Source organism: Oncorhynchus nerka, unplaced genomic scaffold (assembly GCF_034236695.1).
Source record: "Oncorhynchus nerka isolate Pitt River unplaced genomic scaffold, Oner_Uvic_2.0 unplaced_scaffold_1837, whole genome shotgun sequence".
Taxonomy (NCBI): domain Eukaryota; kingdom Metazoa; phylum Chordata; class Actinopteri; order Salmoniformes; family Salmonidae; genus Oncorhynchus; species Oncorhynchus nerka.
The window spans coordinates 3,992-68,817 of NW_027039486.1; the positions used below are offsets into that span (position 1 = coordinate 3,992).

A 64,826-nucleotide genomic window follows, 5' to 3' on the forward strand; every position below is an offset into this window, starting at 1 on the left:
GTGGAGATATGCTTCCCCAACCTCCCACTCTCGATGGGTTAGTATTTCTCATCTCTCCTTTAAATTGATCAAATGAGGTTCACTACCCATGGTGCTACTGACAAATCTACAAAGGTATGGCAGCTTTTCATTTAATTTGTAATCAGATCCACATCTCTGGCTTTTGAGTGACTAGAGATTATTCTTCCCGAGAACTTCATGACTCAAGCATTGCATTTGTTAATAAATGTTGAAGTGGCAAATGCATAGTGTTCCATTTACTACAGTTTAAAAAATTAATGTTCGTTGACAGAAGAGACCTCTGACACATTGTATCCACAAAACATAACTTGTGTTCTTTAACCTCAAAAGTAAACTGACTTCAAGTTGTCTTTATCAATATCTATAGAACGTGTCAAGTAGTTTCTGTGGACCCCCCCTCAAGGCCTGAATACCCATACTTGCATCCTAAATACACTGAACAAAAATATAAACATGTAAAGTGTTGGTCCCATGTTTCATGAGTTGGAATAAAAGATGCTGGAAATGTTCCATATGCAGAAAAAGCTTATTTTTCGCAAAATCTGAGCACAAATGTGTTTACATACCTGTTGGTGAGCACCACAAATACCTGAAGCTTCCGCGGTTGTGTTCAAATGTAGGCCTTAGCATTCATTCTGATCTCATTCCTGATGATCAGTGATTTCGTTTATTATCTTGCTGTCCAATGGTACTGAATTTGAGATGCACCCGACTGTCCACATTGTTCTGTGCAGTAGCCTTTTGATTTGAAAAGTTTTAGTGTTTGTACTAGGCTATTTGATTTAATGTATACACACTATATATACTAAAATATGTGGACACGCCTTCAAATTTGTGGATTTGGCTATTTCAGCCACACCCGTTGCTTACAGGGAAATACAATCGAGAACACAGCCATGCAATCTCCATAAACAAACATTGACAGTAGAATGGTTCTTACTGAAGAGCTCAGTGACCGTAAACGTGGCATCGTCATAGGATGCCACCTTTCCAACAAGTCAGTTTGTGAAATGTATGCCCTGCCAGAGCTGCCCCAGTCAACTGTAAGTGCTGTTATTGTGAAGTGGAAAGGCGTAGGAGCAACAACGTCTCAGCTGCGAAGTGGTAGGCCACACAAGCTCACAAAGCGGGACCGCTGAGTGCTGAAGCGCATAGCGTGTAAAATCCGCTGTCCTCGGTTGCAACTACCAAGTTCCACACTGCCTCTCGAAGCAACGTCAGCACAATAACTGTCCATCAGGGGCTTCATGAAATGGGTTTCCATGGCCGAGTATCCGCACACAAGCCTAAGATCACCATGCGCAATGCCAAGGCTAGAGTGGTGTACCAAACCCAATAATGCTCTATTCAATGTAATAGAGGAGTATTTCTTTAGTAATCTATATCAGACAAGAGGTGCTCTTTGAAATGGTAATGAACTAACCATTGTGTAGTCTTAACATTCGGTATATTCCCCTTGTCCTAAGGGTAAAAATGACCCACCTTCAATAAACCCCTAAAATAAAGCAGCTTAATTTCATTTTAAACCCCTAATCTATTTTGCATGAGGAAACAACCTGTCATTCATCACAAACTTTGTGAATATCTGTGTTTTCCTCTTCACAATGCAGACAGACTGCATTTAATCAGTGGACACTCCTTTTTATTACAACACACCTGGCATAATTGTTTTCTTTACTAAAGAATAGGTTTATTATTATTGTTATTATTGCTAAAGGTACTGCATAGGTGTAAACAAATTCTTTAGCAAGAGATAGTGTCACGCCCTGACCTTAGTTCCTTTTATGTCTCTATTTTGGTTTGGTCAGGGCGTGAGTTGGGGTGGGCATTTTATGATGTTTTTCTATGTTTTCTATGTGTGTGGCCTGGTATGGTTCCCAATCAAAGGCAGCTGTCTATTGTTGTCTCTGATTGAGAACCATACTTAGATAGCCTGTTCCCACCTGGTGTTTGTGGGTAGTTGTTTTGTGTTGTGTCACCTTTCAGGACTGTTTCGATTTTCGTTGTTTCACTTTGTATTTCGTGTTCAGTGATATTCAATTAACATGGACACTTACCACACTGCGTTTTGGGCCGATCTTTCCTGTTCCTCAGATGAAGAAGATCGTTACAGAACTACCCACCACCAACGGACCAAGCAGCGTGGTAAGGAGGAGCAGAGGGTTCGGGACTCCTGAATTTGGGAGGAGATATTGGACGGTAAGGGACCCTGGAGTCAGGCTGGGGAATATCGCCGCCCGAAAGCTGAAATGGAGGCTGTGAATGCAGAGAGGCGGCGATATGAGGTAAGGCAGCGCAGCAGGCACGAGAGGCAGCTCCGGGGGGGGAACACGGGGAGTTTGGCGGAGTCAGGCGGTAGACCTGAGCCAACTCCCCGTGCTTACCGGAAACAGCGTAGTACTGGTCAGGCACCATGTTATGTGGTGAAGCGCACGGTGTCGCCAGTGCGCGCTCTTAGCCCGGAGCTCTATAGGCCAGCCCCCCGCAAGTGCCATGCGAGAGTAGGCATCCTGCCAGGGCGGGTTGTGCCAGCCCAGCGTGTTTGGTCTCCGGTGCGCCGTTTCGGCCCAGGGTATCCTGTGCCGGCTCTGCGTACCGTGTCTCCGGGGCGCTGAGAGGGTGCTGTTCGTCCTATGCCTGCGCTCCGCCTATGCCGGGCGAAAGTGGGCATTGAGCCTAATGGAGAGGTGCGAGTGGTAAGCACCAGATCTCCAGTGCTCCCCCACAGCCCGGTTCGACCTGTGCCTGCATTCTGGAGGGGACGGGCTAAAGTGGGCATTCAGCCTGGAGGAGTGGTGACAAGGCTGCGCACCAGGGCTCCAGTGCTCCCCCACAGCCCGGTTTATCCGGTGCCTTCTCTACAAACCAGGCCTGCTGTAGGTCTCCCCAGCCTGGTGGGCCCTGTGGCAGCCCCACGCACCAGGCTGTCTCTGCATCTTCTCCTTCCAAAGTCTTCCTCCTGTCCAGACCCTCCAGAGTCTTCCTCCTGTCCGGAGCCACCAGAGCCTCCCGTCAGTCCGGAGCCGCCAGAGCCACCCGTCAGTCCGGAGTCGCCTGTCAGTCCGGAGCCGCCCGTCAATCCAGAGCCGCCCATCAGTCCGGAGCCGCCCGTTCTCCTTCCAGAGCCTCCCTCCTGTCCGGCGCCGCCAGAGCCTCCCTCCTGTACCCCGCCGTCCGGCGCCGCCAGAGCTCCCGCCTGTCCGGCGCCGCCAGAGCCGCCCGTCAGTCCAGAGCCGCCCGTCAATCCGGAGCCGCCCATTCTCCTTCCAGAGCCTCCCTCCTGTCCGGCGCCGCCAGAGTCTCCCGCCTGTCCGGCGCCGCCAGAGCGCCCGTCAGTCCGGAGCCGTCCGTCCAGTCCAGAGCCGCCCGTCAGTCCGGAGCCGTCCGTCAGTCCAGAGCCGCCCCGTCAGTCCGGAGCCGCCCGTCAGTCCGGAGCCGCCCGTTCTCCTTCCAGAGCCTCCCTCCTGTCAAGTGCCGCTCCAGAGGCTCCAGAGGCCAAGACTAAGGTGGTGTGGGGTCCACATCCCGGGCCAGAGCCGCCACCGCGGATAGATGCCCACCCAGACCCTCCCCTATGGGTTTAGGTTTTGATGCCGGGGGGATACTGTCACGCCCTGACCTTAGTTCCTTTTTATGTCTCTATTTTGGTTTGGTCAGGGCGTGAGTTGGGGTGGGCATTCTATGTTGTTTTTCTATGTGTGTGGCCTGGTATGGCTCCCAATCAGAGGCAGCTGTCTATCGTTGTCTCTGATTGAGAACCATACTTACATAGCCTGTTCTCACCTGGTGTTTGAGGGTAGTTGTTTCCTGTTTTTGTGTTGTGTCACCTTTGAGGACTGTTTCGATTTTCGTTGTTTCACTTTGTTATTTTGTATTTCGTGTTCAGTGATATTAAATTAACGTTGACACTTACCACACTGCGTTTTGGTCCGATCTTTCCTGTTCCTCAGATGAAGAAGATCGTTATACAGATACGCTATAGAACTGCTAAGAATGTAGCAAAAATGTGCAGAAAGTAGTTTTGAAATCATTTTATTGAAGGGAAACAATAACAGTATTTTTTTGGCAACATAGTAATATATACTTATATACTGTACAATGAAAAATACAAAATACTAGTCTTCTCCCATTTTTTTAAACCATTACCCCCACCCACAAGGTGTATAAACAACAACAATAAATATGAATGAAATAAGATAATAGATACAAAAACGTAAAGAACGTTAATAAATCAACTCTAATTAGTACATGTAGGACAGTATGCACGTGTGTTTGCACAGACTTTCTAGATGTATTTCTCACGTGCAGCGCATAGTATTGGTTTATAAAGTCCTTCTTTGAGGGGCAGAATTGGCATCTCCTCCTCTTGTCTGCTGCAGCCTCAGGTGGATATTATAATATTCAGCCCCTGAACAGCTAATCAAGCATCCAGGTAGGGTTGATCTTGTTCCATATCACGAAGGCATTGTATGACACATCAATGATGTTATGGAAGATGACCAGGGGCCAGTGGGCAGTCATCCTCCTGCAGCTGTAAGTTCCAATCCACTCACCAATTATTTAAAATGTTACTGGAAATAATTGCATCTGCTATTTAGATGAAAGAATAGTACATTCTCAGCAACTTCTCAGTCATGCAAACACTTTTGATGGCATCCAGCACTTCAGATTTGGAAGGGATGTTATATACCAAACTTTCATAGCACCTTGGCACAAACCAAAACGATCATCAAAATCCAGTCTAAAATCGCAAATTAATGGTGGAGATCTTATAACTCTATGCCTTCTCTTATCTGTTGATATCCATCAATGCCCTGGACCTTACTTTATCACGAACCCCATCAAACGGACTTTGCAACCATGCAGTGGATAAAGAGTAACAGCAAAGCTTTGGTATGTTTGGAATGCGCGCAGTGGACTCATTTAAAATGCAGCGATTCTAGCTTTGGGCAAGGGGCCAATGAAGCCTATCGTTGCTGTCGGTGTGCTGTACCCGCGGGGTGTGTAAGCATTGAAGGTGGAGTGGGACCAGAGGACTTACCGAGGGTGGAGAGTGCACCGGAGGAGGAGGGGGTCCACAGCAGAGTGGAAGCAACCAGAGGCGAGTGACGGGGGACATGGTGGTGAGGACGATGGAGTGGCACCTGGGGAGGGGAGCTCCATAGGGACAGAGAGGCCACCGGAGGCAGGGCAGTGGGAAGATGGCAGGGCAGTGGGAGGCGAATTACAAGTGGATTGGGAATTCAATGAGGAAGAAGGGCTTACATTTTGTGTACTTAAACATCCGAAGTCTACTACCGAAGATTGATGAGATACGCCTGTTGGTTTGCAAATCAGAGGTGGGTGTCTTATGTTTTATTGAGACATGGTTGGATTCATCTGTTTGTGAATCAGAAATTGAGATAGGTAATTACTCTGTTGTCAGGAACAATCAGAATTGGAATGGTGGGGGAATATGTGCGTTTGTAAGATCAGACATTGCTTTTAACGTCAGATCGGATTTAACCAGATTCCATTACTCTACTCGGCAAACTGGATGTAGTCTATCACAGTGCCATCCGTTTTGTTACCAAATCACCTTATACCGCCCACCACTGCGACCTGTATGCTCTAGTCTGCTGGCCCTCGCTACATATTCGTGGCCAGACCCACTGTCTCCAGGTCATCAAAAAGTCTATACTAGGTAAAGCTCTGCCTTATCTCAGTTCACTGGTCACGATAACAACACCCACCCGTAGCACACGTTCCAGCAGGTATATCTCACTGATCATCCCCAAAGCCAACACCTCATTTGGCCGCCTTTCCTTACAGTTCTCTGCTGCCAGTGACTGGAACAATTGCAAAAATTGCTGAAGTTGGAGACTTTATTTCCCTCACCAACTTGAAACATCAACTATCTGAGCAGCAAACCGATCGCTGCAGCTGTACATAGTCCATCTGTAAATAGCCCACCCAATCTACCTACCTCATCCCCATACTGTTTTTATTTTATTTACTTTTCTGCTCTTTTGCACACCAGTATCTCTCCTTGCACATCATCATCTGCTCATTTATCACTCCAGTGTTAATCTGCTATATTGTAATTATTCGCTCCTATGGCCTATTTATTGCCTACCTCCTCATGCCTTTTGCACACACTGTATGTCACGCTCTGGCCTTAGTATTCTGGGTTTTCTTTATTATGTTGGTTAGGCCAGGGTGTGACATGGGTGATTTATGTGTCTTGTTTTGTCTAGGGGTTTTGTAGTCTATGGGGTTGTGTTCAGTTGAGTGTTCTAGGTAAGTCTATGGTTGCCTGGAGTGGTTCTCAATCAGAGGCAGGTGTTTATCGTTGTCTCTGATTGGGAACCATATTTAGGCAGCTATATTCTTTAGGTATCTTGTGGGTGATTATTCCTGTCTCTGTGTTTTGCACCAGTTAGGACTGTTTCGATTTTCCCACGTTTTCTGATTTTGTATAGTGTTCACGTTTTCATCTTTCATTAAAGATGTTTATAAATAACCACGCTGCATTTTGGTCCTCCTCTCCTTCCCAGGAAGAAAACCGTTACACTGTTTATAGACCTTCTTTTTTTCTACTGTGTCATTGACTTGTTTATTGTGCTATTGGCTTGTTTATTGTTTACTCCATGTGTAACTCTGTGTTGTCTGTGTCACACTGCTTTTTTATCTTGGCCAGGTCGCAGTTGTAAATGAGAACTTGTTCTCAACTAGCCTTCCTGGTTAAATAATGGTGAAAGAAAAATTTAAAAAACGCTGATCTGGAGATTGTCTGGCTGGATATCTGCCTTCCCAAACCAAGCCAATTTTGTTGGGGTGTTATAGGCCGCCCAAGCAGAATGCATTCTATGAAGGTCTTGAAATTGTGTTGTCAAACTAATGATTCCCTGTTGAAGGAAATCATTTTGTTGGGGGATTTCAATACTGATGTCTGCAAAAATAATAGCCCAACCCACAATGTATTTATGCACTTCTGTAGATTAAACCCCTACAACTCATCCAGAACGCCGCAGCCCGTCTGGTGTTCAACCTTCCCAAGTTCTCTCACGTCACCCCGCTCCTCCGCTCTCTCCACTGGCTTCCAGTTGAAGCTCGCATCCGCTACAAGACCATGGTGCTTGCCTACGGAGCTGTGAGGGGAACGGCACCTCAGTACCTCCAGGCTCTGATCAGGCCCTACACCCAAACAAGGGCACTGCGTTCATCCACCTCTGGCCTGCTCGCCTCCCTACCACTGAGGAAGTACAGTTCCCGCTCAGCCCAGTCAAAACTGTTCGCTGCTCTGGCCCCCCAATGGTGGAACAAACTCCCTCACGACGCCAGGACAGCGGAGTCAATCACCACCTTCCGGAGACACCTGAAACCCCACCTCTTTAAGGAATACCTAGGATAGGATAAAGTAATCCCTCTCACCCCCTTAAAAGATTTAGATGCACTACTGTTCCACTGGATGTCATAAGGTGAATGCACCAATTTGTAAGTCGCTCTGGATAAGAGCGTCTGCTAAATGACTTAAATGTAATGTAAATGTAGATCACTTGCTCTGACCCAAATGATAAAAGATCCCACCAGGATATGTGAAACAGTGCAAAGTACAATTGACTTAATATTAGTGTTTGATAAATCTAAAGTATCGCAGAGTGGAGTAACAGTCTATAGAATCAGTGATCATTTGAATAAAAATAAATAAAAAAATGTTTAATTATATATTTAAGTGTCACAAAACTGTTATAATCAGAGGACTCAAAGAATAATGTGTAGAAAAGTTTAGTGAGCTAGTGGGTAAAATTGACTGGTCACCTGTGCTAGATAGTGTAGGGAAAGACAGTGCCTGGGAAGCCTTTAAATTTAGATTCCTTGATGTGGTGAATGTGATGGCTCCCATTAGATGGGTCAGGGTAAAGCAGAGATCTAGCCCTTGGGTTAATCATGAGATTCTAGAATCTATCCAAGCAAGGAATAAGGACTTTCAAAAATGTACAAGAGTAGCCTGATTTTGTCCTATATAAATGTCACAGAAATTAAGCACAGAGCAGGATGGATGAAGGTAAGAGGGGTTACTTTGCTGAGAAAATCATTGAAAACAAAAACGGCCCTAAAAAGCTTTGTAAATCATTTAAGGAACTAGGCTGTAGTAGTACTACCAAAAACAATTAAACAGTTTTGGACTGAACATCAAAGGGGAGATGGTATATGAAAAAGCAGAGGTTTCCAATGAATTCAACTCTTCTTTTTTTAAACTTATTTTGTCAGCGAGCTGGTTAGCAAGCTGCCCACCAGTTTGTATGGAGGCAACCAAGTCAAGAAGTATTATGTAGAGTTAGGGGTTCAGCCAAACTCTTTTGCTTTTGCAAAGGTAGCAACAGCCAAAATAGTCAGTATGCTGGCAGAGTTTAAATGCTCCAAAGTCACAGTCCTGGATAATATACCTGCAAGGGTTCTAATAGATTCTGCTGAGCAAATTGGCCCTTGTATTACACACATCATTAATCTCACTCTTGAACAAGGTACCTTTCCCAGGGACATGAAACAAGCTAAAGTTATACCTCTATATAAGAAGGGGATAAAGTCTGACCCTGGGAATTATAGGCCTGTATCTATCCTCTGTGTAACATCAAAGATCCTGGAGAGAATTGTACATGAGCAAATGTATGAATATGATAACAAACAGGGTCTAATGTATGATTTTCATTCGGGTTTTAGAAAAACATACTCCACTGATTCATGTCTACTTTACTTGACTGACTTCATCAGGAAAGAGATTGATGAGGGAAATCTGTGTGAAATGGTACTGCTTGACCTACAGAAGGCCTTTGATACAGTTAACCACTGTCTCCTAATCTCCAAACTGGAGGCAGTATCCCTCTAGGCTGGGAGAAGTCCTATTTATCAGTAGAGGTTAATGGTTCACCGTCTCAGGCAAAACCAATGAGTTGTGGCGTTCTGCAGGGGAGCGTGCTTGGGCCTCTGCTGTGTTTATTGTATATTAACCATATGAAAGATGCTTGTTCTTACCGTCTTTTTCTTTATGCGGATGACTGTACACTTCTGGTGTCTCACAAAAGTAAAACTATGTTGGAGAGCATACTTAGCACAGAGCTTACTAACATTAGCAAATGGCTTGAAGATAATAAGCTATCTCTGCACTTAGGGAAAACTGAACCAATTATTTTTGGATCCAGACCTAAAGTGTGTAGGTCGTCTGAAATCAGAGTTGAGTTGGGGGGTGAGGTGCTGACTACTAAAACCTCTGTTAGCTACCTGGGATGTATCCTTGGTGGAAGTTTGGAAGGTATGAGCATGGCCAATAAGGTGCTAGGGAAGGTTAAAGCCAGGACTAAGTTTTTGGCTAGAAAGTCCAAGCTGCTTGATAAGGACTCCATGAAAAGTGCTAACTACTACCCTCATTCAATGCCATTTTGATTATGCTAGTACTTCCTGGTTTGGGGCTTATCTAAATTTATGAAGGGGAAGCTCCAGATTACCCAGAATAAGCTGATCAGGGTAGTATTGAAGGTGAGTCCACGTACTCACATAGGCTGGAGCTGCTTTCAGAAACTAAACTGGCTGCCTGTTGAGGCTAGGGTGTCCCAGATTAGACTAGGTTTGGTTTACATGAGTATTTATGGTCCTGCGCCCAGATATCTAAGTGATTACTTTACTCATGTTAGGGATGCACACAATCCCAGCACCAGATCAGGTGTTGCTGATGTGTGCTTATACAGGTAGTAATAATACAGGTAGTAGTAATGCTTGGGAAGGTACTTTCTTGTATACTGGAGCCTCAGAATGGAATGAGTTGCCTCTGTCTATAAAAACAACGTCCTCTCTGGACAGCTTTAACAATAAATGTCCTCTGTGCCCATATGAATAACCCCTATGATGTAACTGGAATGATGAGATAATGTTCTTCTTCTATGTTTTTGTTTTATTATTTCACTGACATACTGTGTTTGATCTTGTCTAGCCGTCTTGTCTCAAGAGGACCAATGGAAACAAGTCCCAGACTTCATTGTGTGTTATCCTCAAGTATGGCTTTTAAGTTTTATGTGTGCTTGTTTTTTAATTAATAAACTAAACTTAACTAAACACCTTGCCCAGGTTGTCCATGCCTCCTTTGTTGTGGTTGTAGTCCAGGATGATGGCTGTGCTCCGGAGGACCACAATCTTGTTCCTCTTTGGGAGGTGAGAAACTAGAGTGGTGGTGGGGTTGGACGCAAACTTTGATGAGAAGGCCTCTCTTCCCCTTGTTGTGAGAAGTGTAGAGGGAGCTCAGGCTTGTTCTTTCTAACTGTGCCAACCATGGTGATCTTCCTCTTCAAGAGCTGCTGGCTGAGTTCATAAAATGTGAAGAAATTGTCACACGTGACATTGTGCCCCCTCAGTCCATCTGTCACATCAAGCACAACCAGGATCCCCTGGTTCTTCTCCTGGCCTCCACTGGTCGGCTTCCTTATGTACTGTAGACTTGCATCTTCCAAGGGTAGCTGGATTGTGCGTCACAGGCCACCCATTTCTTGATGCCATACTTTGCCGGAAAGGACAGTGACCTTTTGACAAAAGAGATTGCTGTCAGTAATTAGTATCAGACTCACAGAAAACAGTCTGTGCATATTTATAAACAACAGCTGGTGCACGAAATCTAAGGAAGTCTCTAGATTTTGCTAGAGTATATTGTGATAAATTGCAGGCCACACTACTTGCCTAGAGAGTTTTCAGCTATATTTTTCGTGGCTGTTTATTTACCACCACAGACAGATGCTGGCACTAACACTGCACTCAGTCAGCTGTATAAGGAAATAAGCAAACAAGAAATCACTCACCCAGAGGCGACGCTCCTAGTGGCTGGAGACTTTAATGCAGGGAAACTAAAATCAGTTCTATCAAATTTCTATCAACATGTTAAATGTGCAACCAGAGGGAAACACATTTTAGATCACCTGTAGTCCACACACAGACGTGCGTACAAAGCTCTCCCTCGCCCTCCATCTGGTAAATCCCACCAAAACTCTATCCTCCTGATTCCTGCTTACAAGCTAAAATTAAAGCAGGAAGCACCAGCGACTTGGTCTATAAAATAAGTGGTCAGATGAAGCAGATGCTAAACTACAGGACTGTTTTGCTAGAACAGTTCCGGGATTCCTCCGATGGCATTGAGGAGTACACCACATCAGTCACTGGCTTTATCAATAAGTGCATTGAGGACGTCGTCCCCACAGTGACTGTACGTACATACCCCAACCAGAAGCCATGGATTACAGGCAACATTCGCACTGAGCTAAAGGGTAGAGATGCCTCTTTCAAGGTGCGGGACTCTAAACCCGGAATCTTACAAGAAATCCTGCTATCCCCTGCGACGAACCATCAAACAGGCAAAGCGTCAATAGAGGGCTAAGATTGAATCATACTACACTGTCTTTGACACTCGTCTCATGTGGCAGGGCTTGCAAACTATTACAGACTACAAAGGGAAGCACAGCTGCGAGCTGCCCAGTGACGCAGGCCTACCAGACGAGCAAAATCACTTCTATGCCCTCCTGTACTCCCTGGTCACCCACGACTGCATGGCCAGGCACGACTCCAACACCATCATTAAGTTTGCAGACGACGCAACAGTGGTAGGCCTGATCACCGACAATGATGAGACAGCCTATAGGGAGGAGGTCAGAGACCTGGCCATGTGGTGCCCGAATAACAACCTATCCCTCAATGTAACCAATACTAAGGAGATGATTGTGGACTACAGGAAAAGGAGGACCAAGCACGCCCCCATTCTCATCGAAGCGGCTGTAGTGGAGCAGGTTGAGAGCTTCAAGTTCCTCGGTGTCCACATCAACAACAAACTAGAATGGTCCAAACATACCAAGACAGTCGTGAAGAGGGCACGACAAAGCCTATTCCCCCTCAGGAAACTAAAAAGATTTGACATGGGTCCTGAGATCCTCAAAAGGTTCTACAGCTGCAACATCGAGAGCATCCTGACTGGTTGCATCACTGCCTGGTTCGTCCATTGCTCGGCCTCTGACCGCAAGGAATTACAGAGGGTAGTGTGTACATCCCAGTTCATCACTGGGGCTAAGCTGCCTGCCATCCAGGACCTCTACACCAGGCGGTGTCAGAGGAAGGCCCTAAAAATGTGCATTATGTGCATTTCATCAAAGTTGTTCATGAATTTATCAATGCTGAAGTGAAAGCCATCCTCTCTTGGGGAATGCTGCTTTTAAGTTAGCTTCAGATCCACAACATTTAATCTTACGGGACAAAACTAGGTCCAGAGTATGACTGGCAATGAGTAGGTCGGGAGACATGTTGGACAAAACCCACTGAGTCGATGATGGCTCAGAAAGCCTTTTGGAGTGGGTCTGTGCACTTTTCCATGTGAATATTAAAGTCACCAAAAATGTGAATATTATCTGCCATGATTACAAGGTCCAATAGGAATTCAGGGAACTCAGTGAGGAAAGATGTATATGGCCCAGGAGGCCTGTAAACAGTAACTATAAAAAGTGATTGAGTAGGCTGCATAGATTTCATGACTAGAAACTCAAAATACGAAAACGCAGTCTTTTTTTTTTGTAAATTGAAACTAGCTATAGTAAATATTAGCAACACCTCCGCCTTTGTGGGATGCGTGGGGGATATGGTCACTAGTGTAACCAGGAGGTGAGGCCTCATTTAACACAGTAAATTCATCAGGCTTTAGCCATGTTTCAGTAAGGCCAATCACATCAAGATTATGATCAGTGATTAGTTAATTGACTATAACTGCCTTGAAAGTGAGGTATCTTACATTAAGTAGCCCTTTTCTGAGATGTGAGATATCACAATCTCTTTCATTGATGACAGGAATGGAGGAGGTCTATATTCCAGTGAGATTGCTAAGGAGAACACCACCACATTCAGTTTTGCCCAAACTAGATCGAGGCACAGACACAGTCTCAATGGGGATAGTTGAGCTGACTACACTGACTGTGCTAGTGGCAGACTCCATTAAGTTTGCAGGCTGGCTATCTCATTGTGAGCTAGGGGAGTTAGAGCCCTGTCTATGTTCGTAGGTAAGGTAAGATGAGAGCACCCCTCCAGCTAAGATGGAGACTGTCAGAAAGTCCCAGAAAGAGTGACAATTATGTACAAATGCTATCTTTTGGGAGGGGCAGAAAACAGTTTTCAACCAGCGATTGTTGTGAGACTCTGCTGTAGAGCTCATCACTCCCCTAACTGCAATGAAAACATGCGGACTCTCCTTCACTGCAGCCGAGGTGAGTAAGACATTTAAACGTGTTAACCCTCGCAAGGCTGCAGGCCCAGACGGCATCCCCAGCCGCGCCCCTCAGAGCATGCGCAGACCAGCTGGCTGGTGTGTTTACGGACATATTCAATCAATCCCTATACCAGTCTCCTGTTCCCACATGCTTCAAGAGGGCCACCATTGTTCCTGTTCCCAAGAAAGCTAAGGTAACTGAGCTAAACGACTACCGCCCCGTAGCACTCACTTCCGTCATCATGAAGTGCTTTGAGAGACTAGTCAAGGACCATATCACCTCCACCCTACCTGACACCCTAGACCCACTCCAACTTGCTTAGCGCCCAAATAGGTCCACAGACGATGCAATCTCAACCACACTGCACACTGCCTAACCCACCTGGACAAGAGGAATACCTATGTGAGAATGCTGTTCATCGACTACAGCTCGGCATTCAACACCATAGTACCCCTAAGCTCGTCATCAAGCTCGAGACCCTGGGTCTCGACCCCGCCCTGTGCAACTGGGTACTGGACTTCCTGACGGGCCGCCCCCAGGTGGTGAGGGTAGCCAACAACATCTCCACCCCGCTGATCCTCAACACTGGGGCCCCACAAGGGTGCGTTCTGAGCCCTCTCCTGTACTCCCTGTTCACCCACGACTGCGTGGCCACGCACGCCTCCAACTCAATCATCAAGTTTGCGGACGACACAACAGTGGTAGGCTTGATTACCAACAACGACGAGACGGCCTACAGGGAGGAGGTGAGGGCCCTCGGAGTGTGGTGTCAGGAAAATAACCTCACACTCAACGTCAACAAAACTAAGGAGATGATTGTGGACTTCAGGAAACAGCAGAGGGAACACCCCCCTATCCACATCGATGGAACAGTAGTGGAGAGGGTAGCAAGTTTTAAGTTCCTCGGCATACACATCACAGACAAACTGAATTGGTCCACTCACACAGACAGCATCGTGAAGAAGGCGCAGCAGCGCCTCTTCAACCTCAGGAGGCTGAAGAAATTCGGCTTGTCACCAAAAGCACTCACAAACTTCTACAGATGCACAATCGAGAGCATCCTGGCGGGCTGTATCACCGCCTGGTACGGCAACTGCTCCGCCCACAACCGTAAGGATCTCCAGAGGGTAGTGAGGTCTGCACAACGCATCACCGGGGCCAAACTACCTGCCCTCCAGGACACCTACACCACCCGATGTTACAGGAAGGCCATAAAGATCATCAAGGACAACAACCACCCGAGCCACTGCCTGTTCACCCCGCTATCATCCAGAAGGTGAGGTCAGTAGAGGTGCATCAAAGCTGGGACCGAGAGACAGAAAAACAGCTTCTATCTCAAGGCCATCAGACTGTTAAACAGCCACCACTAACATTGAGTGGCTGCTGCCAACACACTGACACTGACACTGACTCAACTCCAGCCACTTTAATAATGGGAATTGATGGGAAATGATGTAAAATATATCACTAGCCACTTTAAACAATGCTACCTTATATAATGTTACATACCCTACATTATTCATCTCATATGCATACGTATATACTGTACTCTATATCATCGACTGCATCCTTATGTAATACATGTATCACTAGCCACTTTAACTATGCCACTTTGTTTACATACTCATCTCATATGTATATACTGTACTCGATACCATCTACTGTATCTTGCCTATGCTGCTCTGTACCATCACTCATTCATATATCTTTATGTACATATTCTTTATCCCCTTACACTGTGTATAAGACAGTAGTTTTGGAATTGTTAGTTAGATTACTTGTTGGTTATTACTGCATTGTCGGAACTAGAAGAACAAGCACATCTGCTAACCATGTGTATGTGACAAATAAAATTGGATTGGATTTGATTTGATTTGATTTGAGACAATTACTCGATGCCGACACATCTTTCTAGCTGATTTACATGCTGACGCTATGTTGCGCTTGGTGACCTCTGACTTTTTCATCCTAACATCGTTGGTGCCGACGTGGATAACAATATGCCTATGCTCTCTACACTCGCCAGTTTTAGCTTTAGCCAGCACCATCTTCAGATTAGCCTTAACGTCGCTAGCCCTGCCCCCTGGTAAACAGTGTATGATCGCTGGATGATTCGTTTTAAGTCTTATATTGTGGGTAATGGAGTCACCAATGACTAGTGTTTTCAATTTGTCAGAGCTAATGGTGGGAGGCTTCGGCGTCTCAGACAAGAGGAGGAGAGACCAGAGAAGGCTTGGCCTCTGACTCCAACTGTCATGAATTTTATGAATAATGACTAAATGATGTATACATTTAACGTAGAACTATAACTAACAGAATACTACCCTGTCACTGTATGATTGTATGAAACTTATTAGAATCGTAAAACTAAATCTGATGTGTGTAGTTTTAGTCAAGAATTAGAACAAGGACTTTCTGTTCCTTTTTAGTATGTAAGCAGGGTGCAAGTATGAAACAAATTGAGCTATCGTCTAACAAGCTGTACTACTGTGTTCTTTACAGGACATTCTGTCCCCACTCAGGGAGGTTAGAGACCTGGGATTGTAGTAGATTGCATAACAGGTGGCAGACTATTTGTGAGTAGAATAAGACTTGTGAACTATATTGCCATTGTATCTGAGAGGAGGAGGAACATTTATGACAAAATGTGAGGTATATAGACCAATGTACAGGAAATGATAAGCAGAGCTCTCTAAATAAACATTCACGACTATTGTAACTGGGCCTCCGTCTGATTCATTCCAACCAGTTTCCTACAAATTCTGGGTTTCAGGCAGAGTTATCAATTCAATTGGGTTTATGAACACTGAGAACATAATTCTCTTGACACCGACCCATTGCTTAATGGTGAGAATCGGTTGAAAGTTTCTGTCTACTGAATGAGCGACACCGGTTGAGCATTCCTACAGCATTTCCTTCCAGAAGCCATGAGAAAATTGTCCGGCTGCGGGGACTGTGCGAGGGGATTTATACTACTATCTGTACTTATTGGTGGCACAGACACTGTTTTATCCTTTCCTACACTTAAATTACCCCTGCCTAACGAATGCGTCTGAAGCTGGGCTTGCAGCACAGCTATCCTCGTCATAAAGCGACCGTTATCCTGTATATTATGAGTACAGCGACTGCAATTAGAAGACATAACATTAATGTTACTACTTAGCTTCGGCTGGTGGAGGTCCTGATGAACCACGTCCAGATAAACAGTCCGGAGTGAAAAAGTTGAATGAAAAAAGTGGAGAGAGGGAAAAGTAGTGAGCTGGGTGCGCAATTACGAAGGTATTTTCCCGAAATGGACGACACAAACAACTGGATTCATTATCCCTTTCATGCCCTTCCTCCAGTCCACTTACAGATATCTGAACAAGAGAGCCTCATCGAAATTGCAACAAGCGGTACTGTGAAAATGTAATTTAATCAGAAGCCACTGACAGATTTCAGGATTGGGCTGCACTCAGAGTATCCTGCCTTGGCAAATCTCGCTGTTAAGACAGTGATGCCCTTTGCAACCACGTACCTATGTGAGAGTGGATTCTCGGCCCTCAATAATATGAAACCTAAATACATGCACAGACTGTGTGTGGAAAATGATTTAAGACTGAGACTCTCTCTAATACAACCAAACATTGCAGAGTTATGTGCATCCTTTCAAGCACACCCTTCTCATTAACCTGTGGAGATGAACAAATAAGGTTTCATATGTAAGATGGCTAAATAAAGAGCTAAATGTTTTATTATTGTATTATTATTGGTGCGCTGGTCCTATAAGAGCTCTTTGTTACTTTCCATGAGCCAGATTGTGACAAAAACTCACACTCATTCGTGTTAATAAATGTATCGTATACTGTGTGTTTGGCAGGCTACAATGATGAGAGTGTGCTAACCCTGGTGATAGAGGAGGTATGCAGCAGGGGGTGGAATGTTTGGGTTACGGAACTATAAAAGTTTGGGAACCACTGCTCGACACTATTTCTTGTCACATAAACTGAAATTAGGTGAACTATTACAGCGATTTCTGCATATTGCACATTAAACATTATATTTTCACATACCTTCACATACTGTTGTCAAAACAGAAATTAGTATGACATCCAGGCATGTAAAGTATACTCTAATTTCCTAAATGTTGTATACTATAAAATAAAAAATATAGCGTACTTGAATGGCAAACTATACTGAACAAAAATATAAATGCAACATGCAGCAATTTCTAAGATTTTACTGAGTTACAGTTCATAGAAGGAAATCAGTTAATTGAAATATGAATTTGGCCCTAATCTATGGATTTCACATGACTGGGCAGGGGTACAGCCATGGGTGGGCCTGGGAGAGCATAGGCCCACCCACTTGGGAGCCAGTCCCAGCCAATTGGAATGAGTTTTTCCCCACAAAGGGCTTTATTACAGACAGAAATAGTGCACCCCCCACCCCCACCCCCTACTCTGCGGCTGTGAGGCTGGTAGGATGTACTGCCAAATTCTGTAAAACAATGTTGGAGGCAGCTTATGGTAGAGAAATCAACATTCAGTTCTCTGGCAACAGCTCTGTTGGACATTTCTGCAGTCAGCATGCCAATTGCACGCTCCCTCAAATCTTTAGACATCTGTGGCATTGTGTTGTGTGACAAAACTGCACATTTTAGAATGGTCATTTATTGTCCCCAGCAGAAGGTGCACCTGTGTAATTATTATGCGATTGAAACCGCTTCTTGATATGACATACCTGTCAGGTATACCTGTCGGGGGCGGCAGCGTAGCCTAGTGGTTAGAGCGTTGGACTAGTAACCGGAAGGTTGCGAGTTCAAACCCCCGAGCTGACAAGGTCGTTCTGCCCCTGAACAGGCAGTTAACCCACTGTTCCCAGGCCGTCATTGAAAATAAGAATGTGTTCTTAACTGACTTGCCTGGTTAAATAAAGGTAAAATTAAATTAAAATTAAAGGTGGATGGATTATCTTGGCAAAGGAGAACTGCTCACCAACAGGGAGGTGAACACATTTGTGCTCAGAATTTGACCAGGGACTGTAGTGATGCAGTGCCCTAGACAGATGCGCCACTCGGGAGCCCAGGGATGTAAACACATTTGTGCTCAGATTGAGAAAAATAAGCGTATGGAACATTTCCGGCATCTTTTACTTCAGCTCATGAAACATGGGACCAACACTTTACATGTTGCGTTTATATTATTGTTCAGTATATTTAGGATGCAAGTATGGGGATTCAGACACGTTATATTATTTTATTTTGGGGAGGGGGGACAAACTCCAACCTTGAGGGGGGTGTCCACAGAAACGTTCTATAGATACTGACTGATATTGACAACCTGAAGTCAGTTTACTTTTGAGGTAGAAGAACACAAGTCATGTTAAGTGGATAAACTGTGTCAGAGGTCTTTTCTGTCAACAAACATTTATTTGTATAACTGGAACAAACGGAACACTATGTACTTGGAGCTTGAGTCATGACGCCCATTAGCCAACTAAAAGCAGGCATAATGTGCTGAAATCCATTCTATCATTTTACCATCTGAATGTTTGAAAACTGAAAACATTAGCCAGATAAAACAATCTTACAAATCACATCAACAACCTAGGACTGGGTGGTATGGCCAAAATATATAGGATTATTTATTATTACAATAAAAGTTCTACATTTGCTGTATGAGTTGTGCATGGTCACATACATTCTAATTGATTTCAGTGGGGCTTTTCCATTTGGATTCATTTTATACTGTTTATACTTCAACCAGAAGTTGAACTCATTTGAGATCATTTCCACACTGCCACATAGTGCTGCACGATACAGACGAAAAATCGAGGCCTTATTTTCTCCAAAATATTGCAACTGTGATTTGACTTGCGATTTAGATCAAAACACTTGGTTGAACTGTTGGAATCATGGAAATATAATACCTGTTCTAATTCTATAGTTAGAATGTGATAGTGGGCAAAAAGCCAAGAGGTGTTCAAAGAATTAGAATACTAACAGGATCTCTATGGACGAAGTACACTATATATGCAAACAGTGTCTGTCTTTACCATTCAACAGTTGACACTGGTGGAGAGCGTAGGGAGGCGGAGTCAAAGCAGCAGGAGGCCTGTGTCTATAGGAGGAGTGTGTTTGTATGTTTAACATGGGACGCCTGTTCCTCTGGGTTTTATGTGGTATAATGTGGTAGTAGCTCTTTCCTGAAGTCAAATGACCTAGTGGCCTCATGGGTGAAATGTTATTCATATTTTTCATAATTAATAAACACATATATTTTTTTTCTACTTAGAAAATCCGGTGTTTCTATTTCACACGGTTGTACTATTGGGATGCAAACTCAAAATGGAATACATTTCAACTCTGTATCTGACATGGTACAGGTGCTTTTTGTTTTTAGCCCGTAGCCATGTGTGTGAGGTGGATAGTTTTGTAGATGTGTTTAAGACTGCTAAGAAACACTCTGTGTGACCCTGATTTAGCCCAATGCACTAAAAGCTTAACGGAAGTTTGCCGTTTTTAATGTCTGCTCAGTGTAAACACAGTTCCATCCGTACCTTCTAACAGCAGATGTACTCTACGACTCCCAATCAGAGCTGATGCTGTTGAGTATGTTCATTTAAAAATGAAAATCATCAACAGTCTAAATGTCAATACAATATGTTAACTGCAGGAGCTAGTTAACAAATAACGCCGATGCCCAGTGGCCACTACGTCCTTGTTCTGGGTCATTTGATGCAGCTTTCTTTAGAGACTTCGCCAATACAAATGAAGCCAAAGAAAGCAGTAGTATATGTCTTGTGGATTGAGTCCAAGCCTTGCAACTAGAGTCAGAGGTCCAGGCCTTTGGCCTCAACACCACGCCCACCAGGAAGGCTCAGTCCTCCCGTGGTTGGTATCATGACTCGGGGTTGTGTTCATTAGGCACCAAACAGAAGAAAGTTGACAAAAAAAGGTACTTCCTTGTCCAATAAGAAACACTCATTTTGGTTTTGTGTTGCAGAATGTTTTGAAATGGATAACTCTGCATGCCCTAATGAACATGACCCTGCTGTAGCCAAGGAACAGTCCAGTTAGCCAAAGGATCTCTTTAGCGCCTGGGGGCATGTGGGCAGTGTTGGGGGTGAGGTGTTGAATGATAGGGGTGAGGCGGATTTCCCCCCCCACCCCAGCTAAGTGGAGAGGAGAGGAGTTTAGAAGGTCACGTATCCTCATCCTGGCTGGTTTCTTCTGGAACTTTAAACCTGAGATCCAGCTGGTCGACTGCCTCGGGATCCTACATGGCTTAGATGTTCTACTTTCATTTCAAGTATTTCTGTTAAAGATCACTGGACTGTGGAAGTCACTTGATAGCTTAAATCTGTTGTCATTCAAGATATGTGTAAGAATTATATTAATTATGTTAAATATTCTGGTAGATCGGTGAACATTTCAGTGTCTCAAATAAAATGTACATCCAACTGAGGAAAATTAAAACAAATAAATATAGTGTTGTTTATGTGTTTGTTCAATTAAATGAGCACAAGGAGCAGTCATTATGGCTGAAGTAAAGTTGTGTTGCCTTGACACTCAAGGCAGGTTATAAAGCTCTATACTGTGTAATGACACTCCTATTACATATGTTGTAATATATGTATTTCAGATTGTGTCCATCTGTAATATGTACTAGATGGGATCATGTCCCCAGAATGTCACAATCCTTTAAAAGGGATACTCTGTGTGCTCCACATGTACAGTGATGACATAAAATCCCCTCTCATATATAGGGCTGAATTTCTATTCAAATGACCAAACTTGACCAACAGCAGACTCCGCTACTGTTTATAGCAGTATGTGGACACCCCTTCCAATTAGTGGTCTCGGCTCTTTCAGCCACATCCATCGCTGACAGGTGTATAAAATCAAGCACACCGCCATGCAATCTCCATAGACAAACATTGGCAGTAGAATGGCCTTACTGAAGAGTTCAGTAACTTTCAATGTGGACCGTATTAGGATGCCACCTTTCTAAAAGTAAGTTTGTCAAATTTCTGCTAGAGCTGCCCCGGTCAACTGTAAGTGCTGTTATTGTGAAGTAGAAATGTCTAGGAACAACAACAGCTCAGCCTCGAAGTGGTAAACCACACGGGACTGCCGCGTGCTGAAGTGTACAAATCGGTTGCAGCACTTACTACCGAGTTCCAAACTGCCTCTGGAAGCAACTTCAGCACATTAACTGTTTGTCGGGAGCTTCATGAAATGGGCTTCCATGGCCGAGCAGATGCACACAAGCCTACGATTACCATGGTGTAAAAGCTTGCCGCCATTGGAGTCTGGAGCAGTGGAAACGTGTTCTCTGGAGTGATGAATCACGCTTCACCATCTGGCAGACCGACGGACGAATCTGGGTTTGGCGGATGCCAGTAGAACGCTACCTGCCCGAATGCAGGGTGCCAACTGTACATTTTGGTGGAGGAGGAATAACAGTCTGGGGCTGTTTTTCATGGTTTGGGCTAAGTCCCTTAGTTCCAGTGAAGGGAAATCTTAACGCTACAGCACACAATGACATTCTAGATGATTCTGTGCTTCCAACCTTGTGGCAACCGTTTGGGGAAGGTCTTTCCTGTTTCAGCATGACAATACCTCATTGCACAGATGCAGAAGAGTAGGGAGGTAAGGCAATAAATAGGCCATAGAGGAGAAATAATTACAATTTAGCGTTAACACTGGAGTGATAGATGTGCAGATGATGATGTGCAAGTAGAGATACTGGGGTGCCAAAGAGCAAAGGGATAAGTAACAATATGGGGACGGGGTAGTGGGGTGTGCTGTTTACAGATTGGCTGTGTACGTTCAGGTACAGTGATCGGTAAAGGAAGTGTTGGCTTTGGGGATGACCAGTGAAATATACCTGCTGGAGCGCTTGCTACCGGTGGGTGTTGCATACACACCCACACACAGGTCCAGAGGAAGAGAGACATAGAGAGCCTGAGATTTCATTAAAGGCTAATTACATTTTAAAACCCTTCATTTCCTCAAAAATGTTACTACCAGCATTTAAACATATTACTATTATTAAAATATTAAGCTACACCTCAAATGTTTTCTTACTAAACATTTATATAAATCCTACATATTACAACACAATACTACATTTTAATAGCCTTTAAATGTTTATGTATAATTGTTTTTCATTTTACAAGCGGTCACAAGCTCCCTCCATAAGTTTAAGACAAAACTTGACCAACTGTTTCAAATGGTCAAACTCAGGCCTCCCCATTCTCTACATAAATTCCCAACTGTTTCAATGTTTACACTTAGGCCTCCCCCCATTCACTACATAAATACCCAACTGTTTCAAATGGTCAAACTCAGGCCTCCATTCACTACATGAATTCCCAAATGTTTCAAATTTTCAAACACATTCAACAGTTCAACAAGGTCACTATTCATCAATCACCAGGACATTTTTATTACAAACATATGCTTTACTTCAAAGAAACAGTTGCACGATCATGTTACATAAGCACTCACTCTATAGCGTGAGAACATCCGGACAGGATTTCCATAGCGTGAGAACATCCGGACAGGATGTCCATAAAAGGGCATAAACAAGTAACACTAAAAATAGATCATCAATCACTTTTTGACACATGCCGTCTACTATATTCTCTCTGACAAAATGTAACAATTAGGTCTACATATATTTCCTATAGTTGACATATCAATAGATGTCAAATTGTACACACATTTCTATAACATAAACTATACCATCAACTCTCTGGGTCAAAGCAATGGCCAAAAATGTTAGAGCACCATAGATGGATTCTGAATGAGTCGCTTAGTGTTATATGTATCTATATTTTTCACAGACCCATCCATCCCCTCAACTCTCTCTGGGCCAAAGTAATGAGCACAATAGAATGTATGATTGAGTTAATTGCTGAATGATGCAATGTCACATGCAATGTCATGCAATGAAACATGCAATGTCATGCAATAAAATGCAAATGAATTACTTAAAAATCATACAATGTGATTTTCTGGATTTTTTTTATTTTATTTCTTTTTTTAGATTCCGTCTCTCACAGTTGAAGTGTTCCTATGATAAAAATTACAGACGTCTACATGCTTTGTAAGTAGGTAAACCTGCAAAATCGGCAGTGTGTCAAATACTTGTTCTCCCCACTGTAAATGGACATTGAAAACGGACATATTATTTTGAATAAAACCATGGCCAGTTTGGGCCACAGTTGTATGCAAGCTTGCTTTGTAAAAACAAACATAACAGGCTAATGTCTGGGCCGCAAATGATTTGCGTTTCTTTCAGTATGGCCCTTGCACTGATTGAGTTTGACACCCCTGGCATACAATATGGACACAAATGTGAAAAATGATCACTATATATAAATATATATTTTAAAGTATAAATTACCAAAGATTACTTGTTTATTACCAACATTACTGAAGATTCAGGTAACTTTAGTAATTTATCGGTTGCTTAGATATTCAGGGTGGTGTTTACAGTATAGCACCAATCATATGTGTGTTAGGAGGCATTACTTAATCTAAACCCAACCTTCACATTTGTCAAGGAAAGTACATCTCAGACTTTCTCTTTTTAGACTGAATATTAAAATACTGACCTTATGTCTAAAGTTATTGTTTTGACACTTTCTAGTAAATTGACTAGAATTTATGTATATGACTACTACCAATGCCACATAGACCGTATTCAATCTTCTTATTTTTGTTGTTGTGACAGCTCATTTTCAATATACCTGCAGAGAAGGGTATGAATGCATCCCTCTTTACAAATCGTCCCTGCTCATCCAGAAAGTGGGCGGGGTTAAAGGTGTGGGGGCTCTCCCATTCACTCTCGTCGTGCAGGACCGACATCAATAGAGGAATCACAGATGTCCCCTGCACTCAGAGACAAACAAAGAACATTGTTAGCCTCTACAGGATCGGTGTTCCCCCTGGGACGGTTGAGCTAACGTAGGCTAATGTGAATTCCATGAGGTTGTAACTCCACTGTCCAATTTACACTAGCTATTACAGTGAAAGAATACCATGCTATTGTTTGAGGAGTGTGCACAGTTTTGAACATGAAAAGTTATTAATAAACAAATTAGGCACATTTGGGCAGTCTTGATACAAAATGTTGAACATAAATGCAATGGCTCATTGGATCAGTCCAAAACGTTGCACATACACTGCTGCCATCTAGTAGCCAAAATCTAAATTGCACCTGGGCTGGAAAAATATATTTTGGCCTTTCTATTGCATTTCAAAGATGGTACAAAAAAAATGGTTGTTTTATTCTTTGTATTATCTTTTACCAGATGTAATGTGTTATATTCTCTCCACATTAATTTCACATTTCCACAACCTTCAAAGTTTTTCCTTTCAAATGGTATCAAGAATATGCATATCCTTGCTTCAGGTCCAGAGCTACAGGCAGTTAGATTTGGGTATGTCATTTTAGGCGAAAATTTAAAAAAAGGGTCTGATCCTTAAGACATTTTTAAAGCAAAAGTGATTGACAGCTTGTTCCATTATGTCTGCACAACTCTAAGAACCGGGCAGGATATTTGATAGAAGATCTACCAAGGGCTGACGACTTCCTATGACCCTGCTGATCTCCTCTTGTACCTGGTCTGAGACATAAAGGAGGATGAGAGGTAGTGTAACAAAACCAAAGTTAAACTTTAATGACCCAGCCATGCCTACTAGATTTATAAACTGCGCCATTTGCCATATTACGACTAGTAACTCCTGAGTGGTTTACACACTATCGGGCTGACCCAATCTGTTATGTGCAGGCTATATATACAGTATGTCACTTTTTTAAGCCCCAAAATGGAAATACTCCTGAGAAACCCTTGTAGCTCGCAGCCAGAGCATTTAGCTTAACCCCTGTAACATAAATTCTGCTGGATGACAATTTGATGCAAGACTCAGATTCAGCATAAACTTAATATCCTACAGTACCTCCAGGCTCTGCCTCTGTATTAGGAATGAGTCCACAAAGCCTCCACACATCTGAGGGTTCAGGGTCTCCTTCAAGCCCCTTGCTAGCTCTGTGGCATCCACCTTCATATCCTTATGCAAACATCTGCTTGTATACATTTCTTAAGCAGTGCCCTCTGTAATTATTGGGACAATGAAGCATTTTTTCTTCTTATGACTCAATACTCCAGGACTATCCGTTATCATGGTAGCATCCACAATTAACGTAGAAGTGTTTAGAAATATATTCTATTGTTATTTACAATAAAAGTGACTCCAAAATGACATAATACATTATTTACTATTTATTTCTATTGGGCAGAACATAATCTGAAGCACAACCAAAACAGACAGCAAATGCATCCAGCAAGTGTTTAGAGTCACAAGCTTGATGTAGTCATTGTGTGCTATGAATATGGGACCAAATATTTGACTTTTACTACTTTAATACACAGACGTGAATTTGTCATAATACCTTTCTTTGGTCCCCTAAAATGGTTACAAAAAGTGCTGTAATTTCTAAATCGGTTCACCTGATATTAATACAAATACCCTCAAATTAAAGGCTGACAGTCTGCACTTTAACCTCATGGTAAATGTTTGATTTAATATCCAAAGTTCTGGAGTAGAGAGCCAAAATAAGGAAAACATAGTTAAGGAGGGCACTGTATACTATTATTGTGTGTATATAACTATTACTACATGGACATATAGAAGTGTCATGCCTGATAAATCTCTTAACAAGTTTTTGCCAAGTTGTTTTACATTTATTGAAAGCAGTAACTCCCCTTGATGTATTCTGAACATTTCATGACTCTAAGACCAGGAAAATGGTACTTGCAAAAGAAACAGGAAGTTTTACTCTGATTCAGTTGGCTCCATAGACGGCTCACATGCTACAAAGCCTGTTTTAGCATGGGCAGTGCCATTGAGGATTTTCACTATTTTAAAGTAGTCATTTTTAATTCAAACGTTTATTGACAGTCAGTAAGAAACTGTAAGGGGTAGCAGGTAGCCTAGTGGGTAGAGCGTTGGGCCAGTAAATGAATGGTTGTTGGAACGAATCCCCAAGCTGACAAGGTAAAAATTTCATTCTGCTCCTGATCAAGGCAGTTAACCCACTGTTCCCCTCTAGGCTGACATTGTAAATAAGAATTTGTTCTTAACTGACTTGCCTAGTAAAATAAAAGGTTCACATTTTTTATTTAAATACTGCCATCTGGAGTGTGTTGTCTGCACAGGCATAAAGCCAAGGTTGGTGATTTACTGCTACCTGCAGTTATGGAATGTTTGCTCAGTAGTATAATTAGTTGGCTGATCCCTCCTGCTGACATGGATAGAATTCTGTGATCCCTCCTAACCAATAGCAAGTTCCACCCACATGACTACTTCAAAGGGTGAATGTCCTCAATGGCATTGCCCATGCTAAAACAGGCTTTGTGGCAAGCCATTATGGCAAGAAGAGCCCTCTATCCAACTCTATGGTTGACTCGTGTATTTTCCAAATGGAGCTTGATGTTTTAGTTAGAAGCACCTGTCTAACAAGTGTTTTATTTCCTAGTTATATTGATTGCACCAAGACTGTCATTCTCTATTGAGAAAGTAGAGTAAAAACAGAGTGGACTGAATGAGCAGAATGTACCTGAATTGATGCGCAGCCTGTAAAGTCTCATTGGCCCTAATCGCCATGCCTCTAAATAGGGGTCAGTGTATTCAAACCTGCTGCCATAGACAATGGCCAAGATTATGTTGGAGATTGTGTCATTTAGAGGCTGGGTGGTGTCAAATGCTGTACCTGTGATAAAAAACAAGGAAAATGAAAAAGTAAAATAAGCATGAGGCCTGCTGCCTGGATTCCATAAGCCATGTGATTCAAACTAGAAAAGTGGATTCTTGACCAGGCCCGGTTGAAAAATTTGCCATTTTAGCAATACAGCCCAATGATACCTGGTGATCTCTGTGATAAAGTTCTTATTCAAGATAGATTGGGTGACAACATACTTACTGTTTGCAGGCCTATGAAATCACTTAAGTCTATGGCCAAAAGGGTTCAGTCATAGGAGCAGCACACCACCCTGCATACCACTGCTGGCTTGCTTCTGAAGCTAAGCAGGATTGGTCCCTGGATGGGAGACCAGATGCTGCTGGAAGTGGAGTTAGAGGGCCAGTAGGGGGCACCCTTTCCTCTGGTCTAACAAAATATCCCAATGTCACAAGCCAGAGGGGACGTTGCCCTGTGTAGGGTGCAGTCTTTCAGATGGGACGTTAAACGTGTGTCCTGACTCTCTGTGGTCACGAAAGATCCCATGGGACCAGTGGAAGCTTTTGACTTGAAGAATTGAGGAGGATGGGAGTGAGAGGGCTACTTACATTGTTGGAATGGGATCACATCAGTGATTGAATGAGGGTATGTGGCATGAGTTGAGGTGTTCAGAGGCTTGACCAGTGCAGGACAGGATTTTACTGGGAACTAAAAACAATAACACAAGACACAACACAGTTAGACAAAAGAGCTAAGAATGATAGTCCAAGCAAGGAGTAAAAAATTTGTAATAATGTGATTGTGTATGCGATTGACTCTACATACAGTAATGAGAGGAAATTGATCGGGGATCTCACAGTGCTTGGAAGGGAAACATTCAATGCACCAGTGGATGAGAGGGCACAATGAGATGATGTGGCTTCAGTTCATGTCAGGAGAAAGGTAACAATGGTAGTGGAGTGGAGTAGTCATCACCTCATAAATCAGGGAACGAGGGGACTTAGGATGTAAATCCAAATAGCAGGTACGTTCCATTACAGCTGTGCCTTCGTAGGTTTGGACGAGTTTCTCTATGAAGTTAAACTCAGACATCTCAAAATTCATAAAGTCAAACACAGACTGTGCATCTCGCCCACTTGACACATCAAAGTAGCCCAAGAAACGTTCCTGAATAAAACCCTGATCATCCACATACCGGTGACAGACAACTGAAAGCAGACTGGTGGCCAGTGGCGTAGGTTTAGCGGTGATAAATGATGGTTTCACCAACATTTTTTTTGCCACTACATAAGTCAGTATGATATTTTAGTGTATTGATGACAGTAAATCTAATTAATTAGCTAAATAAATCATATTATTCAATAGCTTCAATACCATGTTAATTAACCTCTTGAAGCTAGGGGGCACTATTTTTATGTTTGGAAAAATAACGTTCCCAAGGTAAACGGCCTATTTCTCAGGACCAGATGCTAGAATTTGCATATAATTGACAGATTAGGATAGAAAACACAAAAGTTTCCAAAACTGTCAAAATATTGTCTGTGAGTATAACAGAACTGATATTGCAGGCGAAACCCTGAGGAAAATCAGTTGTGTAACTGTAATTGTGTAACTGGGAGTCTTGTGGGTGAAAACATCCGAAGATCAAAGGTAAACGGTTAATTTGATTGCTTTTCTGATTTTTGTGACCAAGCTTCCTGATGCTAAGTGTACATAATGCTGGGCTATCGATAAACTTACACAAACGCTTGGATTGCTTTTGCTGTAAAGCATAATTTCAAAATCTGAGACGACAGGTGGATTAACAAAAGGCTAAGATGTGTTTTGCAATATTGCACTTGTGATTTAATGAATATTAATATTTTTGTAATATTATTTGACTGTTGCGCTATGCTATTCAGCAGTTGCTGACGAAAATGATCCCGTGACAGGGATGGGTAGCATCAAGATTAAGATAATGAAATGCATTCTGGGATTCATTGTGCAGATACTCTCCAAAGTGTTTCTGTCATCGTTTTAAGCAACAGTTGAGCTAGCTAACAAGAGACAGCCACAAAAATTGAGAGAAAGTCGAGAATAGAAAATCACAGATTTAAAAATCAGCAAAGTATCAACACAAAAGTGGAGCCCAAAGAGGAAGGCCAAAAATGAGAAATCAAAGAAGGTATCAAAATGAATTAAATTAGCTAGATTTTGGATTGGAGATGCTTAATGTGAGTCTGGAAGGAGAGTTTAAAGTCTAGCCTGACACCTAGGTATTTATAGTTGTCCACATATTCTAAGTCAGAACCATCCAGAGTAGTGATGCTGGTCGGTTGAAGAGCATGCATTTAGTTTTACTAGCATAAGAGCAGTTGGATGCCACGGAAGGAGTGTTGTATGGCATTGAAGCTCATTTGGAGGTTTGTTAAAAGTGTCCAAAGGGGAAAATGTATACAGAATGGTTTCGTCTGTGTAGAGGTGGATCAAAGAATCAACCGCAGCAAATAAATAGTGTAATTGATGTTATAAACTGGGTTGTTCGAGCCCTGAATGCCGATTGGCTGACAGCCGTGGTATATCACACCGTATACCATGGGTATGACAAAACATTTATTTTTACTGCTCTAATTACGTTGGTAACCAGTTTATAATAGCAAGAAGGCACCTTAGGGGTTTGTGGTATATGGCCAATATGTCATGGCTAAGGACTATGTTCATGCACTCCGTGATGCGTCGTGCCTAAGAACAGCCCTTAGCCATGGTATATTGGTCATATACCAAACACCCCCGTTCCTTATTACTTAAACATTTACTTTTAAAGTATGGTTACATATAATTTGCTCTGTTAACGCAGTGTCTATTCATTGTGCAAAAGCACGGCCGCTTTATATTGCTATAGAATTCACACAAATGCCTTACTATACATCATTCCCAAACATTTTATGAATTTATGATGAAAATGACCATATCTAAGTGCTCACCTGTCTGAAGATATAAACGAAAAGATGTCATATTCTTCCTGGGGTGTATATGAACAGATGTTAATACCATTTCATGTTGCTAAAATACTGTCAGTTCCACTTTAAGACTTTATTAAACGTTTTGGTGAAATCTACAAGTTGAAATTTTTTCATTGCTGCACAGTGATGGATTCCCACTGAGCACAGACAGTAATTCAAATTCTATTCTATTCCAAACCCCAAGTTGACTAAATGGACCAGAATTTGACGAACTGGTGCCGATGTCAAGCACACTCAACTGTATTATTGATTAGCAATACATATGGAGCCCTCTGACACGCTACTAATCAAATAGTTAAAGGCTAATCAGAAGCCTACGTTTTAGCTTATTTATCTTTGGGGTGTAATCAAGCTTAGTAGAGTCAATCATCTAACTGTTATCAATAACAGACACTGTTAGTGTTATGTACCTTTGGTTGGCCCGTTTGAATGGGACAACAAAACTTAAAGGTGCAATAAAATGGATTTTCGTGCCCAAATATATATACACATATATATATAAATAGTCATTAGTACAGTAGCTAATGTGGCTAGAGCTAACCACCAGCTAATATCAATGGACAAGGAGTAGCTTAAACTAGCCACCAGCTAGCGAACAGTTTGTAAACAACTTCACTTTAAGTGAGACCTTTTGGCTGCTTTTACACAGGCAGCCCAATTCTGGTCTTTTGTCCAATTGTAGGCAAAAGTGCTGATAAGGTAAGTCAAAAGACTAAACAGTGGAAAAAGATCCAAATTGGGTTTTGTGTGTCAATGCAGTCTTTCTTTGTTTCAAGTCTCCTTCCATAACTAGAACCGCTCATGGAGTGAAAGTAGTTCCACTCCTGCTGGAGCTAGCTAGCTCATGGTTAGTCATTGTTCTAGCTAGCAGATCTGGCTAAGTATGTTTGCTAGTCACATAAAAACATGCCCACAAGGGTAGGTATAGATATCGATATCAACTACTGATAACATTAGCTAGAAAAATGATTGACTTTACTTAGCAACAGCTGTCCAGACAAGGCAGGACAGCAAGCAAAAACAATTGCATTCTGTACATACATAATAGCAGTGCTTTGTATCAATCAATTACATTGTTGGATTGTAGAGCAATAAAATTAAACCAAAACCATTGAGGGACTGGTCTCATCTCAGACCTGGTTCACAGCACAGCCGGTGAGGTAACCCATTTCAGCATGTTTGTCTAAAGTGGAGCATTTGTTCGAAGTCATGTATAATATACATTAGGCCCAGACTCATCTCAGACCCGGCTCACAGCACACAGCTGGTGAGGTAACCCATTTCAGCATGTTTGTCTAAAGTGGAGCATTTGTTCTAAGTCATGTATAATATACATTAGGCCCAGACGCATCTCAGACCCGGCTCACAGCACAGAGCTGGTGAGGTGAAGGATTGAGGGTGAAACCCACGGATGGTGTGAGGTCCAGATCATCCTCTGTTACTCCAGGAGGAGGAGAGAAATGAAAGCGCTGCAGGAGGGAGGTGAAGAAGAGGAAGAGCGCCATCCTGGCCAGACCCTCCCCAGACACACCCTACGACCTGGAAGAAGATAAAATGAGGTAGACAACATAACAATTAGGTTTACATAGATTCCTATAGTTCACATATAAATATGTCAAATTGTACACACATTTTATACCATAAACTCTCTGGGTCAAAGCAATTCCCCAAACTCTTAATTTTAGAGTACCATAGAAGGATTCACTTACCCAGTCAGTATGGATACAGAAACAGTGGAACTCACCTGCAGAGAAGGGCATGAAGGCATCCCTCTTGGTGAATCGACCTTCCTCATCCAGAAAGTGGGCGGGGTTAAAGGTGTGTGGGCTCTCCCATTCGCTTCCGTCTTGTAGGACAGACGTCAGTAGAGGAAACACAAGCGTCCCCTTCTTGATGAAATATCCCTGGAAGGTGATGTCTCGGCTGGTGGTGTGGGGGATGGCAATGGGTAAAATGTTGGCCAGTCTCTGGGTCTCATGGATCACTGCATCAGTGTAGGGCAGGTTCTTCCTGTCCTCTGCTAAGGGCTGACGACTTCCTATGACGCTGCTGATCTCCTCCAGGACCCGGTCTGAGACAGAAAGGAGGGAGGACCAAAGTTACTACCCTCAAAGAAAATGTCATCTTTAATAATCTTTAACCTGGACATTTTATAATTTAAACAAGATGGCTTGATAACTTAAACGGGGCTCCATGTGAACGATACCTTAACCTACGTACCAAAACAGTCAACTTTTCTGCACAGTTCAATGTTCTCACTTAATGCATTACACCTTTTTGTAGTCAACAGCTACACAATAAGTAAATTGTGTAAATCACGTCCAACAAAACTGTTCGTTTCTGGATTGTTTGAACACTTCCCTCAAAACAGGGATAATGCCAACAAAAAAAGTGTTTGCCAAAACACCGCATTTCCCTGGCAAAATGCACTAACCCGATCAAAACCTTTCACTAAATTAACTATCAAAACAGTATAATTTGTCATAGAACAAGATGGTAATCTCAACATTCATTGCATAATGTCTCAACAAATACCAACTAACACCAAGTCAGGTGCAGATGGTGAGTACATAGCGAATACAGAACAAGATCGGCATCAGGACATGAAAACAGAACCAGTACTGCCTGATGACTGGGGTGGGTGAGGACTATAAGGAGGGAGAGTATTCAGGGTGGTGATGAAGTCCAGGTGGGCTTAATGATGGGAGCAGCTATGCGCAATGTGGGTTGCCAGGACCGGTGAGAGTAGACCAGCGAAGTTGATTGCAGGAAGAAGTGAGCAGGCGTGACACTATCACCATCAATAGACAATATTTTTCTATTAAAGAGTAAATGGTAGGATATGGTTATCAAACATTTACTAGAAATTAGCTGTATTCTTGTTCTCTCAATTAGCATTTAATACTAAAGCAGGAAGAATTTCACTAAACTAAATGTTATACTGTTTAGAATTGAAAAAGTGTTTGGTGGTGTATATTGTAACGCTTTACAATGCAGTAAAGATAAATCAAAGAGAAGAGATGTTGAAAGTGCAATTGTGACTGAAGTACTGTAAAACCAGTCACTGTACAAAGAGTTTACACGTTAATGGTAAAAGATATACCATTATGGGAGTACTGATTTAGTGTTGTTTTACATGCTGTACACAACAGATGTTTGGAAGCTGATGTCCCAGTTCTTCCATGGCCTACATACTCACCAGACATGTCACACATTGAGCATGTTTGGGTTGCTCTGGATCGACATGTACAACAGTGTGTTCTAGTTCCTGCCAATACCGATCAACTTCGCACAGCCATTGAAGAGGATTGGGACAACATTTGACAGGCCACAATCAACAGCCTGATCAACTCTATGTGAAGTAGATGTGTCGCACTGCATGAGGGAAATGGTGGTCACACCAGATACTGCCCCTACCTTTAAGGTATCTCTGACCAACAGATGCATATCTGTATTCCCAGTCATGTGAAATCCATAGATTTTCTCAATTGAATGATTTCCTTATATGAACTGTAACTCAGTAAAATCGTAGAGTTCGAGTGTGAGTTTAAAAAAATAATAATAATAATCAACGTTTCAGTAAAAGTGCCAGTTTTAGTGCCAGTTTTAACCAGCCGGCTAATTTTCAACCACAGTCCCTGGGCAGGATATAACAGCCTGTAGAAATTGTTTTCATATTTTTTACATTTAGAAAATGCATTTAGTGTTATGAAAAATGGCACTGTCATGTGTACACTTTTGAAAATCTAAAACATTGTTCCAAATAAAATGCTTATACATGAATGAGAAAAACTGCACACAAAATATACACCTGTCCAAGCTGGAATGTTGGAACAAAATGGACAGTGGGGAAAGTCAAGCTAGACAGTGGGAAAGTCAAGCTAGACAGTGGGGAAAGTCAAGCTAGACAGTGGGGAAAGTCAAGCTAGACAGTGGGGAAAGTGCATTATCTGATCAACATGGAAGGATGTTGTTTTTGCAAGTTGATTTTTTTGAGAATATTTCTAAATACTTTTTGTAGACTAGTTTCAAAAATATTTTATATTTATTATTAGAACAAAGATTATAATTGAGTATTCTACACCGATCACTGCTTCCTTCTGGGTTTTTGCTCTACTGCTCTCCCTCAAGTTATGAACCTGTTGTCCTCCATGGCTACGGTATCCTTTATTACCACACCATAGTACAACTCCATATATATATATATATGTAACCTGTTGTCCTCTATGGCTACGGTATCCTTTATTACCACACCATAGTACAACTCCATATATATATATATAACCTGTTGTCCTCTATGGCTATGGTATCCTTTATTACCACACCATAGTACAACTCCATATATATATATATAGTGGGGAAAGTCAAGCTAGACAGTGGGGAAAGTGCATTATCTGATCAACATGGAAGGATGTTGTTTTTGCAAGTTGATTTTTTTGAGAATATTTCTAAATACTTTTTGTAGACTAGTTTCAAAAATATTTTATATTTATTATTTTTATATATATAACCTGTTGTCCTCTATGGCTATGGTATCCTTTATTACCACACCATAGTACAACTCCATATATATATATATATATATATATATATATATATATATATATATATATATATATATATATTCAAGCAATTGAAACAAACTAAACTGGTCAAGTGGGAAATGTTCACAGCAAGTAAAACCTTGATTGTCTTGCATAACTACAATCACTTGTAGCAATGTCTGTACAACGGTGTGTGTCTGTGTGCACATTGATACTTACCCTGTATAAGAGGGTACTTGGCCATTAGCATCAAAGCCCAGCGTAGCGTTGTCCCTGTGGTGTTAGTACCATTAGAAAACATGTTTCTCACAGAGGATATCAGGTTGTTGTCATGGTAGTGAGAGTTCTTGTTGCCAGATTCCTTATACATACAGGAAAACACAGAAAAAGCATTTTAAAAAAAGGGGAGAAAATATTTGTTTCCATGGCATAGACCAGGGATCATCAACTAGATTCACCCGCAGGCGTATATTTATTTATTTATTTTAATTCCCTGAGCGGACGGCTGGAATATAATTACATATACATTTGTAGACTGCAAATTTACCACAAGAGATAATATTTGACTAAAACCATCATTTCTCAAACCTTGCTCAGAGTTGGAGATAATCTACAACTAGATAATGTTGTGCAAGGTCTCCCACTTAAAAAAGATGAGAGGCCTGTAATTTTTATCATAGGTACACTTCAACTATGACAGACAAAATGAAAAATCCAGAAAATCACTGTAGGATTTTTAATGAATTTATTTGCAAATTATGGTGGAAAATAAGTATTTGGTCAATAACAAAAGTTTCTCAATACTTTGTTATATACCCTTTGTTGGCAATGACAGAGGTCAAATGTTTTCTGTAAGTCTTCACAAGGTTTTCACACACTGTTGCTGGTATTTTGGCCCGTTCCTCCATGAAGATCTCCTCTAGAGCAGTGTTTTGGGGCTGTTGCTGGGCACAAGACTTTCAACTCCCTCCAAAGATTTTCTATGGGGTTGAGATCTGGAGAAAGGCCACTCCAGGACCTTGAAATGCTTCTACGAAGCCACTCCTTCGTTGCCCGGGCGGTGTGTTTGGGATCATTGTCATGCTGAAAGACCCAAACGTTTCATCTTCAATGCCTTTGCTGATGGAAGGAGGTTTTCACTCAAAATCTCACGATACAAGTCATTCTTTCCTTTACACGGATCAGTCGTCCTGGTCCCTTTACAGAAAAACAGCCCCAAAGCATGATGTTTCCACCCCCATGCTTCACAGTAGGTATGGTGTTCTTTGGATGCAACTCGGCATTCTTTGTCCTCCAAACACGACGAGTTGAGTTTTTACCAAAAAGTTCTATTTTGGTTTCGTCTGACCATATGACATTCTCCCAATCTTCTTCTGGATCATCCAAATGCTCTCTAGCAAACTTCAGACGGGCCTGGACATGTACTGGCTTAAGCAGGGGACACGTCTGGCACTGCAGGATTTGAGTCCCTGGCGGCGTAGTGTGTTACTGATGGTAGGCTTTGTTACTTTGGACCCAGCTCTCTGCAGGTCATTCACTAGGTCCCCCCGTGTGGTTCTGGGATTTTTGCTCACCGTTCTTGTGATAATTTTTTTGGGTGAGATCTTGCGTGGAGCCCCAGATCGAGGAGATTATCAGTGGTCTTGTATGTCTTCCATTTCCTAATAATTGCTCCCACAGTTTATTTCTTCAAACCAAGCTGCTTACCTATTGCAGATTCAGTCTTCCCAGCCTGGTCAGGTACAATTTTGTTTCTAGTGTCCTTTGACAGCTCTTTGGTCTTGGCCATAGTGGAGTTTGGAGTGTGACTGTTTGAGGTTGTGGACAGGTGTATTTTATACTGATAACAAGTTCAAACAGGTGCCATTAATACAGGTAAAGAGTGGAGGGCAGAGGAGCCTCTTAAAGAAGAAGTCTGAGAGAGCCAGAAATCTTGCTTGTTTGTAGGTGACCAAATACTTATTTTCTACCATAATTTGCAAATAAATTCATTAAAAATCCTACAATGTGACTTTCTGGATTTTTTTTTCTCATTTCGTCTGTCATAGTTGAAGTGTACATATGATGAAAATTACAGGCCTCTCTCATCTTTTTAAGTGGGAGAACTTGCACCATTGGTGGCTGACTAAATACTTTTTTTGCCCCACTGTACAATAGTTATATTTTGTTTGTATTTATTCCCATCCTTCAGCTACCCTCAACCCCACCCATCTATCTCTGAAGACCATTCAGCTTGATTTATATTTGCCAATATATTTCTAACTGTGCTGTTTCACAAACGTTCTGAACCTATATATTTTACGGACACCGTATATTTTACATGAGTGATCTTGTTTGAAATTGAGATGTTTTTAACTGTAGTGAGATTTCATACCTCCAGGGTCTGCTTTCGGACGAGGAACGAGTCCACAAAGCCTCTACACATCTGAGGGTTGAGAGTCTCCTTCAGGCCCCTCACCAGCTCCTCCATCTCCTTCTTGTTGTTCTCAATATTCTTCAACAAAAGCTTCCTGCTTTTCAGCCAAAGGGCCCAGCCAGGGAAGATGTTGTACAACTATCTCCCCGTAAACATTAAGTTAAGCATGAATTACCCTCTATTATTCCAGTACCCCAGTACAAATTTGAATAACTATTACATTTTCCTGGTTTAGTCAAGTGTGACCAGTTTGTTTTTCACTCTGAGAATAATGGCAAAGTAAACATCATGAGCACATAGTACAGTACCTGAACTGAAACGGAGCCTGCAATTCGTAGGTTCTCATTGGCTCGATCCACTGTGGCTCGGAACTTGGAGTCAGAGTATTCAAACCTGCTGCCGTACACAATGTTGGAGATTACGTTGGCGACAGCATAACTCAATGGCTGGGTTGTGTCAAATGCTTTACCTATTAAAAAGATCAAGATCAGAAATTCAATTAGAAAACCTAAGGATTTTTTTAATGTAATCCTTTTTTGGTTTTCAAAATCAGACCTACGAATTCTTACCCTCATGTTTTCCAACACTTCGATCAGGTAATGAATTTCCTCTAAGATTTTCTCCTCACTCCCTTTCTTGCCCATCCCAAAGTCTCTAAGGTTTGCCAGGGCAAAGCGCCTCATCTCTTTCCATGAGTCTCCATTGCCAAACAGAATACCTATTTAAAAGTAACATTGTGCAGGTGTCAGGAACTAATCATGTCAGGAGAGAATCATATATTTGTCACATATTTATAGCTCCAAATATGCTTGCTTGACAGAATATTGTTGAATGCAACAGTTAACCGGGATTACAAGTTTCACATACTACATTACCGTGTCCATTGGTGAAATCATACAACACAGGAAGCATGCCCCTGTCCCCAAACTCCTCTGCATGGTTGACCAGCGCCTGCTTGACCGTCTTGTATCCTGCCAGGATGACCACTTTTGTGGGTCCAAAATGAACCGTGAAAACAGACCCATATTTCTTGGACAGCTGTAGAACATAAAATAAGACTAAATGCATGGTTTATTAAAGGTCCCGGACAGTGACAATCATGTTTTTCATCAAATTCGATGATATTTGAATGTAACCAGTTCATAGCAGTTTGACCCAAGTAAGAAAAATGACTGTAGCTGGTACATTGGAAAAGCTGATAAAGTTACTGGTCCCTTCCCCCCCATGTCAAACACTTAGATTCATGTGGCAGGCATTACTTCTGGCTTTATTCAATTTCAGGTAAAAGCGACCATTTTAAAAACACCAATGGTAGCTCTTATAATCTTAACCAGTTTAAATATGTTACACTTTAAATCTGTCATCATACATCTTTGTTTACAAACTGTAAAATAGCTCAAGCAGAACGATACTGATAACTAACCCTTTTCATGCGCTGTGGTTTTTAGCTAGCAAGCTACTTACCAGCATGCCGGATGTTATAGTGTTAATTTAACGTTGTTTATCAAATAATGAAGACAATACGATCGAGTGTGCAGTGCACATTCGAGCGAAGTTGCTTTATCAATTGGGGAAAACATTCAATGGGTCTTCAGTATTGAATAGCCATTTATTTGTCTATGCCTGCAAATTGTCCTCCTAAAAGGTAGGCTAACCTATGAGACTATGCTAAACGTCAAGTGTCGCTGTCAAGATCTCAACTAAACAGAGTAGACTATAGCCTATGTATACGTGGTCGGAGAAGCACAGGGTAGTTATCTTTCCAATTGAATATATTTCCTAAATAGGCCTATGATTAGGCTATAGTTTACTACATTGCCTAGAAATAGGGCAACATATTGATCACCCATATTTCTCAGTCTGAAAATCTTCTCACTCCTAAAAGGTAGGCTATGAAAATAGTTCAAGAACGTGCAAGTTTCTCCAACACTGCTCTCTTTAAACTACATCTAGCATATTTCCTGATATAGCCCAGTAATAGAAAGGGCCATGTGAGAATCTCAGCTAATTTAGCCCATGTCTTAAGTTATTTTTGCGCATTTGATATTGCCTATAGGGCGCAAAATATCTGGGATCATGGCTGGCTAATGAGCTGCTTCACATAAGCCTAAATAACATTGCGGGACTTCAGTTAGGTTTGAGACCAGTTCTTGCGGTAGCGGGTGGAAGAGCGGGAGCAGGATTTAGAAATCAGTCCTGCGCAGACCTCTACTGTGCACCATGACAGTGAAGCCTGTAACTTTAGAGCTATTTATGACTGTGTCAGTGTGAAAAGTAGGAATTAGCAAGGAAACTGACAGATCAATACCGTTACATTGCCATACTGACTAATACAACTCACTGTGGTTAGATAGTAATAATAACCATCATCTCGCAACTGCCAGATAACTAGAGACTAGAGCTGACCTGGCGGTGGTAGCCACTCACTAGCGTAGCTTATTCATTCACCTCAATCGAGAGGGGATGAAACATTAGACAACGTTACATGTCAGTTACAATACTAGCCCAGCACTGCGAATAAACATTAGTTCATTTTTTTTCTGTAAAGTTAAACAGTTACCATGCCAGCTATATCAGTCAACTAAAGTAGCCATTTTCTGTTCTGCTTCCTTTTACAACTCAATGAAAGAAACACATACACACTGACTGAATTGTGCTCAACTCTCCAGTGCTGGTCCAGCCAGCCTTCCAGAAGTTTTGCCTTCACACAGCCTGTTAGCCCACTCTGTGGAATCCACAAGGTCCTAAATCCAGTCAGATGAACACTCCAAACAGCCTTCCTGACAACTCTCTCCACTGGCTTCCAGTTGAAGCTCGCATCCGCTACAAGACCATGGTGCTTGCCTACGGAGCTGTGAGGGGAACGGCACCTCACTACCTCCAGGCTCTGATCAGGCCCTACACCCAAACAAGGGCACTGCGTTCATCCACCTCTGGCCTGCTCGCCTCCCTACCACTGAGGAAGTACAGTTCCCGCTCAGCCCAGTCAAAACTGTTCGCTGCTCTGGCCCCCCAATGGTGGAACAAACTCCCTCACGACGCCAGGACAGCGGAGTCAATCACCACCTTCCGGAGACACCTGAAACCCCACCTCTTTAAGGAATACCTAGGATAGGATAAAGTAATCCTTCTCCCCCTCCCCCTTAAAAGACCTAGATGCACTATTGTAAAGTGGCTGTTCCACTGGATGTCATAAGGTGAAAGCACCAATTTGTAAGTCGCTCTGGATAAGAGCGTCTGCTAAATGACTTAAATGTAAATGTAAATGTATGAGGTGTCTGCATGGCCCTAAAGCACACAGTTGCCACAAATTGATCACATTCCAATGATAAAACTGGGGGGAACAAAAATGCAATTTCAGATACGTCCCCCCACATTATGAAATTGCATTTTTGTCCCCCCTAGTTTTATAATTGAAATGTGATTTTTTTTTTAAACGTGCCAACGTCCTTTAGGAACATGCGGATGCCTCTGAGTTGTCGGTAGGCTGTTTGGAGTGTTCATCGGACTGGATTTAGGACTGCACAAACACAACAGAGCATGCTGACAGGCTGTGTGAAGGCAAAGCTTCCCCCCCATCCCCAGTGAAAGTCCCTGTGTATAGTACTTGTAATTTACCACTGACAATCATATTCTTCTATTCCATTGTGTGAGTTGTCCTACAGTTGATGTAGCTTGTGTCATTGGGGCTAATCATAATGGTGTGGAGGTATTATTATTTCACTTTCCATCTCCTTTTGTCTTTCCACTATCATCAAGCTGTAATGAGACATTTTAGAAAATTAAACATCTACTCGGTCTGCATCGCTTCCCAGGCAACCACCGCATTAGGAATGCTGTGATACAAAAATCAGCTTTCCCAAGGCAAAGGGGATATGCTGTGAAGCCTGCGAAGACAGACCCAACATACTGTAAGTCATAGTTAGGGCTGTGGTCATGAAAGAGCCGGTGATTGTCAAGCAAATAACTGCCGGTCTCACGGTAATTAACCGTTAATTAACATAAGCACATGTACCATCTCATGGCTTCCACGCATAGACTACAAGCCACCAATACAGACATTCGGAACATCCACATTTTTAAAAGTCTAATAAATCCATGTAATATAGCCTACACCATCACAATAAATCCATTATTTATTTTAGAATCATGATATGAAGAAAATGTAGTCTATTTCAGAAGAACAGAATAGCATACTCTGAGTTGTCCTTATGTTAGGCCCTGTTATGGCTATGCCATATGGCTGTGGGCTCACTCGTTCATTCAGCAGGCAAGATTTGCTTAGAATTCCGTGGAAATATTTTATAGTATGAAGAATTCAATTTAACATAGCTGAAAAAAAAATAGAAAGGATATTTGCACACATGCAGCTATTCTGTGTTGAGCGGTTAACAAAGAAACAGGTTGTCACGTTCTGACCTTTATTTCCTTTGTTTTGTCATTATTTAGTATGGTCAGGGTGTGAGTTGGGTGGGCAGTCTATGTTTGTTTTTCTATGTTTTGGGGTATTTCTATGTTTTGGCCTAGTATGGTTCTCAATCAGAGGCAGGTGTCATTAGTTGTCTCTGATTGAGAATCATACTTAGGTAGCCTGGGTTTCACTGTGTGTTTGTGGGTGATTGTTCTTGTCTCTGTGTTTTGCACCAGATAGGGCTGTTTTGGGTTTTCACGTTTCTTGTTTTTGTTAGTTTGTTAGTTTGTTCATGTGAAGTGATTTATTAAAACATGAATCAAAATAACCACGCTGCGCTTTGGTCCGCCTCTCCGTCAATGGAAGAAATCCCTGACACAGGTCCTCCTATATGCTTCATTTAGAGTTATTTATGTAGCTTTGGTTGTCATACAAATGTTGGGCTGTGTTTTGATTTTTAATCAATTCTAAGGCTGCATGATGCGACTAATATTAATTTGAAAAAAGCATGAAAGGCACGAGCTCTGCTTTGTTTTTGCGCAGGCTGTACACACTTCATCAGTCTGTTATTCACAATTTGACAAGCGCTTGATAATGCCTCGAAGTTCCTTGCTGCATTCCCTTTGTGTACAACCTAAAACAAATATCCATGCCTTTTGCAGCCAGTGGCCGTCTTGCCTTTGGGCAGGTAGGTTAGTGGGTAGAGTGTTGGGCCAGTGACCGAAAGGTTGCTGGATCAAATCCCTGAGCTGACAAGGTAAAAATCTGTCATTCTGCCCCTGAATAAGGCAGTTAAACCACTGTTTCCCAGTAGGCTGTCACTGTAAATAAGAAATTGTTCTTAACTGACTTGTCTAATTAAATAAATGTTCAACTGAAAAATAAGTATAATTCCCTTCTCCTGGCTGCTTGCCAAAAGCCTCTCACTCACATGGCTCTCTGTCAGTGATTGGGTCTTTCTCACAGGCTACAAGTGAAGAGGGACATAACTGCTTGCATCCAAATTCAAGGTGCATATTGGAAGAACTGTAATTGACTTTTTGTCAGCCAACAAGATAAGTGGGCCTAACAAACAGCAAAAGCACTACTCCATTTCAATCTACTATCCCCATAGTACAAAAGTTAACTAGAAATAAATATTCCAAACATAGTCTGGGATAGTTGTGGGATGCGATAGATCCCAAATGAATACAACCAATAGCATTCAAAAAAACTGTTTCAAGCAATGAGCCTGACACAACAGTTCAGAACGTTTAGCATAAATTGTTGATAAACGATTATGCTATTTCTTCACATAAGCACAGCAATGTGCACATGGCAATAGGCCAATACGCTTGAATGTTCCATTAGCAGGAAAACAACATTCTCAAAAGTGACAGCAAATGTGATTCTCCATGTATTTATTTTATTATAAAAAGGTGCATTTTTATGGTAAAATGTTTTCTCCCAAACTTGAAACTTCCGCGCTTCATATGTATGCCAGTTAGGCTCTGCACCAGTTGTAACGCAAATTAATGTGCTTCATTTTAAGAGGTTATTTGGCCACTTTAGTTGTGATACAAACCTTAACATAGGCCTATGGGCTAGGCTACATGAGGTGTGCCATTATGATTATAAACCATCACTAAAAACAGGCATGGCTGCTTCTTGCCTTAAGCTGGGCATCATTCACAAGTGATAATATATAATTCTTAAGTAATAGGCTAATTGTCACCCAGCAGACTATTCTTGATTTAATCTTGCCTTTACATATAGTAAATCATATATATATATATATGTGTAACATTTGTTTTGATTTAGAATGGACCATTATTATGCATGTCTCAAACGGGGGCAGGGGTAAAACATTTATGTAATTTATGTAAAGCACTTAAATAGCAAATGAAGGATGCCTTTCCCACGGTTCATTTTCATACCAGCCAGGTAGGCTATACTTCTGTTGTAAAGAGAAGCAATGTGCTTAATATTAGGAAAGCTGAGCAATAAATATAGTAGGCCTAGCCTATAGAAAGCTGATGGGATCCTCCTCTTTTTAATAGAGTTTTTTTCTCACGCAATTGCATAGCCTATAGAACTGTTGCACAACATGAACTCATGAGCTCTCATGAAGTGTTTGAATAGATTTTTGGATTACATTTGCAGTGATGACAGAGTATTTAGAGGGACAATAAGAGTGCTGAGTACCAGTCATTTAGCAAGTTTGGTAGGCTACTAATATCAGCATCAGAGCTTGGAGAAGCCAAATTACTGTGACTAAACAGTCACGTGGAATTTGACTGTTGTCATGACTCGTGACTGCCGGTGTGGCAGTAATACGGTCACCGTAACAGCCTAGTCATAGTTATTCATTTAAAATCAATTGAACATTTCAGGTACACTAAAATAAAAAATACAAACAATGAAAAGTTTCAGAAAAAGGTGCAACAATTAAATATTGCATATTTAAAATTGAGTACTTCAAAAACACATTGTCAAATGAGTAGATCACTACATCAGCTAATTGATAGTATCATAACTCAGAACAGTAAATAAAATACATTTCACGATCCATTTAAGAAAGATTTCCCTTTTCAAAAACATTACAGGCAACTCATTTTTTCTATATTTACAACTTAGGTCAGCTATGTTGGCCTATGGAGTCCGTGGGAAACGCAACTACCAAACCATCCAATGATGAGATTTGTAAACACATGATCTGGGCTCCCGAAAGGACTGATCTGTATAATATAAACAACTTTTGGAAAGCTCATATCTGAGCTAGCCATTAAAAAGTATGGCCCACAGATCTAATTGAATCTGAACCACGCTTTAACTGGAACAGAAAATGGAAAAATATGACCTTGGCATCCCGTAATCCAAACCATCAAAGTATACATTTTAAGTTTGTTCACAGACTGTTTTACACCAAGGAAAGATTTTACAATGAAATTGGCGCCAACAGTTCACTGTGTCCCCTGAAATAGGTAAGCACATTCATCTAATGTCGGAGTGCCCTGCAGTTAAATGCTTCAAGGGCAAAGTTACAAAATAAATGTAGAAGTGCATGAATTTAAATATTCATTGCTTTCCATCTATTATGTTACTTAACAATGACAGCCCCTTGACAGCCTCTCTCAGAGAAAATGACTGCTGGCAGGCAGCACTGCTGTGAAATAAATGTTGACTCTTAAGATGGCAACCACCTCACTCTCACCATTTAACCAAAGGACACAGTTACTATTAGAAGGTCCATCATTAGAATGATCAACAGGGAGAATGAATGGTACTAGACAAGGACAAATATATTGGACTCTGTAAAGAACAATCTCAGCTAAGCCCCACGTATACAAACCAATGATACAGTATTTACACTTTTGTTACTTTCCTTGCTTTCTGGCCCACAGTGAAGCCCCCCTACGGGGACTAAGGGGGAAATGGGTCGTGGTTATCTTTATATGCATTCATTTTGGTTTTATACCTGTAACCCTCTGAAGAAAACAAATTAAACAAGTTGGTCACAACAACAAAAAATACATTTCAAGCTACGTAGACAGGCTCCTGGATCGCCTCTTCAACGAGGTCACACTTGATCCAGCACCGTATGTGGGGAAGCTGTGTGAGCTGTCCATCCCAGAACCCCTGTCTGCCCAGTATGAGAGGCCTGACAAGTAGGAGGTCAAAGCTGGATTTGTCTCCCACTTATATCTTGGGGTTGACTGTGGCCAAGTGGGTGACTGAAGCGGGGTACATGGTTCCCCCTCCTCTCCCGCTCCCCTCACCATCAAGCTCTGTAGTTTGTGGCATTTCCTAAAGCCTAAGTAATTCACTTTTACATGATATGATATCACATTTTTACTTTGTATAGTTTTATTTCAAGCATTCAGATGGAAGATGAGTGTTATACATTGTACGAATCAGTGTGATCTTGCACACTGTAGTGAGGCCGGATGCCTACAGTATATTAGGATTATGGCTCTAAGAATCTATTTATGTCAAATGTCACCATTATTTATCATGATTGTTCATGTTGATCAATATTTCAGCTATACTGGCCTATTGTAAGTTATCAACTGAATGTCTGATCAATTAATACAATTCTGAACATATCATTTATAATGTTACTATATAGGCACCAAAAATGGTTCAGTACACTTATGTATGGTGTTTTCATGTACGTTCCCTTATGTCTAAGCTTCTAAGGGGACTCAGGCTTTATTAAAGAAGAATTGTATCAGTGAACTGTATTCTGTAATTAGTCTAAAAAAAACTATAGAAATGCAATTGTGTATTGCTACTGTTTGTCTGAGAGCCAACAGTCCATGATCAGCTCTATTGGCCATGAGAGCATTGAAGAGAAAATGGGTTGAGGCATACTCCGAGTCGATATTCACGTAATATGGAATTCCCCTCGACCACATCCACAGCCAGCAAGAAGAGCCTGTGGCTTCAGGCTATTCAACATGGGAGAGTGGGAAATTGTGGGGAGCCGGTGTCCAAGCAGGCTACACATAGTTAGAGCTCTATAAATGTGGAAACAATGTAATCACAGGTAAGACATTTAACTTGTTTAGCAAGCACAGTCCGTTTGTAACTCCATTCACTACTTGTAGCTGTATAGTTTGTTTGCGTCTTGGCTAGCCTAACGTTCTGGTTGAGCCTAGTTATGAGTGTGTATGTGCGTGTGTACACATACAGTGGGGAGAACAAGTATTTGATACATTGCCTATTTTGCAGGTTTTCCTACTTACAAAGCATAAATTGCATCATAGGTACACTTCAACTGTGTGAGAAGGAATCTAAAACAAAAATCACATTGTATGATTTTTAAGTAATTAATTAGCATTTTTGTTAAAGGAATTTGATTCCTATATGTTTATCAACCAATTCAGTTAAAACACTCTGCCCATTCCTAAGAATTTGTAAGATACTTATTTGCATAAAATGGACAGAGGCTAGTCTCAAAATCAATCAATAGCGTTTATTCTCGAGAGTACAGATCATGGTACAATTTACAACAGGTTATAAACTAAAAATGACGCCATAGGTTTTAACTTGGCCTTCCTCAACTCCGATACAATGGCAGTATAGTTCACAAGCCTTCCCACATCGTCCACCACCTGTTAGATAATGTACTACTAGCCCAAGGTCTCTCCTCTCCCTGTGTGGAGATAAGATGTCCCGTAAGGAACACAGCCTTCCAGCCAGTCTGACGATAACTTCATTCGTTTCTACCAAGGAACAGACAGTCTTTGTTCTAATTCTTGATTATAATTACACACATTATATTCAGTACTATGATTATAATAATATTCATACATCCATACAGTAACATATAAGTATTCTGTTTAGTCATAGGTCTGATTGAAATGTATACATAATTTAATCATTATTCATAAAAAATACCATAACAATTTTATTGCATGACATAAGTATTTGATCACCTACCAACCAGTAAGAATTCCGGCTCTCACAGACCTGTTAGTTTTTCTTTAAGAAGCCTTCCTGTTCTCCACTCATTACCTGTATTAACTGCACCTATTTGAACTCACTTACAAAGCTTACACTTACAAACTCCACTTGCCGTGTTTGGAGGAAGAAGAAGGATGTGTACAACCCCAAGAACACCATCCCAACCGTGAAGCATGGAGGTGGAAACATCATTCTTTGGGCATGCTTTTCTGCAAAGGGGACAGGACGACTGCACCATATTGAGGGGAGGATGGATGGGCCATGTACGCAAGATCTGGGCCAACAACCACCTTCCCTCAGTAAGAGTATTGAAGATGGGTCGTGGCTGGGTCTTCCAGCATGACAACAACGAAAAACAACGAAAATCTTTGAAGGGAGCTGAAAGTCCATATTGCCCAGCGACAGCCCCAAAACCTGAAGGATCTGGAGAAGGTCTGTATGGAGGAGTGGGCCAAAATCCCTGCTGCATTGTGTGAAAACCTGGTCAAGAACTACAGGAAATGTAGGATCTCTGTAATTGCAAACAAAGGTTTCTGTACCAAATATTAAGTTCTGCTTTTCTGATGTATCAAATACATATGTCATGCAATAAAATGCAAATTAATTACTTAAAAATCATACAATGTGATTTTCTGGATTGTTGCTTTAAATTCCGTCTCTCACAGTTGAAGTGTACCTATGATAACAATTACAGACCTCTACATGCTTTGTAAGTAGGAAAACCTGCAAAATCAGTAGTGTATCAAATCCCCACTGTATGCTCTCTCTCTCTCTCTCTCTCTCTCTCTGAGGACCATGCCTCAGGACTACCTGGCATGATGACTCCTTGCTGTCCCCAGTCCACCTGGCCGTGCTGCTGCTCCAGTTTCAACTGTTCTGCCTGCGGCTATGGAACACTGACCTGTTCACCGAACGTGCTACCTGTCTCAGACCTGCTGTTTTCAACTCTCTAGAGACAGCAGGAGCGGTAAAGATACTCTCAATGATCGGATATGGTTTCTCTCTAGGTTTCTTCCTAGGTTTTGGCCTTCCTAGGGAGTTTTTCCTAGCCACTGTGCTTCTACACCTGCATTGCTTGCTGTTTGGGGTTTTAGATTGAGTTTCGGTACAGCACTTTGAGATATCAGCTGATGTAAGAAGGGCTATATAAATACATTTGATTTGGTTTGTATCCTGCCAGGATGACCACTTTTGTGGGTCCAAAGTGAACTGTAAAGATGGAGCCATATTTATTGGATAGCTGGAGGGATAAATCATACAGATAAAGTCTACATATAGATACTGGTGTACCGGATAGCCCGCAGAATAAAAATGACAGTAAATTGAACTCTTATTGAAGAAAATGTAACTCTGCCACAGATAACATTTGGTACCAGTCTAAAGAGAGTAAAACCTAGAGTCTTTAGTTTCAGAGTTGAATATGTTCAATTTATTGTTGATATTTAACTCTGCGTCATTGCATTTCACTCTACACTATTAATTGAAAATATCTTTGTTACTTTGTTGTTCAGTATTCTAAAGTTTATTATTTAGAGTAATGTTGACTTATATAATCACAACAGTTAATTCCACTTCTATTTTGGCAAACGTAACACTATTATGGGGTCTATATGGTCTCATTTGAGTTGTAAAATGTAATTTACGTATTTCTTAATGTGTCGTATTATGGTGGCTTGGTTGTGACATCCAATCTCTATTGGTGTCCATTTATTATGATAAATAATTTCCAGCAATTTTACATTTCCCATAATTTGCATTCAGAATGCAAGTCAGCCTTCTCATTAAAGGTTGCAATGAATCCAATCATTGACAGATTAGATTATTTTAGGAAAATGTATGTTACATATCATTGTGTGGCAAAGATTTTTTTTAAACAATCAATGTATAGTACCAGTCAAAAGGTTTGGGCACACCTACTAATTCAAGGTCTTTTTCTTATTTTTTACTATGTTATACATTGTAGAATAACAGGGTAGACATCAAAACTATAAAATAACATATATGGAATCACCAAAAAAGTGTTAACTCTGGGCTAGGGGGCAGTATTTTCACATCCGGATGAAAAGCATGCCCAAAGTAAACTGCCTGTTACAGGCCCGGAAGCTAGGATATGCATATAATTGGTAGATTTGGATAGAAAACACTCTAAAGTTTCTAAAACTGTTAAAATAATATCTGCGAGTATAACAGAACTGATATGGCAGGTGAAACCCAGAGGACAAAGCATCCAAAAAAAATAGAATTTCAGCCTACCACTGTTTCCAATGGCTTTCATGTTTATTATGAGGCGTAGTCCTCCCAGATTGCAGTTCCTAGGGCTTCCACTAGAAAAATGAGCTCGAAGTAGTAGTTTTTCTAAGTGGCTCCCATTTTGGCTGTAGTGTTTCGTGGATGAAGCGCGTTCTTTGTTATTTATCTCCGGTAATGAACATACGATTCTCTGTCTTAAATTGTATCGTTTATTTACGTATTTTGTCTGTCATAGTTGAAGTGTACCTTTGATGAAAATTACAGGCCTCTCTCATCTTTTTAAGTGGGAGAACTTGCACAATTGGTGGCTGACTAAATACTTTTTTGCCCCACTGTATGTTTTTCATGCTTTTGTGTGCGGGGCACTGTCCTCAGATAATCGCATGGTGTGCTTTCGCCATAAATCCTTTTTTAAATCTGACACTGTGGCTGGATTAAAAATAAAATAAAGTTAAGCTTTATTTTGATGTATAACACTTGTATTTTCATGAATGTTAAATATTTATATTTCTGTCATTTGAATTTCGCTCTCTGCAATTTCACCAGATGTTGTCGAGGTGGGTCGCTAGCGGCTCGCCTGCGCTAGAAAGGTTAACTTTTTAGGGAAGAGGAGAGGCACATGAAAGAGATATTAGACAAATAAAAATATATTTTATATTCTTCATATTTGCCACCCTTTGTCTTGATGACATCTTAACACACTCTTGGCATTCTCTCAACCAGCTTCACCTGGAATGCTTTTCCAATAGTCTTGAAGGAGTTCCAACATATGCTGATCACTTGTTGGCTGCTTTTCCTTCACACTGCGGTCCAACTCATCCCAAACCATCTCAATTGGGTAGAGGTCAGGTGACTTTGGAGGCCAGGTCATCTGATGCAGCACTCAATCACTCTCCTTCTTGGTCAAATAGCCCTTACACAGCCTGGAGGTTGGTTTTGGGTCATTGACTTCTTGAAAAACAAATGATAGTCCCACTAAGCGGAAACCAGATGGGATTGTGTATCGCTTCAGAATGCTGTGGTAGCCATTGTCATGACGTGGCCCTCTTTGGGGATAGCGAGTACCATCCCCCTCTCTCTCACCAACTCCCTCTTCCCCGACACCCAGGCTCTGTTATCGCAGGTCATAAATTCCTAGAGGAGTCTCTCTCCTCATCGCCAGACAGTATAGAGAGAAGGTTTCACAGGAGAACCAAGGAACTTATTCTCCATCATGGAACTTGAGAACTGAACAATGTCCATATTTTGGAGAATGTGTACACGGTCGGGGGAGAATCCAGCTACGACCGGTCCATTTCGTTTAATGTTTGTGTAACTCATGAGAGACAATAAAGCCACATTACCAGAACTCTGTTTATACAAGAGTCTCCATTGTGGGGCTTGCATCTAATTGTTGTATAAAATTAATGAGTAAAGATGAAACTATTTGTGAAATTATGTAATGTGATTTTAAACTATTTAATGAAGGAAATTCCAATCTGGCATCATGGGACACCCCTTTCCTAGGTTCTGGATATAACCCCCACCGTGGGAATTTCCCAGTAGACCAGTACCTCGATCACAGAGGGAGCTAAGGTATGAGTAGAGACCATGGATTCCTCATTGCTGAATTCTTAACCATACCACGTGGTTAAACTCTGAGACTATCGATACTGACAGAATAAGAGCAAATCTTTGATACTAATTACTAGTCTGCAGCTAGGAATTCTGTCCCATTGAACGCGAAGACCGACAACCGCCGAAACATCTATTCTATAAGAACATTTCTGAATGTTACTCTAAAGTATTCATTCTAACCAAAGACTCCAGGGACGCAGAGAGATGGGCAGATGAACTTCCAACAGAAAGAAGGACGATTCCAACAGAGACCATGACGACACACTGAGCGTAAATATATATATTGATTGCAATTATTCCCGAATGAGTGAGCGTTCATGTGCAAAAGATTAGCATTTCAATTGTTATAATTATCAACCGTGTAGTGTTTTTTGTCTTTCGCACCCTTCTCAGTCCCTTTGTCTACCAAGCCGCCATACCGGTTTAGCCCACTAGGCACATCCCGTATCATTTCCTTGTAACCATATCTACTTTGTTTGTTTGTGCATTTCTGTGATTATTTAGTTAGTTATTAAATAAATGATTGATACAGTTGATGTATGGATGAATCATAGTGAAGACTGGGTCCGTGCAGATAACCAACAATTTACAACGTTTGGAATCAGACTAACGTGAGGTAAAGAATAATATGTTAATATGCCAAGCCCAAGAACACTCAGTCATTTGCCACAGATTAATCAACGTCTTATCTCCGGTAGCTTTGATTGGACTAATGTGTCAACTTCATAGTTGTTTGTCTTCCAGCTAGCTGAAATGTCATGAATCACGTCAACTTCCTCTTCACAAATTATTTTCAAACTTTGCGTTATGAAGGAAATGTAGCGATAAAATGTCTGTGCTCATCAGCAGATGAACATTCAAATAAGACCTCTGTTAAAAGAAAGAAAGCTGGAAAGAATACTCAACCAATGGTTTGGATGGAAGCAGTGGCTAACAGCCGTTTTAACTAGCTATGTGTCTTGTTTTTAATGCTTGATGGGTGAATCCAATCACTTTTTGACCATGGAAGAATTGGTCAGAGAAGGACTGTTTTGGAGGTGAATGCCAAAACATTCAGAAGATACCTTCCCATACCATGAGACATCCATGTGTTCATCACTGGAAAATATACAGTTGAGTTGGATATCATTTAAAAGCTGACAAACAGTGTGCTCAAACAATTGTATAATTTCTATAATTACTACCACAAAGATGGTGGACGGTTCAGCCACCGTTGAATGTCGACTTAAATGGTAGTGTCTATTCCATTATCTATATTTCTATGACTTCATTAGATTTTCTATTAAAGATTGACAGTAAAAATGTAAACAGATATTCCTATTCAAGTCAACATTTTCTGATCCAACCATCTTTGTGGTACCATTTAAAAGTTGAAATTTCAATTTGATTTCCATTTTAGTACATTTATCTGCCATAACAAGACAACCACCCTGTATTCAAGAGCATGTTGTTTCAATCGATGGTGGGCAAAACACAAAAACCTCAGATCATGTAAAATAAGGTCTAAGCTACAACATATGCAAATATGAAAAAGAGTTTAAAAAAGTACCATTTATATTTATTTGTTTTAATGTTTTTCAATCAATTCTAAAATAGTTTGACAACCCTGTTTGTAAGCTTAAAATGATATCTCAACTTTTTATCTTTTCCAGTGATGAAGACATGGATGTGTCATGGTATGGCGGAGTATATCAAATAAGTCAACTTTGAGCACCTTAATCTCTTGAATGTTTTGGCATTCATCTCCAAAAAGACTTTCTGAGCACGTTTTACATAGGTACACCCATCTAGTACCAGGTCGGACCCCCACTGCCTCCAGAACAGCGATTCAACAAGGTGGAGAAGACGTTTCACAGGGATGTCGGTCCCTGCTGACGCGGTGGCATCACAAAGTTACTGCAGATTGGATGGCGGGAGATTCATGCTGTGAACAGCCCGTTCCATCTCTTCCCAAAGATGCTCTATTGGGTTTGGTCAGAAAAAAATTTCAGATACTCTGTGGTGTTCAATCATTGCTCAATTGGTATCAAGGGACCTAACATGTGCCAGGAAAACATTACCCACACCATTACACCCCGCCACCAGCCTGTACCGTTGACACCAGACACATGCTTACACCAACTTCTGACTCTGCTGTCAGCATGATGCAACAGTAACCGGCATTCGTCAGACCAGACAATGTTTTCCACTCCTGAATTGTCCAGTGTTGGTTATTGCGTTCCCAATGGAGCTTCCTCTTGTTTTTAGCTGATAGGAGTGGAACCCTGTGTGGTCGTCTGCTGCAATAGCTCATCTGTGACAAGAATCAGCAAGGTGTGCATTCCGAGATGTTGTTCTACACACAACTGTATTATTGCCTGTTTGCTGTCTGCCTGTTAGCTTGCATGATTCTTGCCATTCTCCTTCAACCTCCCTCATCAATGAGCTGTTTTCACCCACAGGATTGCGGCTGACTGGATGTTTTTGTTGTTGCGCCATTCTCTGTAAAACCTAGACACTGTCGTGCGTGAAAGGAGATACTGAATCCGGCGAGCCTTCCTCTGACGATCATACCACCTTCAAATTCAGTTAGGTCACACCTTTTGCCCATTCTAATGTTCGAACAGTAAATGATTGTCTCAATGCCTGTCTGCCAGCTTTATATTGCAATTGACGTGACTCACTGTATAAGTACGATCCATTTTCATGAACAGGGTGTACCTAATAAACTGGCTGGTGAGTATATGTATGGAAGGTTTCATTCAAATCAAATGGTGTGCTGTCAAAAAGTGATGGAATTTAAATGGATTTACCCTAATAGACTGTTTTAATTTCCCATGGAACTTTAAACAATGCAATGGTTGAAGCCAAGCAGAAGCTTTATAAACTTTATTCTTAGCTGGAACATGACATTTTGAATTAAAATTAACTTTACTCTATGAAGTATGTTCGACTACTGTGGTCTTCCTTTGCAATTAAATCTAAAAGGACATTGGAATCAGCCTATGCACCGATCAAACAAAATATAATAATGTTTGTGTGTCACTAATTTCTGGGATTGGTTATTATGATGGTGCATTTAATGGGTTTCGATGCATATTAGCTTTTTTGATTGAGTTTGTCCCACCAATATTTTCATGTTCAAATCACCACTGCATGTCAGACCCGGATCACAGCACACAGCTGGTGAGGTGAAGGGTTGAGGGTGAACCCCAGTAATGGTGTGAGGTCCAGATCATCCTCTGTTACTCCAGGAGGAGGAGAGAAACGAAAGCGCTGCAGGAGGGAGGTGAAGAAGAGGAAGAGCTCCATCCTGGCCAGACCCTCCCCAGACACACCCTACGACCTGCGAGAGAGACCAAAGATACAGAAAATAGCATGAAGTCTGTCCAAAAGGATACCAGAATTGTTCTACTTCTTGTAATGAAATTGTGTTTTATAATCTACCTGCAGAAAAGGCCATGAAGGCGTCCCTCTTGACAAATCCTCCCTGCTCATCCAGAAAGTGTGAGGGGTTAAAGGTGTTGGGGCTCTCCCATTCGCTATCATCCTGTAGGACCGACGTCAGTAGAGGAATCACAGACGTCCCCTGCAGTAAGGGTGAAGCATAGGACCCCTTATTTTCAGAGTAAAAGTGATGAAACGTTGTTTAATAGGAATGGATTGCAACTTCAGGCAGAAATATACACTTATGGCATGCCCATACTCCAATATTTCACAATAATGTGTTGGGATCTGGATGCCGTGTTTTTGCATCCCAAAAATGTGGAATCCTTACCGATATCATGGACAGTTATGGTTTGAGAACATTCCAAGATTTGAAAGATACATACACATTACCAGGCAACTCCTTTTTTCTATATTTACTACTAAAGTCAGCTATGCTGGTCTACAGAGTCCCTTGGGAAACCCAACTACCAAACCTTACAGTGATAGATTTATAAATACACTATCTGGGCTCCCAAATGGACTGATCTCTATAATATATAAACAACTTTTGGAAAGCTTATATTCTGAGCTAGCCATTTAAACAGTATGGTCCACAGATCTAATTCAATCTGAACAATCATTTAACTGGAACAGAATATAGATGTCATGTATACTCCCTCTCCGGCGCACTAGGTCACCAGGCTGCTCATTATTATATACACACACCTGTCACCATCATTACGCGCACCAGCACCTCAGACTCAACTGGACACCATCACCTGCCTGATTACCTTCCATATATTACTCCCTTTGGTTCCTTCCCAGGGGTTGTTTCTGTTTCATGTCTGTGTATTGTTTGTTCTCGTTTTGTAATATGTTTAGTTTATTGATTAACTCCCTGAACTTGCTTCACGACTCCCAGCTCACATGTTACAATAGAAAAATATGACCTTGGCATCCTGTAATCACAACCATACATTTATACAGGCGGGGTGGGAGACATGGTTTCCAGGTGGGGAAGGAGGATGCGGGGTTGGATAGGGACTGAAGGGGGGAATGGATTGGGCTTCTATTTGAATGCATTTCTTTTATTGTTTTTTGAACCTGTAACTTCCCTTCAGGAAAACATACAATTTGAAGTTGGTCACAAAATAAACACAGAGATTTGGATATCCAGATATCTGACCTTTTTGATGAAATATCCCTGGAAGGTGACATCTCGGCTGGTGGTGTGAGGGATGGACATGGGTATAATGTTGGCCAGTCTCTGGGTCTCATGGATCACTGCATCAGTGTAGGGAAGGTTCTTCCTGTCCTCTACCAAGGGCTGACGACTTCCTATAACCCTGCTGATCTCCTCCTGGACCCGGTCTGAGACAGAAAGGAGGGAGGGTTGGAGTTACTACAATGAAATGTACACTGAGAATACAAAACTTTAAAAACACCTGCTCTTCTTTCCATGACAGACTGACCAGGTGAAAGCTATGATCTCTTACTGTCTCTTGTTAAATCCACTTCAATCAGTGTAAATGACAGGTTAACAAAGGATTTTTAAGCCTCGAGACAATGGAGACATTATTTAACTAGGCAAGTCAGTTAAGAACAAATTCTTATTTACAATGACGGCCTACCAAAAGGCCTCCTGAAGGGACAGGGACTGGGATTAAAAATGAGTAAAATATAAATATAGGACAACACACACCACGACGAGAGAACACAACACTACATAAAGAGAGACCTACCACAGCTTGGTACTAACATTATTGGCCTCAGACAACAGCACAAAGGGGAAGGTAGAGAACAATACATCATGCAAATCAGCCACTGTCAGTAAGACTGTCCATGATTGAGTCTTTGAATGAAGAGATTGAGATAAAACTGTCCAGTTTGAGTGTTTGTTGCAGCTCGTTCCTGTCACGTTCTGACATTAGTTCCTTTGTTTTGTCTTTGTTTTAGTATGGTCAGGGCGTGAGTTGGGGTGGGCAGTCTATGTTCTTTTTTCTATAATTTGGGATTTCTGTTTTTGGCCTGGTATGGTTCTCAATCAGAGGCAGCTGTCAATCGTTGTCCCTGATTGAGAACCATACTTAGGTAGCCTGGTTTCACCTTTGAGTTGTGGGTGATTGTTTTCTGTTGAGTGTTTGTATCTGCACCAGACATAACTGTTTCGGTTTCGTTCGTTCACTTTGTTGTTCTTGTTCAGTGTTCCATTTCTTTATTCAAAATATGGACACTTACCACGCTGCGCATTGGTCCGATCCTTGCTACTCCTCTTCAGATGACGAGGAGGAGAACCGTTACAGTTCCAGTCACTAGCTGCAGCGAACTGAAAAGACGAGCGACCCAGGGATGTGTGCGCTTTGGGGACCTTTAACAGAATGTGACTGGCAGAATGGGTGTTGTATGTGGAGGATGAGGGCTGCAGTAGATATCTCAGATAGGGGGGAGTGAGGGTTTTATAAATAAGCGTCAACCAGTGGGTCTTGCGACATGGATTGTGTATGCGTTCCATTCAGAGGTTGAATGGGCAAGATAAAAGATTTAAGTGCCTTTGAATGGGGTATGGTGAAGGTGCCAAGCGCATCGGTTTGTATCAAGAACTGCAACGCCGCTGGGCTTTTCACACTCAACAGTTTCCCGTGTGTATCAAGAATGGTCCACCACCCACAGGACATCCAGCCAACTTGACACAACTGTGGAAAGCATTGGATTCAACATGGGCCAGCATCTCTATGGAATGCTTTCGACACCTTCTAGAGTCCATGCTCCAACGAATTGAGGCTGTTCTGAGGAAGAAGTTCCTAATGTTCCTAATGTTTTGTACACCTTCATTAACCAAGCCATCCTTGTCTAGTTTCATAATATATTCTTCAATTTGGCCCTTTGCCAAGGTTTATAACTTGTAACACCATTAGTGCTTTACTGTTTCATGTCTGTGTGTCACAGGTGGCACCTTAATTCAGGAGGACGGGCTCATAATAATGGCTGGAATGGAATCGAAAACATGGTTTCCATATTTTTGATACCACTCCATTCCAGCCATTATTATGAGCCGTCCTCCCTCAGCAGCCTCCTGTGGTGTGTGTGTGTGCGTGCATGTGTTTGTGTTTATATCAATCCTTACCCTGTATATGGGGGTACTTGGCCATTAGCAGCAGACCCCAGCGCAGGGTTGTCCCGGTGGTGTCGGTACCAGCAGCAAACAGGTTACCAACACTAAATACCAGGTTGTCGTCATGGTAGAAAGAATCCATATTGCCAGATTCCTAACAGAAACAAACCCTCAGATGACATGAGTTATGTACAGTCAGTCTTTCCTCAACTCTTAGCCAAGAGAAACTGGCATGCATAGTATTGATATTAGCCCTCTGATTACAATGAAGAGGTAAATGTGTCATGCTGTTCTGGGCAGATTAAGTTGCCCCTTCTTTTGACTGGACAATAATTAAGATAAGATCAAACTAGAGCTTGCTTTGTGGAGAGTGGTGCTTCTACACCTGCATTGTTTGCTGTTTGGGGATTTAGGCTGGGTTTCTTTACAGCACTTTGTGACATCAGCTGATGTAAGAAGAGCTTTATAAATACATTTGATTAAAAAAAAGCAGAGCATCGATTTATCACAAAGTCCTCTCCTCATCTTTACAATCATTGAATCAATATGTTCTGACCATGAGCGTTTACAATCTAAAATAACACCAAGTAACAGCCACACCATTAATTACCAGATTCAGCTGATGTCCAGAACAGGGAATGATTTGTATCAATACATTGCTTCATTTTGGAGATGTTCAGGACCAGTTTTATTACTGGCCACCCATTCTCAAACTGACTGCAACTCTTTGTTTAGTGTTTCTGTGATTGCTGACAAGTTGAATCATCAGCTTACATGGACACAGGATTTGTTTAATGCCAGTGGCAGGTCATTGGTAAAAATAGAAAAGAGTAGACGGCCAAGAGAGCTGCCTTGCAGTACACCACACTTTACATTTTTAACATTAGAGAAGCTTCAATTAAAGAAACCCCCCTTGGGTTCTATTAGATAGATTGCCATATTGTGGATTCAGAGCTGAGGTTGAAAAGCCATAACACATAGGATTTTTCAACACGTTATTGTCACTAATATTAAAGGCTGCACTGAAATCTTTTATTATACATTTCTTTAAACCAATCATCAGTCATCTGTGCCAGTGTATGTTGAGTGGCCTTCTCTATAAGCATTCTGAAAGTCTTCATTTGTTTACAGAGAAATAGCATTGTATTTGGTCAAATACCATTTTTTCCAACAGTTTGCTAAGAGCTGCCAGTAAGTTGATAGGTTGGTTGTTAGAACCAGGCCTGAGGACAAACACTTATCAGATTAAAGACATGACAGTTGTCAATCCCAGGAGGTTTTTCATTATTGATCGATAATCATTTCTTCACCTCTCCCACACTAACTTTACAAAATGAAAGAAAAGCATTGTAAGTTTGAATTATGTGTTTTTTTTATGCATGAATATGATGGCTCACTGTTTTGCTGGCATTTCCTGCTTAACTTCATTGGCATGGTGGCAAATGTATCATTAAAATAATTGGCAGCATCAAATTGTTGTGATAAATAAGCCATCTGATTCCATTTTAATAGAATTAGTCTTTCTGACCATAATTTCCTTTTATTTATTTAACTAGGCAAGTCAGTTAAGAACAAATTCTTATTTACAATAACAGCCTACTGGGGAACAGTGAGTTAACTGCCTTGTTCAGGGGCAGAACGACAGATGGTCAGCGACCTGGTCAGCTCGGGGATTCAAGCCAGCTACGTTTCAGTTACTAGCCCAACGCTTTAACCACCTGGTTACCTGCAGCCCCAATTTAAAGTACTCCAAAGTCCCCCCCCATCATTCTTTATATCCTTGATCTTGGCTTCATAATACAGTGTCTACTCTTTGTTGAGTTCACTGTTGTATTCGGCACATGTGACAAATACAAAATATTTTCAAATCAAATGAAATTGTATGATCTCATACACTATTTTAGTCCCATCTTTTAGAAGCACAAACTATAAACATTTGTTTTATTTAACTAAGCAAGTCAGTTAAGAACAAATTCTTATTTACCATGACGGCATACCCCGGCCAAACCCTAACAATGCTGGCCCAATTGTGTGTCGCCCTATGGGACTCCAATCATGGCCGGTTGTGAGCCAGCCTGGAATCGAACCAGGGTCTGTAGTGATGCCTCTAGCACTGAGATGCAGTGCCTTAGACCTCTGCGCCACTCAGGAGCCCCCATCAAGAATTTCACACACATTATCGGGATACTGACAGTTAGAACATGGTGGCCTATAGGAGCTACACTAAAATAGGCTTTAGAGGAGGCAGGTGAACCTGCAATAACACGAGATCCTCTATAAGCATTTCAGGGATATGGCTCTGAATATGTACAGCAACAACTCCCCCATATGCATTCCTGTGTCTTCTGTAGATGTTATATCATTGTATTGCTAATGATGTATCAAATGCCTTATCGACGTGAGTCTCATAAATGGCTAATATATGAATACATATCTGATGTTAGCAAGTTCATTGTATTAACCTTATTTCTAAGGCTACATGTATTATTCATATGGGCTATTTTTAGCCCTTTCCTGTGTAGCTTATCAGAGATAGAAATAATATGGAAAATAACAAAAAAGCAAACAAAACAGATAATCAACACATTCTTTTAAATCAGCTTGAGGAACTGTTTTAGTGTTTGAGTCTGAGTTTACATGTGATTCTACTGATACAGAGAACTAGTTAGATCCTCCCTCAGCTGGCATTCAGTCATATACGTCATTTAAAATAAATTATGTTGAATCGACGTCGAATAGATGTTGAATTGACGTCTGTGCCCAGTGGGATGTTAGTGTTGGACAACTAAAGTTAGTTGTGTTTTTCGGCAGTAAAGTGAACCACAAGGTGGCGTAATAAGTCATATAAACCCGGCAGTTTTGTTCCTGGATACTGATTATCCGAATGTCTTGGTAATTTAGACAATATACCACGAGTGTGGCGCAAAATTACTCGTCTAGTGTTCTAATTATGTTGGTAACAAGTTTATAACACCAGCAAGGCACCTCTGGGTTTTGTGGAATATGGCCAATAAACAAGGACTGTATACAGGCACTACACTTCGCGTCATGCAGTGCCTTAGCTGTGGTAAATTAACCAGATACCACACCCCCTCGGACCTTATTGATTAATTCTGTATAATCATACTGAGCAATATTAATGCAACACTTTGTTATGAATGAGTGAGATGCAGATTCTGCATGAAGTCTTCATACCTCCAGGGTCTGCTTTCGGACGAGGAACGAGTCCACAAAGCCTCTACACATATGAGGGTTCAGAGTCTCCTTCAGGCCCCTCACCAGCTCTGTCACCTCCATCTTCATATCAGCAATATTCTTTTCAGACGTGTCAGGTTGTTTATCCACGGACCCAACCAGGGAAACATGTTGTACATCTACACAGAGATTCAGGTAGAATACACATAAAACAATATTATATTAATTATAACACACCACAACTATGATTAGATTATTAAATGCATAAATTCAAATGTGATACACATATGCATAAATATGTAATTATTAGTTGTGAGCACCAATAGTGATATTCAATATTATTTGATATCGATTTGAGCAAGGCATATTGTAATGTCGGTTTATTATTTTTACTATTGTTAAGGGTGTGTACTGGAGGTGAAGTCAGGTGCAGGAGAGCAGAGTGTAGTGAACAGGCACACTTTTATTCCGGTCCAACGAAAGTACAAAAGTACATAAATGTGCCCAAACACGGAACATAGACAAAAAGTATGGCGTGTAACAACACCCACATAACATAAAATCAATTTCACACAGAGGGAAACAGAGGACTAAATACATGCTTTGTGATTAGAGAATGAAAACCAGGTGTGTATGGAACAAGACAAAACAAATGGAAATATGAAAAATGGAGCGGCGATGGCTAGAAAGCCGGTGACGTCGATCGCCCGAACGAACAAGGAGAGGAGCCGACATCGGTGGAATCGTGACAAGTATTCTGTAAAAGAACACATACATTTTCCAGCATACACAAAACCCTCAAACAGACCTCACAGGCTCTCAATTTAGCATATTTAATTAATTGCCTGTTGATGGTCCTATAATATAGGCCTCCCTAACTAACCAGTATGAATACAATATTATAATAACAGAATATTCACGCCTGGCCCAAAGGACAATCTGCTAACAGTTGTCTGAACTTCAAAGAGCCATGGAAGTGAACAGATAAGTGAACATACATAGGTGCAATATATTTTATGCAAACCGATACGATATGGAATCACAAAAAAATGGATATAATTTTGAATATCGGTGCCCATCACTAGTGATTATTTAACCATATTATATAAAATAATTACAATGACATAATTAATAAAATATTTTAGCAATTTAGCAGACGCTCTTATCCAGAACGATTCACAGTTAGTGCATTCATCTTAGTGTCACGACTTCCGCCGAAGTTGGTGCCTCTCCTTGTTCGGGCGGCGTTCGGCGGTCATTGTCCCCGGCTTTCTAGCTGCCACCAATCTACGTTTCTTTTTCCATTTGTTTTGTCTTGATTGTACACACCTGGTTCCCATTACGTTAATATTTATTCCCTATTTAACCCTCTGCTTCCCACATGGTTTTGTGCGTGTTTGTTGTTTGTTTCGTGTTCAAAACTTCTGTGAGCTGGTGTGTTTTCCCTACGTGAAAATATTTTGTTGTTTCTTTTCGAGTAAAGTATGTCTTTTACTCAGTTCTGTGTCCTGCGCATGACTCCGTCCTAACCGCTGCACATTGACACATGACAGAAACACACCCCCCTTATGGAGTCAGCAGGTTCACCCAGTCCTCCATTACCAGTGGAGGAACACATCCAGCAGCACGCGACAATGCTCCAAAATCTTGGCACAGCCATGGATCGCGTACTGCACACCATGGAGCGATGGGAGAGAGGGGGTTTTCCCACACCCCAATCAACTTCACCCCAACCCACACCACTGTCCACCCCTCCGTCACCTGGACCCAGCTCTCGCTTCCGAGGGCATATGATGGGACGGCTGCCTGGTGCCAGGGGTTCCTACTCCAGTTGGAGCTCTACCTGGCGAACGTCCACCCGGCTCCCTCGGGACACCAGAGCGTGTCCGCTATCATCTACTGTTTGTCGGTGAAAGCGCTTGAGTGGGCCAACGCCGAATGGGGAGGAATAGATGCAGCGTTGGTCCGCTATGAGGATTTCACCCGCCGCTTCCGGGCAGTCTTCGATCATCCACCTGAGGGGAGCGCGGCAGGGAACGCTTGTTCCATCTCAGACAGGTGATGAGGAGCACACAGGACTTCGCACTGGACTTCAGGACCCTGGCTGCTGGTGCGGGATGGAATGAGAGGGCCCTGATCGACTATTACCGGTGTAGTCTACGTGAGGATGTTCGTCGGGAGCTTGCCTGCAGGGATACCACCCTTACCTCGACCAGCTGGTGGATTTATCCATTTGGCTGGATAACCTGTTAGCCACCCGCGGACGTTCGGATCGGGATCCGTCCATTCCATCCCCCAGCACCTCCGATCCTACACCTATGGAGCTCGGAGTTGCTGCTCTAAGGATGACTGGAGGGGGCCGTTTCCTGCACCACCTGTGGCCGCAGAGTGCACACTGCTGGTCGGTGCTGGGAGGTTCCCCAGGGAGTCGAGGTAGCAGGCAGGGCACTGCACCCGACTCACCCAGAGCTCCCTGTTGCGCACATGTGTATATGAATAGAATTTCCTGAGTTTCCCCGCATTCCCAGCATAAGGCGCTAGTAGATTCAGGCGCAGCTGGGATCTTTATTGACCGTCAATTTGCACTTAGATTAGGATCCCTATTGTTCCTGTTGATGTTCCCCTTCCCTGTACATGCCTTAGATAGTCGCCCTTTAGGTCGGGCCTGATTAGGGAGGTCACGGCTCTACTATGTATGATAACGCATGAGGGTCATTAGGGGAGAATTAGTCTCTACTTGATCGATTATCCTGCGTTTCCTGTGGTGTTGGGGCTTCCCTGGTTGGCCTATCATGACCCCACTGTTTCGTGGCAACAGAGGGCTCTCAAGGGATGGTCACATCAGTGCTCAGGGAGGTGTATAGGTGTTTCCATAGGTGCAACTACGGTGGAGAGTCCAAACCAGGTCTCCACCATGCACATCCCCCCTGAATATGCCGATTTGGCTCTCACCTTCTGTAAAAAGAAGGCGACTCAACTACCACCCCCATCGACAGGGGGATTCTGCGATAAATCTCCTGGTAGACGCAGCACTTCCCAGGAGTCACGTGTATCCTCTGTCACAGGAGGAGACGGTGGCTATGGAAACATATGTCTCCGAATCTCTGGGACAGGGATACATTCGGCCTTCCACTTCACCTGCCTCCTTGAGGGTTTTTTGTGAAGAAGAAGGATGGAGGTTTACACCCTTGCATTGACTGTAGAGGTATAAATCAGATCCCGGTGAAGTATAGTTACCCGCTGCCTCTCATAGCCAGTGTGACAGAGTCATTGCATGGGGCGCGCTTCTTCACCAAATTGATCTCAGGATCGCAACCTGGTGCGTATCTGGAGGTAGTCTGCTTGGACTCAGGCGTCGGGCGAGGGGCCTTCAGTACCTCATGGAGTGGGAGGGTAACGGTCCGGGAGGAGAGATGCTTGGTGCCGGTGGAGGACATCCTGGACCCTTCCTTACTGCAGGAATGTCACCGTCTCCACCCAGACCTCCCTGCACCTCGTCCTCCGGGTCGTCTAAGAGGCTGGTGTTGGTGCGCTGCTGAGCCGCGCATCAAGGGGGGCTACTGTCACAAAAGTTGGTGCCTCTCCTTGTTTCGGGCAGCGATCGGCGGTGTCGTCACCGGCTTTTCTAGCTGCCACCGATCTATGTTTCTTTTTCCATTTGTTTTGTCTTGATTGAACACACCTGGTTCCCATTATGTTAATATTTATTTAACCTGCTGCTTCCCACATGGTTTTTGTGAGGGTTTGTTCTTTGTTTAGTGTTCAAGACTTCTGTGAGCTGGTGTGTTTTCCCCTCGTTGAAATATTTTGTTGCTTCTTTTGAAAGTAAAGTATGTATTTTACTCAGTTCTGTGTCCTGCACCTGGAGGGGTTTATTTAAGATACCTTTTGAGGAGATTGTGTTTCAGGTGCTTTCGGAAGATGGGTAGGGACTCTGCTGTCCTAGCTTCAGGGGGAAGCTGGATCCACCATTGGTGTGCCAGGACAAAGAGCTTGGACTGGGCTATGAGGATTTTATTTGATATGTTATACGTATACATCATGAATATAATGATGTATAAGCAGCTTAGTAATGGGTTATAAAACTGTACAATAATGGTTTATAATAAGTTTACTGGCACATCAAGTAAAGTATAACTGAGTATGTACATTAATTTGCAAGAATTCATAACAGGCGTCTGTTTCCTAGTTTTATTGATTGCACTGAAACAGACATTTATTTAAAATACATTAAAAACAAAATGTTCTGAATAAGCGAACTACCTGAATTGATGCAGAACCTGTAAGGTGAATACTCTCCTTAGCCCTGTCCGCCCATGCCTGTGAATAGTGGGTCAGTGTATTCAAACCTGCTGCCGTAGACAATGGCCGAGATTATGTTGGAGACGGCATAAAGCACAGGCT

General features: G+C 41.9%; 2 pseudogenes; both read right to left on the bottom strand.

Annotated features, from left to right (window-relative positions):
- Window positions 1-30,979: 30,979 nt before the first annotated feature.
- On the bottom strand, window positions 30,980-38,134 carry LOC135567756 (cytochrome P450 2K1-like; annotated as a pseudogene).
- A 15,426-nt stretch (window positions 38,135-53,560) lies between these two features.
- LOC135567757 (cytochrome P450 2K1-like) lies at window positions 53,561-60,567 on the bottom strand (annotated as a pseudogene).
- Window positions 60,568-64,826: the final 4,259 nt, after the last annotated feature.